General features: G+C 41.1%; 1 protein-coding gene across 1 annotated transcript; it reads left to right on the plus strand.

Moving 5' to 3' along the window:
• Positions 1-29,315: 29,315 nt before the first annotated feature.
• Positions 29,316-60,659, plus strand: LOC106095990 (lopap). Its single transcript, XM_013263477.2, has 5 exons — positions 29,316-29,459; positions 41,897-42,034; positions 52,334-52,457; positions 60,170-60,326; positions 60,397-60,659. Exons 1-5 carry the CDS (start codon positions 29,319-29,321, stop codon positions 60,557-60,559), a joined length of 723 nt encoding a protein of 240 aa, XP_013118931.2. The 5' UTR covers positions 29,316-29,318; the 3' UTR covers positions 60,560-60,659.
• The last annotated feature ends 6,452 nt before the right edge of the window (positions 60,660-67,111 follow it).

A 67,111-nucleotide genomic window follows, 5' to 3' on the forward strand; every position in this document is an offset into this window, starting at 1 on the left:
CAAACAGCAATTTTTTAGTGACCTTCGTAATATGGGGCTCAAATAAAGGTTTTTGTGAGTAGAATACGAAGTTGATATCTAAATGTAGAATCATGTATTTAGGGCATCACACCTTTCCTAAAACACCCCCAAAAGAAAAAAAAATTTTCAACCATGCCAATATGTGGCTCAAATAAAAGGTATTTGAGATTAGAAAACGAATTTGATAACCTATTTTGGGGCCATGTGTTTGGGGGACGCCTCATCCTGTAAACTAAGAGGTGTTTACAGGCAATATGGGGTTTAAATAAATGGTATTTGAGAGAAAAGCACGATGCTAATATTTTTTCAGGGCCAAGTATCTGGGGGACCGCCTCTCCCCCTAAATCACCACTAAATCAGACAGAGAATATTGGTCTGAAATGAAGTATTTTAAGAATGGAGTACACCTTACATCCAAACTTTAATTCGTAGACCAATAAAGATCATGTGGGATTCATATAAAGGCACTTATACTGTTAAACTGTTAGTCAAGCGATAAACTATTTTCGTAGCATGGTATTCGACTAAAAGATCTTTAATTGTCGAAAGTATATATTCCAAGGAAACTTTTGTTCCATATAAAGTAAAAGAAGGCGCAGCGGATCGGGCCCGGGTCAGCTAGTGGTCTATAAATATTACTGGACATATTGTAACATGGTGGTATTTTTGGGGGTGAGGTGGATCCCTCAAATTCATGCTCTGTTCTATCTAGGCTTTGGAGATGGAGGGAAAGTTTATGTGGTGAGACGACTCCCAAACACTTGGTTGTTGGATATCAAATTAATTTTGTTGTTGTTATTGTTGTAGCCACATTTTCATGCGGAGGTGGCGATCCTCATCAAGATCCTGTAGGTGATCAAGCTCGTTCGGAACCCAATGGCCAATCGCCGCGAGAACAGGGTGGCCATTGGTTATTTAAGGCGCCAATAACTCGCCTTGTCTTATTGAGCATCATAGGCATTCAGTATTTGTGGAAGAGGCGGTGCCGCCCGGCCTCTCCATAAAACTCTCCTCTCGATACTCCGCTGATTGTCCACTACTGCCGTTGCAGCTACTCCGTATAGAGCATTCCACTATCCGCAGCATGTGGAAGCGCCCGGTAGCTCGCAGCTAAGCTTCTTATGACAGCAATGAACACCACGCAAATTGGAGCTCACGCACCACACAGGCTGTGCTCATAGCTATACCGTGCCGGGAATTCGACTATCAAATACCTATTATTTATTGTCATAGTAGGCAAGCATGGCCGGTTCAAAGGGAATTTAGGGGGCGGACCCTAAAATAATATCACCATCGTGCTAGAACACGATTTTGTTTGAGCCCCATAATGCCAAGCAAGTTATACCGGGATAGGAGTATAGTTCAGATCCACTCTAATTAATTTTTTTTTGTATTGGTTATTCACATTCAAAATCATATTTCAAAGCTACCACTTGGGATACCGCATTTTTAAAGTTCCGTAGGTCCTCCTGTGTCTATCCCGATTTGAGGTTGAAAAGTTTACTCTACTATCAAAGACCTTTTATTGCTATTCTATTTTATCCTGATAGGCCTTCAATATATTTTTAATTCTTCTTTTTTTTTGAGTAGGATATGGTGAGGGGGTTTGCCCTCTGACACATTCTTTTATTTGAGTACAATACATTCTCTGTCGTCCTACATGACAGTTTCGTGTTATTTTTATTAAGAGGAGAGGGTTGGACCCACTGACGCTAAGACCCAAAAGACAATTTATTTAAGTCCTTGCCGCGATCTACATTCACTGCTGAACAGCAGGAAGTGACCGAGATACTTGAATCCTTATATCAACATTAGATTCGAACTCTACTGACCTTTCGTGGTTGCCTAATATACCCACTTGGGACGGTTTTGGAGAGGCCCCCTTGGTCATTGGAGTCCCATAGGGAGGGTCCCGGTCGGTCCACTTTTGATTTCGGGTACCTGGAATTTTGACATCATATTCATATTCTACTCCCAAATACCTCTCATTAGAGTCCCATATTGCCCCGATCGGTCCACTTTAATTTTGGGAGGTTTTGGGCTTGAGGCGGCTACCTAGATACTTGGGCGGTACTTTAATGTGGCTTTGGGTGGCGCCCCAGGTGTTTGGATTTTCGACAATATATTCGTATTCTTCTCCCGAACACCTTTAATTAGAGTCGCGATCGCTTCACTTTGATTTTGGGAGGTTTTAGGTCCACTTTTTAATATAATTTTCATACTCTACTCTCGAATACCTTTCATTGGGGTCCTTTATTGTCCCGATCGGTCCAATTTTTATTTTGGGCCATCGTATTTTACTCCAAATACCTTTAGTTTGGGTCTCATATTGTCCCCATCGGTAAATATGTCCTTCTGGGAGGTTTTAGGGGCCCCTCAGATACCAAGGAATACGTTTTTATGACATATTTGTACTCTACTTTTTAATACCTTTCATTTGATACCCATATTGCACAAAGCGATAAAAGTGTCCTATTGGGTGGTGTTTTTGGGGGTGGGGGACCCCCGAGATTTAATGTGACATTTTTATGCCAAATTCGTACTCTACTCTTAAATACCTTTCATTTGATACTCATATTGTCCCAATAGGTAAACATGTCCGTTCGGGTGGGTTATTGGATGGGGCGTCCCCCCAGCTTATTTGACCCCAAAATTGTATACCAATTTCGTGTTTTTCATAAAAAAGCATACAAAATTTTTTTTAATTGGGGGCACCCATCGTCGACACCTGGCGTTTTTGTGAATGTTGATAAGGGGGTGGGACCGCCCCCCTTGTGTTTTTGGGGGTGGGGGACCCCCGAGATTTAATGTGACATTTTTATGCCAAATTCGTACTCTACTCTTAAATACCTTTCATTTGAAACTCATATTGTCCCAATAGGTAAACATGTCCGTTCGGGTGGGTTATTGGATGGGGCGTCCCCCCAGCTTATTTGACCCCAAACCAATTTCGTGTTTTTCATAAAAAAGCATACAAAATTTTTTTTAATTGGGGGCACCCATCGTCGCCATCTGGCGTTTTTGTGAATGTTGATAAGGGGATGGGACCGCCCCTCTTCAGATATCAAAAAATGTAGTACCCTATTTTCACGTGGGGCTCAAACTCTGCCATCTGTGAAAAAGTCATGAAAATCGGTTCTTCCGTTTTTATACCCACCGCCATAGGATGGGGGTATACCAATCTAGTTATTCCGTTTGTAATACCTCGAAATATTGATCTAGGACCCCATAAAGTGTATAAATTCTTGATCGTCTCGACATTCTGAGTCGATCTAGCCATGTCCGTCCGTCCGTCTGTCGAAATCTCGAACGCATAAAGCTAGCCGCTTGAAATTTTGCACAGATACTGAATATTGATATAGGTCGTAAGGAATTGCAAATGGGTCACATTGGTTTAGATTTGAATATAGCTCCCATATAAACCTATCTCCCGATTTTTCTCCTTGAACCCTTGGCAGCTGCAACTTATGTCCGACTTGGCTGAAATTTTGCTGCGTTCTGTTATTACTTTCAACAACTGTGGCAAGTACGGTCCAAATCGGTCCGTAATCTGGTATGGCTCCCATATAAACCGAACTGCCGATTTGACTTCTTGAGCCCCTGGAAGCCGCAATTTTCTGTTATGACTTCCAACAATTGTGCCAAGTATGGTCTAAATCGGTCAAGAACCTGATATAGCTCCCATGTTACCCGGTCTCTCGATCATGCTTGTTCGGTTTTTAAAGCTTGAATCTTTGCTGGTTTGACAGAAGTTTGGTGTGTAGAATAAGACCATTCCCTTCAATTTCATTTTAATATAATAGAAGATATCCTCAGAATCTGAGATATGTTCTACAGAAACGTATGCTCAGAATTTCTATAGAAAAATATGCTCAGCTATTTTCTGTAGGAAATTACGCTCAGAATTCGAGCTATTTTCTATAGGCAAATATGTTCTGAATCTGAGATACCTTTTATAGGAAAAAATATTTTCCTTTTTCACGCGCTTAGGGCTATTGTGTCACGAACATCATTGTCAGTCATCTGGGGGTAAATAAATGCTAGATTACCTTTAACACCTATTTCAAGTGTATAAAATATTAATTCTAAGCTACTAGAAAATGAACTGTTGTTTGCGTCTTTCTCCCTTTCTCTTCTCCAAATGGTGAAGGGTGTTTTGTAAATTATTGGCAATCAGCCATCTTCGATGGTGCCTTAGCTGGTTGTGTGCAGTACTAACTTACCAACCTACCATTCAACTGCTTTGACGACTTTGTCGTTTGCCATTGTCATCTATGATGGCGTCTACTTCAGCTCAGCTCCTAGTTCAACACAGATGTTGATACGTTGTGGTTAATCTAGTCCACACGCATTGGAAATTTCTGTGAATGAATGGGACTTCTACGCAAAATAGTTTCATTCTATGTTCATGCAGACGTTCCTCGAATACTTAAACGTGAGCGATTTATTGCCAAAGATATTGGCGAAATTGACTTTGAATTTAAAAAACGATGCCATAATGCACGCACTCTAAGCACTCACAACACTTTCTACTTCTGGCATTCGGACAAAAATGGAAGTGATCAGCATAAATTTTCATAAAATACCTTTTCCTGAAAAAATACAACTGTGAGAAAAACAAAAAACAATGAAATGTTAAAATAAGTTTTAAGAATAGAGGCAAAAAAGGAAAAATTCTCATCAGGGCATCCTTTTCAAATAAAACAACTAAAAACGTATTAAGTTGGGCCGTGCCGAACTTTGAATACCGATCACCATGGATATATTAATCATCCTATTTAATTATAGCACAACTACCATAAATTGAGACTGGTCTGTATCATATTTGATTCAGGTCCCGAGAACTCTTTAACAAGTCACGTTTTCAGCGAATTCAGGCATTTTCAGCGATATTTATGGCATTTAGAACCTAAATTGGAAGATCGGTCTATATGGCAGCTATATCCAATAATAGTCTGTTTTGGACCATATGCTTGTTGGTTGATGGGAGGTTAAATACAATTCACTGTGTTCAACGAAATCGGATAATAAATACGTCTTTTACGGAATTTAGCCACTTTGTCGTCAGATCGGTCTACATATGGCACCTGTATCTAAATATGTTCCAATCTGAACTGAAATCGTATAATAAGTGCGACCTCTAAAGGCTCAAGCTGTATAATCGGGAAATTAGTTTACATGGGACCTTTATCAGGTTATGAAGCGATGAAGACCATACTTGGCACAGTTGCTGAAAGTCATAACAGAACACTTCATGCAAAATTTTAACCAAATCGGATGGATAATAATCGCGCCCCCTTGCGGCTGAAGATCCGAAATCGGTTTATATGGAAGCTGTCATCCTTTATGCCGAGGGCTCCTGAGAGGTTGATTGAAACATATCTTAGGGCAAATATCCCTGGAGATCGCCTGTCGCGGCAGCAGCATGCATATTGTAAAGGCAAATCCACTGAAACTGCCCTTCACGACCTGGTCGGCTACATAGAGGGTTCTCTCGCTATTAAGGAATATACAATAGTAGCATTTCTTGACATTGAAGGTGCTTTCAATAACATAAAACCGACGTCAGTCATGAAGGATTTGGAGTTTCTATGCATCAACTTTACCTTAAAATAGTTTATTAATAACTTACTTACTCAAAAATGCATTACGGCAGGCTTGGGATCTGTGGATCTAAAAGGATGGGTCAGCAGAGAACATCAACGCAAGGAGGTGTACTGTCTTCTCTACTTTGGAATATAGCTATAACAATGTAGTATTATCTCTGGAAGAAAAAGGTTTAAAAATGGTTGCATATGCTAATCACATGGCATTTGCGGTTAGGGGAAAGTTTCCCAGCACTCTAAGAGATATATTTCAGGAAGCTCTACGTCCAACAGCAAAGTGGGCTACCGAAAGTGGTCTAGGCATAAATCCGTGCAAGACAGAAGTAGTTCTTTTCAGCAGGATATACAAGTTGTCTACAGTAGCACCTGTCTCCTTGGGGGAGAGAATGTTCCATTTACAGAAAGCGCAAAATACCTGAGTGTTTGGTTGGACAGGAAATTTAACTCCAACATTTTGGAACGGACAAGAAAGGCCACTCTTGCCCTATACACCGGCAAGAGAGTCATTGGCAAAAGTTAGGGGTTTAGACCGCGTGCCATGCATTGGGTGTATATTACAGTTGTCAGACCTATAATGCTATTCGGTGTTGTGGTCTGGTGGACAACTCTTCAAAAGTCCACCTACTGTCAACCGGATCCAAAGGATGGCTTGTTTGTGCATCACAGCCGCGCTGAGGACGGCGCCATCTGATGCACTGAATTAAATCCCACAACTAATGCCTCTAGACATTGTGGCTAGACAAATTGCTGCGACCACTGCCGTGAGGTTAAGAGGCTTTGGTTATGTGGCGGCTACGGATACTGTGTAATCCTTGATACAATATACAATACGATGTTCCAGGCAGTGTGGATTACATCCTATCTGAGTCGTTTTTTGATAAAAAATACTGTACCACTATTCCGATAGAACCGATTGGAACTACGTTATCCCTGGTAACAGAAGTTACATAGACTTATATACAGATGGTTCCAAACTAAACGACCACGTGGCCTTTAGGGTGTACTCTAAAGATCAAGAAGTGATCATATCAAAAAGGTTACCCGACCACTGCGGTGTGTATAAAGAGGAGATCCTTGCAATCAAAGAAGTGGTGGAATGGCTAAGATATAATGTCATAACGACGAATGGCATAAATATCTTCTCAGACAGCGTGGCAGCCATTAAATCCCTGGAGAACGTACTTCTGAACACAAAAACCGCCCTCGACTGTCGCGGATCTCGCAACGTGATGGCTGAACAGTTCAAAGTTCACCTGTTCTGGGTCCCGGGCCACAGAGATATCCCAGGACATTGTAAAGCGGACGAGCTTGCGAGACTAGGAACTACCCTGGACATTCCTGGGATACTGGAATCTGTGGGTATGCCTCTAGCGACATATAAGCTAAGATTTCAGGACCAGGCCCAAAGAACACAAAGAGGGAGCTGTGAGCATTTCAAAACTATGTGGCCTAATCAAGACTTGAAGGGGTCTACCGTTTTCCTGTCACTGGCTAGAACAGACGTCTCAGTAATTGTGTCCAGCATGACAGGTCACTGTCTAATCGGAAAACATGCTGACGGACTGAAGGTTGCCAGTAACGACTTTTGCAGAAGCTGTGAGGACATCGAAGAAGAAGAGACTATAGAACACCTTCTGTGTGTATGTCCCGTACTAGCAGTCAGAAGGAGTTCCACTTTAGGTTGTCATTTCTTTGAGAACATGTCTGATTTAGTGGATGTTAAAATTCGCAAGTTGTTGGGATTTTTAAAGCGATCTAGATGGTTCAACTGTAGAAAGGCATCTTCCTTCTTCTGTTCCTGTAGTATCACAATGGACGAAAACGTCTAAGTGAGTCTGATGGCAAACTTCCATTCAAACCTATCCTAAACCCAACCTGTACTCTATTTGAACCACATATTGCAATGGCCAGAAAATACCCCCTATTTGGGGGTGTTATGGGGGTAGGATGGTCCCTGAGACACTTTTTCCTGAATATTGACTTCAAAATCGTGCTCTACTCCCATAGACCTTTCATTTTATCCCCATATTACACATGTTGGCAAATTTGTCCTGTTTCGTGCTCTACTCTTATAGACCATTCATTTGAGCCCCATATTGCTATGATCGTAAATGTGTCCTCTTTGTGAGGAGTTTTGAGAGAGGGGTGGCTTCCACACACATAGTCCCACATTTGGATACAAATTCTTATTCTACACTGAATTACCTGAAATCCCCATATTGCCATGGTCAGTCCCATTTGGGGGGTATTTTAGTCTAGGGGTGGACCCTCAGTAACTTGTTGTCTACTCCCAAATACCTTTTATCCCCATATTGCCATGATCGGTAAATATGGCCGATTTAGGGGTGTTTTTGGTGGTTGGGGTGATCCCACTATTGGTTATCAGATATGTTTTCTAATCTTGAATACCTTTCATTTGAGTCCCATATTGTCGTGATTGGTCTATATATATATATATTTGGTGGGTTTTGGGCGCCCCTCTAGGTACCCCAAAATTGGAACCAAATTTTTGTTTGAACACCAAATTTTTGGTTTTAGGTGACTATAACAGAGCACACCAAGAGAGAGGCCACGGTTGCATAGAAGCTATCATGTCCGCCTATGACGCTGAACGCCGGGGTTCGAATCCTGACGACAACATCAGAAAAATTTTCTGCGGTGGTTTATCCCCTCCTAATGCTGACGACACTTGTGAGGTACTATGTCATCTAAAAACTTCTCCCCAAAGAGGTGTTGCACTGCGGCACGCCGTTCGGACTCGGCTATAAAAAGGAGATCCATTTTTATTGAGCTTAAATTTGAATCGGACAGCACTCACTGATATGTAAGAAGTTTACCCCTGTTCCTTGATGGAATGTTCATGGGCACATTTGGATTGCATTGCATAAAAGAGCACACACAATATCGCTCGAACTGTACCACCCATCTCCGATATCTGGCGTTTCTGAAAATTAAGGTAAGGGGAGGGTTGGCCCCTATCCCCCCCCCCAACTCTCCTCCTTTAGATATCAAAAATTTGTTACCCTAAAATTTGTCATATAAAATGTCAAGAAAATCGGTGTAGCCGTTTTTGAGTCTATACGGACCAGACAAACAAACACAAATGGATTTTATATATAAGATGAAACATTTTTTGCACCAAACAGAATTTTTAGCCTCCACAGCAAATTTACTAAATTATGACGATTTGGAAACTATCTTTGGCCAAAATGGGTATTTTGGGTATTTTTGTGAAAAATTTCGCCAGTATTTATTTTTGGTTTTTTATTTAAAAACCAGTAAGGAAGGGCAAAAGTCGGGCGGTGTCGACTGTCTAATACCCTACACCTACCCTATAAGTATAATGTAGGACCTATATCCAATTCTGAACCAATTTTGATGGACCTCGGCGAGCAAATATGTTCAAACTGTAAAAACTACTGTTGACAAATGACAACATTATGGCAAATTACCCAAAATCTAACGAACGTATATATGGGAGCTATATCTTATTCTGAACCGATTCCGAGCAAACTTCTCAGATAATGTGGTAGTCATCAAGACAAGCGTTGTGTAAAATTTTGGCAAGATTGGTCATTAAATGTGCTTGCAGTGGCTCTTAAAGTGAAAATCGGTCGATATACATATATGACAGCTATATCTAAATCTGGGCCGATTTCACCAGTAATATTGAGAGTCATAAGAAAATCCTTCCTTCAAAATTTCGACAGAATCGGATAAGAAATGATCACTCTTTTGCAATATTTTTCAAAATCAGACGAACATGTATATGAGAGCTATATCTAAATCTGAACCGATTTCGAGCAAACTCCTTAAATACTGTGGCAGTCGTCGAGGAAAGCGTTTTGCAAAATTTTGGCAAGATGGATCAATAAATGCGCTTGCTGTGACTCTAGAAGTTAAAATCGGGCGATATATATATATACATATATGAAAGCTACAATATATCGAAATCTGAACCGATTTCCATTAAATTCACCTGTAATATTGAGAGTCAAGAGAAAATCCCTCCTGCCGAATTTCGAGAAAATCGGTTAACAAAAGACCATTTTACTGCAATATTACTGGAAATCTGACGAACATATATATGGGGGCTACATCTAAATCTGAATCGATTTTGACTAAACTCTATGTATATTGTGGTAGCCATCGAGGAAAGCGTTGTGCAAAATTTGGCAAGATTGGTCAATAATTGTGCTTGGAATGGCTATAGGAGTGAAAATCGGGCGATATATACATATGAGAGCTATATCTCAGTCCATGAAATTCACCAGTAATGTCGACAGTCGTAAAAATATCCTTCCTGCCAAATTTCGAGAGAATCGGTTAACAAATGACCATTTTATTGCATTATTACTGAAAATCAGACGAACATATATATGAGAGCTATATCCAGATCTGAACCGATTTTTTCCAATTTTAATAGGCTTTGTCTCTAGGGCGAAAAACGTGCCTGTACCAAATTTGAAGACGATCGGATGAAAACTGCGACCTGTACACATAATTTAACATGGACAGGCGGACAGACAGACTGACGGACGGACAGACAGACAGACAGACGGACATAGCTAAATGGAATCAGAAAGTGATTCTGAGTCGAACGGTATACTTATTAATGGGTCTATCTTCTTCCTTTTGGGTGTTACAAACTAATTCACTAAGTTATAATACCCTGTACCACAGTAGTGGTGTAGGGTATACCAATTGTCAAGATAACTGTATTCGTTTTTTTCCTACAATTTTTATACCCTCCACCATAGGATGGGAGGTATACTAATTTCGTCATTCTGTTTATAACTGCTCGAAATATTCGTCTGAGACCCCATAAAGTATATATATTCTTGATCTTCGCGACATTTTATGTCGATCTAGCCATGTCCGTCCGTCTGTCTGTCGAAAGCACGCTAACTTCCGAAGGAGTAAAGCTAGCCGCTTTTTGCACAAATACTTCTTATTAGTGTAGGTCGGTTGGTATTGTAAATGGGCCATATCGGTCCATGTTTTGATATAGCTACCATATAAACCGATCTTGGGTCTTGATTTCTTGAGCCTCTAGAGGGCGCAATTCTTATCTGATTTGAATGAATTTTTGCACGAAGTATTTTGTTATGATATCCAACAACTGTGCATAGTATAGTTTAAATCGGTTCATAACCTGATATAGTTGTCATATAAACCGATCTGGGATCTTGACTTCTTGAACCTCTAGAGGTCGCAATTATTATCCGAATTGCGTGAAATTTTGTACGACGGATCCTCTCATTACCATCAACATACGTGTTTATTATGGTCTGAATCGGTGTATAACCCGATACAGCTCCCATATGAATCGATCTCTCTATTTTACTTCTTGAGCCCCCAAAGGGCGCAATTCTTATTCGAATTTTACATAGATCTACAACATATAATTTAATTGTGGTCCAAACCGGACCATATCTTGATATCGCTCTAATAGCAGAGCAAATCTTTTCTTATATCGTTTTTTTGCCTCAGAAGGGATGCCGGGAAAAGAACTCGACAAATGCAATCCATGGTGGAGGGTATATAAGATTCGGCCCGGCCGAACGCTCGCACGCTCTTACTTGTTTCAATTTGAATTTTCGTTTTCGGGAATTTGCGTTTTCCCCATTTCGAGTAAAGATCGTTTTCAAATTGCCATTTTTTAGTAAATCTAAATCAAATATTGTTTGGTGCCGTATACACCGTTCTGCCGCTTCAAGGTCTTCGAGCGATTAAACGCATATCATTTACACGATTTAGCTGTGTTTTGGTACAAAGACTTTTATTAGAATCTTTGCCAAAACTGTAGCGAATATGTTTTCTAAATTTTATTTCTATAGAAAATGTATTCAACATTTACTTTGTATTGCAGATTCGATCAAGATTTTATTTCTATAGACACATTTGTGAACATTTCCATTTTTTATACGCAATGTTTTTATTTTTTCCATATTTCAGCATTTTATCAGTGGATTTCTGTGATTTAAGTGAAAATATAAAATCTCCTCTTGACCATGAAAAAAAAATTGCGGGTAAGTGTTAAGTATTAGTTTTATGTCAAAATTAAATATTTTCACCTTGGCAAAACACACACAAATTCACCACATGCATGCATGTTTGTGTGCGGGCATTTGATATGTGATTATAGTTGGTAAATAATCCTGGTGATTTATATTCAGTGGCAAATTGCATTTGACTTTTGTTAAGTACGTACTTTTGCATTACAATATGGCCATTCAAATACGCGTTAAGTGTCATTCACGTCTCATCAAAATGCATCAAAATGTTGGCCATAATGCACTTCGCACTCCATGTGTGTTGACGAAGTGGCAACTTGGGGATGGTACGCATTGTTGTCTCGTGGATGTGTGTGCCTGTTGGAGACTTTTGTTGATTTGACTACTTGAACAGTAACCCCAAACAACATCATCAGATCATCATAATCATTTGGCGCTTGTGATTTTACGATGGATCTTTATGTGTTTATATGTTCGTCCGTACGTTTGTACGTCTAGCAATGCACTATGGGATGGGAAACGGCTCGTTTTTGTATAAATTTTGATATTAAACCACTGCTTGTTATTATAGCCCACACCATCACAGTGGTACAGGGTATTATGACTTTGTGCATTTGTATGCAACGCTAAGAAGGAAAAGTAGACCCATTGATAAGTATACCGAACGGCTTAGAATCACTTTCTGATTTGATTTAGCTATGTCCGTCTGTCTGTCATAAAATTTGGCACAAGGTACTTTTGTGGTCCAAGGACGAATGCCTACCTTACATATATTTTTTATACGATATGACCTTTTAAGGTTGTAGAAGTCACAATTTTGGTCCGATCTTTAGGTGAGGTGTTTTATTTGAGGCTGTAGATGCCACAATGAAGTTCGAGCTTTACAAAATTTAGCGTGAGGTGTTTTGCTTGACGTCCCATTATGCATGCGAAATTTCATTAAAATCGGTCGAAATTTAGATGTAGCTCCCATATATACACAAAATTTCATCAAAATTTGTCTATATTTCGATACAGCTCCCATTTATATTTCTCAGCTGATATGGCCTCAAAGGCTGTAGTAGCCAAAATTTAGATCCTATCGTAAAAAAATTTAGATCCTATCGTAAAATTTTCAAGGTTCAATTCGATATTTCAAAAGGTATGCAAAATTAAAGACTGGCAAGATTTCTTAGTAGGTTCTATGTATTAAAATTAGTACGTAGAGACCTTTGCGCTCGGTGGAGGCCACCGTAGCACAGAGGTTAGCATTTCCGCCTATGACGCTGAACGCCTGGGTTCGAATCAAGGCGAGACCATCAGAAAAAGAATTTTCCAGCGGTGGTTTTTCCCTCCTAATGTTGGCAACCTTTGTAAGGTACTGTGCCATGTAAAACTTCTTTTCAAAGAGTTGTCGCACTGCGGCACGCCGTTCGGACTCGGCTATAAAAAGGAGGCCCCTTATCATTAAGCTTAAAACTTGAATCGGACTGCTCTCATTGATATGTGAGAAGTGTAGGGTATTATGTAGTCGGCTTCGCCCGACAAGAAAAAGGTGTAACAAGTAAAAGCATGCTGAGCGGGCCGAATCCTATATACCCGCCTGAGTGCATTTGCCAAGTTCTTTGGCCTGCATCTCTTAATAGCCAAACAAAGGATAATGGGTTAGATTTTCTATGCTATTGGAGTTATATCAGGTTATGGACCGATTCGGACTTGGTTTGGTTGATGAAGACCTTTGTACAAGTCGTTGTGCAAAATTTTGAGGAATTGCGCCCTTTAAAGGCTCAAAATTATAATCGGGAGATCGGTTTATATGGGATTATATCAGATTATAGACTGATTCAGACATTGTTTGGCACATAGGTTAACGGTCATGGGAGAAGTCGTTGAGCAAAATATCAACTAACAATAGCGCCCTCTAGGGGCTCAAGAAGTATAATCGGGAAATTGGTTTATATGGGAGCTGCATCTGGTTTTTGACCCATTTAGGCCATACCTGCCACGAATATTGGATGCCATAGTAGAAGTGGTTAAGTCTGTTTCCGAAACATCCCATTACGTAACAAACCAGAGGGAAACTAACTTCTCATAATTTTAATTGATTGCTGCCCGATTTAAATTTAAGCTCAATGATAAGAGCACCTCATATTTTATGCCGAGTCCAAACGGCTTGGCAATGAAAAGTGACAGCTCTTTGTTGAGAAGTTGTACATGGCTGAAATACTCACAAATGTTACCATCATGGTAAGGGGATAAACACCGGTGAAAAATGTTTTAAGGGGGTCTCGCCGGCAGGATTTAAACCCGGGCGTTTGAGCACGACAGGCGAGCATGCTAATCTATGCACCACGGTGGCTCCTGCCATAGAAGAAGTAGTCGAGCAAAATTTCAGCTTACTTGGATAAGAATTTCGCCCTTTGGCTGATATATGAAAACATAGCCCGATTTGGCCCATTTATTTACAATCCCAGCTGACCAGCACTAATGAAAAGTATTTCTGCAAAATTTAAAACGCCTAGCCGTCTATCTGTCTGTTTGTCGAAAGCACGCTAACTTTCGAAGGAGCGTGGCTAAACAGACTTAACCAGTCAAGACGATCAAGAATATATGCACTTTGCTTGGTCTCAGATCATTATTTCGATCAGTTACAAACGGAAACACGAAATTAGTACACCCCCATCCTAAGATGGTCGCGTATGCGGTTAGGGTAAGTTTCCTAGTACTCCTAGAGAAATACTTCAGGAAACTCTACGTATGACAGCGAAGTGGGCTACCGAAAGTGGTAAATCCGCCTAAGACAAAAGTAGTTCTTTTCATCAGGAGATACAAGTTACCCACAGCGGCACCTATCTCCTCGGAAGAAGAGCATTTTCCATTTTCTGGAAGTGCAAAATACCTGGGTGTTTTGCTGGACAGGAAATTGGACTTCAAATCCAACATTTTGGCAAGGGCAAGAAAGGCAACTCTTGCCCGTATACACCTGTAAGAGAGCCCTCGGCAAAAATTGGGAGTTTAAACCGCGTGATATGCAGTGGGTATATACTGCAGTTGTCAAACTTATAATGCTATATGGTATTGTTATCTGGTGGACGGTGCTTCAAAAGTCCACCTACTGTTCAATACTCAGCCGTATCCAAAGAATGCCTTGTTGGTGTATCACAACCGTCCTAAATTTAATGCTACACATAATTTCTTTGGAATATTTGGCCGGGCAAATTGTATGAAAAATATTTAAACCACCTTTCGTCATAATCCAATGAAAAATGCCTTATTTATGAACCCGTTGCAGCTATATCTAAATATGGTCCGATTTGGACCAAAATCGTCACGGACATGTTGTGGTCTAAGAGATCGGTCTATATGGCACATATATCAAAATCTGGATCAATCTGGGCCATCTTCAAGAAGGGTATCGAAGGGCCTTACACAACTCTCTGTCCTGAAATCGGACAATAAATGCGCCTTTTATGGGTGCAAGACCTCAAATCGAGAGATCGGTCTATACGGGAGCTATATCCAAATCTGGACCGATCTGGTACAAATTGAAAAAAAGATGCCGAAGGGCCTAACACAACTCTCGGTCCTTAATTTCAGTGAAATCGGACAATAAGTGCGCCCTTTATGGGTCCAAGACCTTCGAGCGTCCGTGTCACAAGAGCTTCGTATTTTCACATCCGGCGATTGAACCATATATCCTTATAACCCTCCTTAATTTCATAACAAATTTTCGATAGTGAGGGGTATACGTCCAGTATTGACACATGATCAAGGTTTACACTAGATCTCGCAAGTATGTCCGCTTTTTCGTTTCCTGAAATATCCTTATGTGCAGGTACCCAAACCGTGGCGCTAAGGTTTCCGCCTATGACGCTGAACGCCTGGGTTCGAATCCTGGACAACAATTTTTCAGCGGTGTTTATCCCCTCCTTTATCCCATGTAAAAACTTCTTCACAAAGAGGTCTCTCGACAATGACCCAACTCTTTGGATCTCATACTCGCGCCAATTGAACCATTCAATGCTGCTTGACCATCGCTATAGATATAGATGTCAGATGTCTATTCCTCTGAATAGCACAATCTACGCGGTCCTAGTTATCGCAAAGACTTCTTCCTGCATTCATCACGCATTCGGAAGGAGGCATTAATGTCAAGTTCACCGCAATCTATGCCACTACCAATCCCTTTTTCCGTCTTAGATCCATCTATGTTAATTTGCATAAACCTAATCCAACACTTCAGACATTCCGTTAGATTCGGTATCCTAATGCAAAGTCCACTGTCCACTATTTCCGTTCCTAATTGTAAGTCAGCCTGCAAATCGTTCAATGTGCTGTCTAGTACATGGGTATGTCTGACTGGATTTCCACTGAGCAGGTAGAGCTGCACTAGTCTGAGTGTCCTCTCTGCCGACTCCTTTATAAACAAATCGATTGGCTGGATTCCCATCATAACCTACTGTGACCTTGTCGCTGTAGTGCCCATAGCCCCAATCATGAATCGCAAGACAACCCTATTTACCCTGTTTTTATCATGCAAATGTGTCCCTTTATATGACAGCCATAGTCAGAACTGGCCTAACTTCCGCCAAGTAAAGTCATTGAATCAACTAAGGTCGTAGAACCCACTTAAAGCCCCTGATATGAGTAAAGAGCCGCAAAGGTCTTCTTTATCCGGTCCAGTTCAATTTGGTATCGAAGATCACGCCAAGAAATGAAGCCGATTTAGTTCGAACTATGAAATCCTACTTATCCTTGTGAAAAAAAACAAGTTTTGTCTTCCTAGAATTCACCCTGAGTCCGCAATCCGTAGCCCAAGAAGCACTGCTCCCAAGAACTCCACCAAAAACGTCCGATGAAGTGTTAACAATTTTACCCGTGGAGAGGATAACAAGATCGGCGGAATTTGAAAACTCCCTTACCCATTTCGCCGCCAATCTGAACAGAAAAACATCAACTACAAGAAATGACGCCGCCCTGAGATGTACCCCTGTTGGCATTAACCCTTACCGATGTTTGACCGCTACTGGCCATTATGTCTCTGTGCGAAAGCATTCCCATTATCCAATCGATGACGCTATCCTCCACACCTGCCTCCCGTAACGCTCTCTCTATCTCAAACATATGCATATTTTTAAAGGCTCCTTCAATATCCAAAAATGCCGCCAATGAGAATTGCTTATCCAGTCCTCCAGTGTCCTCTCAAGGTGATGCACCACACTGTGCAGAGCAGAGTCCGCTGATCTGCCCTTAATATACGCGTGCTGGCATCTGAAGAAGTGGTTCCCCCCAAAGTTTACTCCTTATGTGCAAATCCAAAATTCTCTCCAAGCTCTTACCAAAGAAGGAGAAGAGACTGTGTAAAATCCTTGGCCGCACTATAATGCAACTTTCCTGCCTTCGGTATAAGAGCCACCTTAACCATCCTCCAACACAGCGGTGTGTAGCCCCTTACAACACAATGAATCTTCGCGATAACCACTCGTGGGCCTCTTGCAGCATTTTCGAGCAAATCCCGTCAGGTCTGGGTGATTTTTGAAGTCCGAAAGAGTGTAGAGCCCAACGGACACTATCATAAGTAAGTCTCTTCGCCAAATCGTCCTCGGTGATTAGCAACTCGATTTCTGCATTTCACACAGGGCGAAAAATGTTTTTTAAGCAAATCCAGGAGAGTTTCTCGAGGGGACTCGGTCCATTCCCCAAACGGCTTCTGTAGGTTTCCCGTGAATGGAGATTTTCCTTGGTCATTAGCTTATAGTCCTGAATTATCCCTTAGGAAGTTCCTTGATCAACCTGACAAAGTCGTCCTTTTTGGACTTTCTCACATTCTTCTTATAAATTCTAAGCTTATCCTTATAAGCTTCCCATAAATCTCTGTTACGACTGCGACATTGAATGCCCTTCTCGTATCCTTCCTGAGTTCTCTTAGGTCCCTGTTCCACCACCTCTTTTTTCATCTTCTGCCTTCTCACTGGACAAGCCTATCTAAAAGCAGACGTCATTTCGGTATCCAGGGCCTGAGCCGCCTCACCGTTCTCCGTGATTACCAACTCGATTTCTGTTTTTTCCCTGAGCGCGCAGCGCTCAAATTGTATTTCAAGCAAATCCAGTAGAGTTTATTGACGTGACTCGGTCCATTCCCCATCAGGCATCTGCAGGTTGCGCGTGAATGGAGGTTTCCCGTGAATGGAGGTTTTCTGTGAATGGAGGTTTCCCGTGAACGGAGGTTTCCCATGAATGGAGGTTTCCCTTGTCCATTAACTTCCGTAGTCCTGAAGTATCCCTTAGAGAGTTCCTTGATCAATCTGACGAAGCCCTCCCTTTTCGACTTTCTCACTTCCTTTTTATAGATTCTAAGCTTATCCTTATAAGCTTCTCACAAATCTCTGTGCCGACTGCCAGGTGCGGCATTGAATACCCTTCTCGCATCCTTCCTGAGTTCTCTTAGGTCCCTGTTCCACCACCTCTTATCTTTTTTCTACTTCTTCGGCCTTCTCACTGGACAAGCCTCTCTTAAAGCAGACGTAATTTCGGTCTGCAGGGCCTGGACCTGGAGCTCTAAATCCTCCACGCCTTAAATCTCAATTGGAATATTCTGCACCTTCTTAACAACTGACAATCTTAACTTTCCCCATCGAGTCTTTCTGTGGTTTCTAAATGGCAACAAGTTTAGTCGCCCAACTTCACCAATCTTGAACAACTAGCTAGCCTCCAAGAAACTGGCATTTTAATAAGAGTTCGATGAGTACCAAAACAGGGGTCATAACCGGACTCTATGCCATAGGCCGCATGGGAATACCGCACAATGACTTGCATGAGTTGCCTTGATGAGGATGAGGAGGAGACTATCGAGTCTGCAGGAACGCAAGCACTTCTTTCTGGGGAGGCGGTTCTGATCCGGTTGATATTGCGAACATATCTCTGGGAGGTCTCCTAAGATTTGTTTACGAGACAGGAAGGCTCCGACGCACAGTGGGATGGAAAAAAAATAAGTGGAAATAAGCCTGCCATTTTGAAACGGATAGAAATATCGTCATGAAATTTTACATGATTATAGCTGAGGTGTTATCCAGTTAAAAATTGTTTTACATTTGAGCGTTGCTTTTGTGGGATGTGTTTGTAGAGTTTCATTTTCAAACGCGACACTCAAAAAAAAAGCACAACGCGCTCATTCTGTTTTGGCCTTTAGGGGAACACTGTGAATTTGTCCATCTGCCAGACAATGTTGATAACACGTTTATTGAGATTGTCAAGATGCTGATTACTGATTCGTAACCATGATGACACTGATGATGAGCTCTGGTTTGATCTCTAACAGTTGACCGTAACAACAGCTACAGTGTTGCTTTTTTCATTTCGTTTTCCTCACATTTCGTCAAACGTTTCATCGTTAAACAGTTGCTGCAGGATGTCTGTGAGGCCAGCGGTTGTTTTAGTGTCACTGCTACATGTCCAGATGATGACAATGATGATGCCACCGATGAAATTGCAATTAATTGCCACAATCACATTGAAACGTTACACTTGCTGCCAATTTGCTGTAGCTGCTGTTACTACTGCTGCTGTCGCTGTGGCTGCCTTTTTTAATTTCAAAATAATTTTCTCTAATTTTACGTTGTTCACATAACTGTCATAGATTTGTGTTGCCTTTTGCGTTCATACTTCTATATGGCGTTTTGGCCAAGAAATATAAGAAGAAGAAAAAACCAACAGCGCTCATCATCATCATTGTAATGAGATGATTGCGTTTAATTCGCATTCGTTTTGAATTTAGAAAATGTCTTTTGATTTCGAAAGGATTAACATCTGTCAGTCACTCATTCACTTGCTGGCTCATTCAGTCAGTCGATCTTCCAGATTTTACAGAAAGTGAAATTTCTATTTCTATAAGACGCAGAGAAACGCTACAATGATTTTTCAAAATTCATTGTGCATAAAATATTTAATATTGACAGCTTTCTTGCCATAATCAATAGGCTCCCCGCAATCGAAATGGAGTGAACAAAAGCTTTATTCAATTATAATCTGAAAGGGTATGAAGACCTACTTCATTTGAATATCAAACAATATAAAAATTATTTTGCAGAAAAGTTCATCGAAAGTTTTGTTTGATATTCAAATTATCCCACGTATGCCTTGATAAGGAACAAATGCGTCTGGTATCTACGAAATCGGATAATAACTGCGCTTTTATAGGGCCAAGGCTTTAAATCGAGAGATCGTTCTATTGGTTGCCCAAAAAGTAATTGCGGATTTTTCATATAGTCGCCGTTGACAAATTTTTTCACAGCTTGTGACTCTGTAATTGCATTCTTTCTTCTGTCAGTTATCAGCTGTTACTTTTAGCTTGCTTTAGAAAAAAAATGTTAAAAAGTATATTTGATTAAAGTTCATTCTAAGTTTTATTAAAAATGCATTTACTTTCTTTTAAAAAATCCGCAATTACTTTTTGGGCAACCCAATATGTGGCACCAAATCTGGATCGATCCTGACCAAATTAAACAAGGATATAATAATCATCCTATTATATTATAACTCCACTACTATATCCGTAGTCATATATAAAAAGTGGCTGGTCTCGATCATATTTTATTCAGGTCCCGAGAACTCACATATATTAAATGGCGTTTCAAATTTTAGCGAAATCGGGTAATAAATAAAGCTTTTATGGGCTTGAGACCCTTTATCGGCAGATCGGTCTATATGGCAGCTATATCTAAGTATAGTCCGAACCATATTTGGGTCGGATATTGGAAGGCCTAAAACCACTCAATGTTTCAAATATCATCGAAATTGCTTAAAAAATAAAGGATTTATGGGCATTGGACCCGGCACGGCAGATCGGTCTATATGGCATTTATATCTTAATATTGTCCGATCTGAACCATATTTAGGTCAAATGTCGGGAGATATAATATAACCCACTGTTTAAAATTTCAGCGAAATCGTGTTATAAATAAAGCTTTTATGGGCTTGAGACCCTTTATCGGCAGATCGGTCTATATGGCAGCTATATCTAAATATTGACCGATCTGAACCATATTTAAGTCAAATATCGGGAGGTTTTATATAACCCACGGTTTTTAATTTCAGCGAAATTGGGTAATAAGTAAAGCTTTTATGGGCTTGAGACCCTTTATCGGCAGATCTGTCTATATGGCAGCTATATCTAAAAATAGTCCGATCAGAATCATATTTGGGTCAGATGTCGGGAAGCATTAAACTACTCACTGTTTCAAATTTCAGCGAAATCGGATAAAAAAAAGAATTTATGGGCATTGGACCCTTTATCGGCAGATCGTCTCCTTGTCTGAGACCTCATTTGGTATTGAAGAGTTCGAAGGGATTCTTTCCTATTCTTACTAACGAACGTATTTCAGCAAGTTTCATCCTGCAGAGTCTTATTGATTTTGCCGGGATACCAAACTCAGACATTTCTTCAAATACCTTTGAACGTATAGGGGGTATCGAAAGCGGCTTTGTAGTCAACAAAGAGATGGTAGGTTTTGATTTGTCCTTCTCGGGTCTTTTCCAGGATTGGCGCAGTGTGAATATCTGGTCTATGGTGGATTTACAAGGTCTAAAGCGGCATTGATGGGCCCAATTATCTCATTGACTTTAGGTTTTAATCTTTCACACAGTACGCTCGAGAGTATCTTGTATGCTATGGGGAGGAGACTTATTCCTATGTAGTTAGCTCATTCCGTCTTGTCTCCTTTCTTGTGTAGGGGACATAGTATGGTGAGGTTCCAATCATCAAGTAGGCTTTCTTCTAGCCAGATTAAGCTGACATGCTGATACATACGCCTTATCAGCGTGTTGCCTGCGGTCTTAAATAATTCAGCGGTTAATCCGTCGACTCCTGCTGCCTTGTTGTTCTTCAGTCTTTATCAGGGATTGGTTCTGCGGTATCCTCTTCGCCGCCATCGTCGCCATCGGTCTTAAATAATTCAGCGGTTAATCCGTCGGCTCCTGCTGCCTTGTTGTTCTTCAGTCTTTATCAGGGATTGGTTCTGCGGTATCCTTTTCGCCGCCGTCGTCGGACACTAGCAGTTGGGTAAAATCTTCTTTCCATATCCTCAGCATGCTATCCGGAGCGTGTCGCGTCCGGTCTTAAATAATTCAGCGGTCAACCCGTCAGTTCCTGCTGCTTTGTTGTTCTTCAGTATTCATCAGCGATTGGTTCTGCGGTATCCTCTTCGCCGCCATCGTCGGACACTAGCAGTAGGGTAAAATGTTCATTCCATATCCTTAGCATGCTATCCGGAGCGTGTCGCCTCCGGTCTTAAATAATTCAGCGGTCAACCCGTCAGTTCCTGCTGCCTTGTTGTTCTCCAGTCTTCATCAGCGATTGGTTCTGCGGTATCCTCTTCGCCGCCATCGTCAGACACTAGCAGTAGGGTAAAATGTTCTTTCGATATCCTCAGCATGCTATCTGTGTCAGTTACCAGATTTCCTTCTGTGTCTCTGCAGCAGGATGTGTCTGCACCACAGCGATCCCGATACCTCTCCTTGGCTTCAGCAGCATCTTGCCACTCTTGATTGTAACATCGGTTTCTTGGGGGGGGGGGGCTTCCGGTACCCACATACGGATTTCACGGCATTTTCCATGGAGTGGGGAATATGAAAGCCTATTATTAGCCTCAACCCATTATAGAACGTGAAGGCGAAGAGGATTTCATCGTCCCAAAAACATGGTAGTTAGCGGAACCAGATTTCAACATAAAAAATTCACAAAGCCACATCGCGGTCACCCAATCAAAACACGAGGAACCAAATTGATCACGTTGTTGTTGTTGTTGTAGCAGTTTATTGTGTACTATCTTTCGTCTGCTTGATTCTGTTGAGTGTCAAGACCCAGGAACTCCGCGACTAGGATGGGGTGCGTCCACAGGGATCTGGGTCTGAGTCGAGTGGATCTGGCCGGGCAGTTAAACAGGTGACGTGTATCGTGCGGTCCCTGGTTACAATCGGGACATACATCTTGCACGTCGGCATCAATCCTAGCTCTGTGGGAATTGAGGCGGCTGCATCTGCCGGAACGTAATTGAGCCAGAACCACTCTGGTTTGCCGGGGGAGGTCGATTTCTTCGGGTGCAACGGGTGGTGGTCGTTCCCCAAGGACTACATTCACCCGGTAGCCAATTAACAGAGCCGGAGATATCACCCCACCTTGGGGAACTCCTGTTTCACTCTACGGTGTTTTGACTTCTTATCCCTAAATTCCACAAATGACTGGCGGCCACACAGATAATTCGCGACCCAACGTTTCAGGCCTGGCTGGAGGGACGTGTTGGCGATGTCCTCAAATAATTTGGCACGGCTGACCGTGTCGAATGCCTTCGATAGGTCCAGTGCCACGAGGACCGTCCTATCACATGGCCTGGGTTGATTGAAGCCACGGCAAATGTGTGTGGTAATGGCATGCAAAGCTGTTGTTGTGCTGTGCAGTCTCCGAAATCCGTGTTGATGCTCGGCGAATGGAAATTCTCCTACGAGGCTCGGGAGGAGTAATGCCTCAAGCGTCTTAGCCACTGGTGAGAGAAGGGAGATCGGTCTGTACGACTCCCCCAAACTCGGGTCTTTACCAGGCTTCAGTAGCGGGATCACTCTGCCCATTTTCCAGACATCGGGAAGTATAAGAGTGTTCAATAACAGGTTAAGGTCAGTGGTAAGGTACTCAACTCCAGGTAAATCCAGATTCTTCAGCATCAATGTAGAGATTCCGTCGGGGCCCAACGCCTTGGAAGATTTGGCGCCACGGATGACATTCGTAACTTCGCCCACGGTAAATTGTGATGACTGTTCATCGGCTCGGAGACCACGAATACGGCGAATGGCTCTCCTCCTTGCCCTGTCTCTCTCGGGATGCACAATAAATTGACGGTTGAACAACCTGGCGCATCTCTTCGGATCAGTCACGGTTATCTCGCCAAAAGTGACTGAGGTCCTGTCGTCCCGTCTACCGGGGTTCGAGAGAGACTTAACAGTGGCCCACAGTTTGCCTGCACCGGTGCCTAAGTTACATTGCTCCAAGTGTTCCAGCCACAAATTTCGCTTATGTTCGTTGACTACCCTGTTTATTTCCTGATTCAGCTCGCTGATTCTGGGGTTAGCGGGGTCCAAGCTAAAGGGGGCAAGCTAAAAGTAACAGCTGATAACTGACAGAACGCCGACTATATTACTACTATATTACCAACAATTACTTTTTGGGCAACCCAATATAAAATCGGTGCGGCAAGTAATATCATGTGTAGGGCATGCGGGGAAGATGATGAGACGTTGGAGCATTTCATTTGTTATTGCCCGGCTTTCGCGTTTAACAGATACCGGCACTTAGATGGAGACACAATACCAAACATGGGCCAACTTAGGGGAGTGGTATTGAAAACAATAAAGGATTTTATAAGTGGCACGGAATTCCTAACTTAAAATTTTCTTTTTATAGGTTACTTTATAGTTTTTAGAACGCACAACAAGCCGATTACTGGCTTAGGTGTATGTCCATAGTGGCATGGGACGGATTAATATCTGCACCCTCTTTTCGACCTAACCTAATTCGTTGGAATATAATTTTGGCATACAATTTTTTGGAAAATTGATGTTCATTTTTTTTTTGTCCGTTGCATTTTTCTTTAAGTGTACCACTGGATTATTGCATTTCATCACTCATAATTTTCAAACAATCAAATGTTTAATAAAATCTATCACTGCATCCATATAAAGGAGCTATTTAAGAGTCTTGACACTTTAGCAATAAAAGCAAAATGTGTTTATTGCCATGTTCTCGCATACGTTGCTCCAAAAGGGAACAACGAAACTATTTCAGAACAAAGTCGTAAAAGAGAATTATGTACGAAACATGAGCGCCAACACCAACAACAACCACACCATCATCACCAACGCCACCTTCTCGGTGGGCCAAGAGAAACCCCAAAATAGAGACATTAACCTTTCTTTGCTTTTTATGTGTTCTCGCACAGTGCTAAGTGCCGGAGTGTGAATGAAATGCTAGAATGTGCATTACTTCGCCTATGACTCCCACCAATACAACCCAGCTCCCCCTACTCCTCCCAGGGCAACAGTACATGAAATAGTGCACAATTGTCTAAAAATACTTGAATATGCCGAATTGTTAGATGTTGCCAACAAAATTCCCCTCTACAAATCTGTGCGAATGTGTAGTGCCAATCCGACCATCTAAAGGAAGATGGCACATACTTAGCACTCGAGGGGATAGTAGCATCCATTAAAGCACTACATTACAACTAGCCTGGATGCACTCATTGCAAAAGAACAACAACAACAGCTAAGAGCCATCAGTAAAACGCGCAACCATTAGATGATATGGTGGCGATGACGATGGCAACGGTAATATGTGATTTTCATTTTTTTGTGTGGAATTTTTTTTGGTGGTTTGTTTTTTTGTTGTGGTCGCTGTCTGTGTTTACTTGCTGTGATTTAAGTTGCAATTATATTTGTTGTTATTATTACTACAGCTCCAGATAAGCCGCCACCGTTGCACACCAGAAGCGCCCAAGTACTTGTTACTCATACAAGTTCTCAATAATTTTAAACAGTCTCTTTGTTTCTACCATATACGAATTACTAATACTCCTTAAGGTTAATTGTGCCATGCTACTCTATTTGTTTGTAGAGCTATAGTGAGGGAAATTTAAATAGGAACACTGGTTATATGTACCTAAATGTGTGAGTTTTTTTTTAGGTAACTTACAATAGAATAAATTTTTTGAAAGTAGAAATTTTAAGAAATATTTTTCAAAGTTTTTTTTTGAAAATTTAATTTTATCAAAATTTTATTTCTATAAAAAAATTGGTTTACATTTTATTTTTATAGGAAACTAGCCGAACCGGGCTCGCTCCGCTGCGCCTTCTTTAACTCTCATATATCTTTTTAGGGTGGGGACACTTCGCCCTGAATGCGGATATCGAATTCGTGCCATTGTAGCCTATGAAGCTGAACGCGTTCGAATTCTGGCGAGAACATCGGACAAAGCGGAGGTACAATGCAATGCATGGTCATTTCCCCCAAAGAGGGGTCGCACTGCGGGACACCGTTAGGACTCGGCTATAAAAAAAGGTCCCTGATCATTGAGTTCAAACTTGAATTGGAAAGCACTCATTGATGGGTGAGAAGCTTGCCCCTTCTTGATACCTGGTGGTAATGTTCTTCCTTAGGTTAATATTCTGATTAGGAGAGGGATAGCATCTGAGACATCTCGACTTAAATATGGAAAACAAGTTCATGCTGCTTCCAAATTCCTTTAATTTAAGCCCCATATTGCCATGGCTGGTAAATATGAACCGTTTTGGAGGTAGTTTTGGGGCTGGGGCGGCCACCGGCACTGAAAATAGATATCAAATTCGTTCTTTATTCCCAACGGAAATGAAGTTCAGATTATGGGGTGCTTTAGGGCGTACCTCAAAACACTTGGCTCCGAAATTGGACACCAAATTCGTTTTCTACTCTCAAATACCTTTCATTTGAGTCCCATATTGTCATAATGGGTCAAATAACCCATTTGACGTATGTTTAAGAGGAAAAGCGCCACCTAGACTTGAACGCAAATTTTAATATCATATTCGTAATCTACTCCCTAATATCTTTCATTTGAGTCCCATATAACCATGGTCGGCTAATATGCCTTTTGGGGGTATTTGGGGGTGAGCGACCTCCCATTACTTAGACCTAATGTTTTATTCCATATTTGTAATCTACTGCCTAATACTTTTCATTTGAGTCCCATATTGACATGTACATCGAATATATCTGTTTAGAGGAATTTTCTGGTAGGGGGCCGCTGGGTACTTGGACACAAATTTTATTATCATATTCGTTTTCTGGTCTCCAGAACCTTTCATTAGATAGCCTTATTGTGCCCATCTGACCACTTTCGTATATGTGTGGCGTTTTTGGGGTAAGGGGGATTGTCCGCCTCCACCCGATATCTAAAAATTATATAGCCTATATGTCCTTCCAGACAAACGTACACAATCTATGAAAATTTTAAGAAAATCGGTTCAGCCAAGCATCCTATAGTTATAATGGGTCCAATGGCGTTTTGAGGGGTGGCGTGACCCCCTATTCTTCGATCACTTATGTGTGTTTTAAATGATATGCTCTGCTATGGATTTGGTAACCACAAAATTATTTCAGTATTGAAAACACTTTATAATCGATATCTGAAGTTGCTAAAAACCCTCGCATATATCTTTGAACCAATAGTTTTTCAATGGCTATAAATGCGATTTTGGGTGAACAAACTGATTTATATGCCAGATTCGAAATCTACTCCGAATACCTTTAATTTGGGTCCCATATTGAAATGAACGTCCAATATGTCTGTTTGGGGGAGTTTTGGGGTTGTGGCGGCCCGATAGGTACTTAGATTCTAATTTTAATATTCTACTTTCCAATACCTTTCATTTGATACCTATATTGTCCCTATCGGTCCACTTTTGATTTAGGCTTGTATTTCCGCTACCGAAAAATTATATAGCCTATGTTTGCTTCCAGACCAACCTACACCACAATAGCAAAAGTTTCGAGAAAATCGGTTCTGCCGTTTTCAGTCTATACGGAACAGACAAACCGAGTGCCATATATCCGTGATTGGCTAATGTGCCCTTTTTGGGCGTTTTTGTGGGGGTGGGTAACCACCTTTACTTTGACATGAATTTGTATGCCAGATTCGTTATCTACTCCAGCATACTTTTCATTTACACCCATATTGTCCTTATCGGTCCACTTTTGATTTTGGGTGGTATTTTTGGGGTAATAGTGGAGGTTCAGCCCCCTTCCGTTATCAATAAATTATAAAGCCTATTCCTACTTCCTGACCTTATTCGTAATCTACTACCGATTACCTTTCATTTGAGTCCCATATTGTCATGATCGTCAAATAAACCTATTTTAAGGGGTTTTGAGGCTGGGGCGGCCCCCAGATACTTGGACCCAACTTTTATTGTGAAATCCGTACTCTACTCTTAAATACCTTTCATTTGAATCCCATATTGTCCCGATCGGTCCACTTTTATTTTTGAGTAGTACTTTTGGGGTAAGGGAGAAGGTCCGCCCCCCTCCCGATATCAAAAAATTATATAGCCTATGTTTCCTTCCAGACCAACCTACACAAACTGTGAAAATGTAAGGGTAATCGGTTCAGCCGCTTTTGAGTATATACAAAACAAACACAAATTGAATTTTATATATAAGATTTAGTGGGTTTTAGTGGGCGGCCCCCTAGGTACCCTATCCGAAATTTGTATACCATATTTTTGTTTTTGAGGTTATTACAAGAGAGCACATAAAATTTCGCTTTAATCTCACCACCCATCTCCGAGATCTGGCGTTTCTGAAAATTAAGGTAAGATATCAAACCAGTAAGGAAAGGCAAAAGTCGAGCGGTGCCGACTACCCTACCCTATAAGTAGCAGCTATATCTAATTCTGAACCAATATGGTGGACCTCGGCGTATGTTTTCTGATAGGTTATGAAACAATCCGTATCAAATTTCGAACCGATTTCTACGAAATTCACCAATATGTCATTATTTGGCGTTTGGATACCAAACTCCTTCTATACTCTAAAATACCTTTCATTTGACACCCATTTTGTCCCTCCCCCGCAGGTCATATTACCCCAAAATTTTATACGAATTATGTGTTTTTGGGTTATCATAAGGGGCATACGAAAGTTTGCTTAAATCGGTGCATCCATCTTCAAGATCTGGAATTTTTGAAACTTGTAATAAGGAGGAGGGTCCACCACACCACAGATACCGGTACTTAGGTGTGGACACAATACTAGACATGAACCAACTTAGGGGCGTGGTATGGCAACATCATTTAAAAGGGAAAAGAAAAAAAATCTGACATACTTATAAATGTTGCAAACATTAGATGAGGTGAGGTGACGACAGCAATGATTTTAACATTCTCAGCATAGTAAATTTTTTTTTCAGAAAAAAATCGTTGTATCGATTAAACTACTAAGTACCCTTATCCGAATGCAGCTCACTGTAGTTGAGAGTAAATGACCAAATAAGCATAAATTATTTGTGTGCAATAAAATATAAAAAAAAACAACAACAAAAAACATATTTCAAAAATAACAATTAAAAAATCCAACAAAAACGATACCAACAAATTACATGTCGAGAATATTAATTATGCTACATACATACTCCAACATGCAGAAATGCAGAGAATATCTCATCTTTGAAATGTTCTTGCTCTCATACATGTACACAGGCAGGGACTGATATCAAAACAAATGTTTGTATATGTGTATGAGTGACATTTTCAGATAATTTCTATCCGTTACTGTGTGTGAATGAAACATTGAAACTGCTACACACGATGGCGCTGTCTTTGAATACAACAACTTTAGCGGCATAAAAAAAATCTCTGGAGAAAATATTATTTTAGTTTTTAAAATCGCCTAGAACGAACGACACTTCGTATTTGGATTAAAGAGTAAACCAAAAGAAATATCCACAGTTTAATAGAAGCTATTGACTGGAAAACACTAGGGCACCCACGATCACAGCTCTGATTTATTGTTATAGAGGCATTTTATTTGCTAAAATATTTATTGTTGATTCGAAAACGGAAACCGGAAGTGATAACACATTCTTAAATTTAATTTTGTTTTTTTTTTTGGATGTCGGCAATGGCGCCTTCGCAATATCGAGTATCAATTTGTGTGTTGCTTATAACAATTATCTGTGTGGATCATTGCTATTCATGGATTAATTTCAATTCAGTTTATACCTCAAGGAAACGTACAGATCTAAAAAAGAGATGTCCAGATGTAAGTGGAAGTGTGGTGTGGAAAAAAAATATTTTCCATTTAATAAAGTGAAGTTTTATGAATGAGATGGGAAGATAACCAAAATGTAATGATCATAAATAGTGTTAATAAGTTTTCTTTTGGTGAGACAGTTTTGTGAGTGTAAAAAAGGAAAATTAAAAATTAGGCCTAACATAAGTATGCATATAAAGAAAAAAAATGAAATTAGGCTGAACCTTTAACTTAAATTAAGTAAACCTTTACACGTTTAACTAACTGCAGATGACTCTTCAACAGGGCGAAAGCCACAAGAGCACCACACTATTGCGACATCTATAAGGCTAAGCTAAAACAAGTAAAAGCGTGCGAAGTTCGGCCGGGCCGAATCTTTGGAACCCACCACCATGGATTCTGCTAAAAATGTATACAAAATAAATTTAGCTGTCAAACCAGCAAAAATTAAATCTTCTAGGAACCGAACAAGGATGATCGGGTGACCGCTTTTCATGGGAGCCATATCAGGTTATAGACCGATTGAACCGTACCAGGCACAGTTATTGGAAGTCATAACAGAACACTACATGCCAAATTTCATCCAAATCGGGCAAAAATTGCGGCTTGTAAAGACTCAAGAATACAAAGATCGGTTTATATGGGAGCTATATCAGGTTATAGACCAATTCGGACCGGACTACGCCGAGTTGTTGGAAGTCATAACAAACTACTACATGCTCAACTTCAGTCAAATGAAGAAGTCTATTCGCGAGATAACCTGTATAGCCCCCATATAGGCTATACAGGTTATTGATCGATTTGAACCGTACTTGGCATAGTTGTTGAAAGTCATAACGAAACATCACGAAACATAGACTTCTTCAAGGATGTTTCCAAACTAGACGACCAGGTGGGCTTTGGGGTGTATTCCCCGGTTACCCGTCCACTGCAGTGCGTATCCGTATTTCTGAACACAAAAACCGCCCGCGACTGCCGCTCTCAACGAAATGGCTGAACAGTTCAAAACTCACCTGTTCTGGGTGCCGGGCCAGAGAGATATCCCAGGGAATTGTACGTCGGACGAGACTGGGAACTACAATACACATTCCAGGGAAACTGAAATCTGTGGATATGCATCTAAATTGCAATTGCAAATTTTGTCCATGAACATGCCACTAAGGAACAGGCGTTCAGCGTCATAGGCGGACATGCTAATCTCTGCGCTGCGGTGGCCTCCATCAATTATTCGAAATGGAGTTTTGCATTTAACAACATTTGAAGTAGCGCTTAGATTTGGGTGAAAGAGGATTGTACCAAAACGTCGTTTTGATACCCACCGAGGCCATCGGATGACCCATTGTGATTCCTTCATCTTTCCTCTCCCTCAGCCACAGGTTTTTAGATACCCTCGACCATTGGATGCAAATATACTAATTTTGTCATTCCGTTTAATAATGATCTGAGACCCAACAAAGTCTATATATTAATGATCGTCTGTCCACATGTCGAAAGCACTCTAACCTTCGAAGGCATAAAGCTAGGTGCTTGAAATTTTACTTAAATACTTTCTATTAGTGTAGGTCGAATGGGATTGTACCATACCTGTTCATGTTTATACCCTACACCACCACTGTGGTACAGGATATTATAACTTTGTACATTTGTTTGCAACGCTAAGAAGGAGAAGAGCTAGACCCATTGAAAAGCATACCAATCTGTTTAGAATCACTTCCTGATTCGATTTAGCCAATTGGTACGATCTTTTTAATATTTTGCATTAGGTATTTTGTTTAACGTCTTAACACGTATCTTTCAGCCAATATTGCCTTTTAATGCTATAGAAGCTTAAATTTTTGTTCGATCTTTATACAATTTAAAGTGAGGTGTTTTATTTGAAGTCCTTGAAATTTTGACCAACAGAAGCACACGGACAGTGTAAACAACACCATGAGACCAATAATTTTGAACCAGTCACTGCATCGGTTTAAAACACTAGTTTAAAAAATCGGTCATATCATCGGTATTAAAAAATTGGCCATTTCCCCGGTTTAATAAAACCCACAACTTTAGAGTTTAAAAAAACCCCGTAATTTCCCCGGTTTAGACAAACACATCACTTCACCTGTTTGGACAATTTTGTAATAGTTTTTTTATACCCACCACCATAGGATGGGGGTAGTCATCATTCTAGTCATTCCGTTTGACCAGTGACCGGTCCCCTGACCATGATTTTTATATGGGCATGTCATACCTAGGGACCAATCATTTTGAACCAGTCATTGCATCGGTTTAAAACACTGGTCATTTCACTGGTTTAAAAAATCGGTAATTTCACCGGTATTAAAAAATCGGTGATTTTCCCGGCTTAACAAAACATCCCACTTCAGGGTTTAAAAATAAGCCGTCATTTCCCCGGTTTAGACAAACACATCACTTCACCTGTTTGGACAATTTTTTAATAATTTTTTTTTATACCCACCACCAAAAGATGGGGGTAGCCATCATTCTAGTCATTCCGTTTGTAACACCTCAAAATATTCATATAAGACCCCATATCGTCTCGTCGTTCTGAGTCGATCTAGCCATGTCCGTCCGACCGTCCATCTGCCGAAGTCACGATAGCGGTCGAACGCGTGAAGCTGGCCGCTTGCAATTTTGCACAGTACTCAATATTGATGTAGCTCGTTGGGGATTGCAATATCGTTTCAGATTTAGATGCTCCCATATAAACCGATCTATCGATTTTAATTCTTGAGCCCCTGGAAGCCGCCATTATTGTCCGATTTGGCTGAAATTTTGCTCGTAGTGTTCCGTTATAACTTTCAATAACTGTGCTAAGTACGGTCCGAATCGATCTATAACCTGATATAACTTCCATATAAACCAATCTCCCTATTTGACTTCTTAAACCAATACAAGCAGCATTTTTGTCCGATTTGGCTGAAATTTTGTATGTAGAGTTCTGGTAAGACTTCCAACAACTGCGCCAAATACGGTCTGAATCGGTCTATTACCTAATATAGCTCCCATATAAACCGATCTCCCGATTTGATATCCAGAGCCCCTGGAATCCGCAATTTTTGTCCGATTTGGCTGAAATTTTGCATGCGGTGTTCTGTTACGACTTCTAACAACTGTGCCAAATAGGATCCAAATCCCATGTAAACCGGTCTCTTGATCATCCTTGTTCGGTTCGTAGAAGCTTTAATTTTTGCTGGTTCGACAGAAGTTTGGTATGTAGAATAAAATTATTCCCTACAACTAAATTTATTTTATATCAAATTTTAGCAGAATCCATAGCGGTAGGTTCCCAAGATTCGGCCCGGGCGAACTTTGCACGCTTTTACTTGTTTACGATCATTTATTATTTAATTGTTTTAGAATTTATGTTTTATACAAAACAAAAATTAAAAAAAATCCATAACATAAAACTTAAAACTTTAAATTTTAATTAAATTTTAAATTTAAATTAAAAACTCTCCACCATACGATGGGGGTATACTAATTTCGTCATTCTATTTGTAACTCCTCGAAATATTCGTCTAAGATCCCATAAAGAATAAATATTCTTGATGGACATGACATTTTATGTCGATCTAGCCATGTCCGTCCGTCTGTTCTTCTCTCCATCCGTCCGTCCGTCTGTCTGTCGAAAGCACGCGAACTTTCGAATGAGTAAAGCTAGCCTCTTGAAATTTTGCACAAATACTTCTTATTAGTATAACCTGATATAGCTGTCATATAAACCAATCTGGGGTCTTGACTTCTTGTTCCTCTAGAGCCGCAATTCCTATCCGATTTGTCTGAAATTTGGCATGACATGTTTTGTTATGACTTCCAACAACTGTACTAAGTATGGTTCAAATCGGTTCATAACCTGATATAGCTGTTAAAAAACCCGATCTGGGATCTGACATCTTGAGCCTCTAGAGGGCGCAATTATTATCCGATTTGGCTGAAATTTTGTACAACGGTTTCTCTCGTGACCTTCAGCGGGGTGTAGCCTGAAGCAGCACAACCGAGATACCGGGAAAATAACTCGACAAATTTGATGCATGGTGGTGGGTGTATAAGATTCGGCCCGGCCGAACTTTGCACGCTTATACTTGTTTTATTTACTTGTTCTTCAACTTAAAGAATGTATTTTCCTGCCATAAATAAAACCTATAACAGATTAGGTTAATCCATTTAACCCATTTTTATTCATCTCAATAGAAATCTAGCGATGACCTTGAATTTTTTCATGAATTTAAGCTTAAAAACTGTGATTTTTATGTTTTTGTTTTGCAATAGTTCTTATCGGAGTAAAACAATTCCCCCCGCTTTGAAAAAGTACGAGTACGAGTACGAGCGCACCGAAAAGGCTCACAGATGTAGTATGTAGACGGATCGTAGGCTCGAAATGGGGCCTGAAACCGAGGATAGTCCACTAGCTCTACAGGAGTGTGATTAGACCAATAGTTACTTACGTCTCAGTAGTTTGGTGGACAATTACGAAATGCGTAAGGTGGTGTGGTGCTAACGCGAGGACATCTTTAGCTCACGAAGAGTCTTGCAGTGTAAGAAGGAGATTAACGCCTTCTCTGAGGATGGCAAAATCCGGATCATTGGGGTGCCGGGCCATAACGGAGTAAGGAGGTATGAAAGGGCAGACGATTTGGCGGTGAAGGCCAGAGGACAGCCGTCAATAATCTTGATAAAACCGAAGCCTGTTGGGTCGACGCAGTCCGAGTTAAGGGCTTGGGTAATGAATGCGCATGCAACCCTGTGGAACAGCGAGGGGGATCCTGATCGTGAGAAGCAGAGGCTAATTCTGAAAGGAAGTAAGAAGGAGGTCAGTATAGCTGTTGGTATCATAACGCGACACATAGGACAACGAGCTCACTTATGTAAAATCGGTGCAGCAAGTGACAGCATGTGTAGGGTATGCGGGGAAGATTTCATTGCCCGGCTTTCGCGTCTAGCAGACACCGGCACTTGGGACACAATACCAGACATGAACCAACTTAGGGACGTGGCATGGGAAACAATTAAGGATTTTGTAAGTAAAACGCATGGTGTACGTCCATAATGGCATGGGACGGATTGACATCCGCACCGTCTTTTCAACCTTACCCTAAAATTAAAAAAATTAGGCCATGTTAGGTGGAATCAGTAGCCCACAATAAAAGTGAGTTCATTCGGAGGCCACTTTTATTCCATGGAGAGGAATTATGAGAGAAGAAAGAGCAACGAAGTAAAATTATAGAGTATATAATATAATAGTCCATTGTTACGCGTGCTGTGTGGCATGTGGCACCGTCTTGTTGAAACCACTTGTCATGCAAGTAAAGCAATTTCATTTTGGGCAAAAAATGATGCCACCAGCCCATAAACCGCACCAAACTTTGACTTTTCTGGATGCATTGGCAGCTCTTGCAATGGTTCTGGCTGATCTTCACTCCAAAATCGACAATTCTGTTATTTACGTTCCCATTGAGCCAAAATGAGGTTCGTTGCTGAATGGAAGAAGCGCGCTATGAACTTTCTTAACAGAGCACGCAATTTGATAAATAAATTCAGTAATTTGCAAGCGTTCTTCGTTTGTAAGGCGATTCATGATTCAATAATAGACCAAACTGAAGATGTTTGACAGTGAAACAAAACCTGAAACGTGTGTGAGCTATTTAAACTAGTGTTGCCTAACAGATAATAGCTAAAAAAATCACCCTTTATATTCTTGATCATCGTCTATCTGTCCGTCTGTCTATCTGTTAAAATCACGATTCAAGCTTTAAAAATTAAGGCAATAATCTGAAACTTTGCACAGATTCTTTTTTTGTGCATAGGCAGGTAAAGTCAAAAAAGGGTTATATCTGACTATATCTTCATATAGGTTTTAGGCCCATTAAAGGCCCATTTATTATCCGATTTCGCTGAAATTTGTCAAATGTTTTTATTGCTCGATTTCCTTGAAATTTTGCGCGATATGTTGTGTTAGACCCTTCAACATCCGCGTTCAATATGGCCTCCATCGCTCTATATTTCGACAAAGCTGCCATTTAGTCCGATCTCTTGATCTAAGATCTCGACCCCATAAAAGGCGCATTTATTATCCGATTTCACTGAAATGGCTTCTCGACATCCGTGCCCTATATGGTTAAGATCAGTCTGTATTTGGAAATAGCTGCCATCATATCCCGATTTAGGGTCTTGGGCCCATAAAAGGCGACTTTATTACCCGGTTTTGCAGAAATTTGGTACAAGGACCTATGTTAGGCTTTTAGACATCCGTTCCCTCTTCTTGCTATCCTAATCCATCCTGATCGGCCTTTATATATTCCTTGTAACTCCTTTTTTTTTGGGTAGAATATGGGGAGGAGGTTACACTCGTACACATCCTTTCATTTGAGTACAATATATTCTCGCTCATCCTAAATGACAGTTAGGCGTTGTTTTTATTGGGAGGAGAGAGTCGCTTCCCCCTGACGCTAAGACCCAAGAGACAATTTATTTCTGTCCCTTATCGTCACGATATACATGTCTTGCTGAATGTCAGGACGGCTGGACGTGACCCTGATCCTTGAATCCTTATATCAACATTAGATTCAAACGAGGCACTGTTGCCAACGGCACACTCTTGGAATATCGGAACACTAATATTGCCATCAGGAAGATCATGCTACACGGATGGTTCAAAACTAGAGGACAAAGTGGGACTGGGGGTCTACATTGAGAACCCAGGGACAGAGATCTGGTTTAGACTGTCTGACCATAATACGATCCTACAGGCGGAGATCCCGGCGATCCCGCGCTAAAAACACGTCTTATTGGAGAATATTTAGTGGGTGGGCCGGTCCCAGACACTATCCCAAATATGTATACCAGCTTCCTAGTCAACTCAATTTTATTCAATTTTATTTCAGATTTGTACTCTGCTTTTAAATACCTTTCATTTGATACCCATATTGCCCAGAGCTGTGAAAGAGTCCTGCTGGGTAGTGTTTTTTGGGGTTGGGTGACCCCCACCCCGAACACTTTGCCGAAATTTGTATACCAAGTTCGTACTCTACTCTTAAATACCTTTCATTTCGTACCCATATTGTCGCAATCGGTAAACATGTCCGTCCGGGTGGGTTTTGGGATAGGGCGTCCCCCCAGGTTATTTGAACCGAAAATTTTATACCAATTTCTTGTTTTTGTGGTACCATGAGTTAGGATTTGATTTCTTCACTCTAATCCATTATGGTGGGTACCCTAAATTTGGCCCGGCCGAACTGAGGCGAGCAAACCGAACTGGGCACAAGATTACCTCTCTGCCCCTCCCTTAAAATTTGCCTGCTTATTTTAACCCCTGAACATCCCGAATAGAACACACTCATTGCCTTCCATTTCCCTCTCTCTCTCTTTCTGTGGTATAGGCGTTTCTCCTCTCTTCTATTTTCCCAATATTTTATTTTTCCTTTTTACCACCGTATCTCATTTTAACGTTTTTTTACTAGTATTCCAAGCATTATCGCTGGAATGTAAATTTACTAATGGCAACACTGTTGGTAGCATTGTGAGCAAATTTCATTTTTCGCTCATTCGCTGAGGCGATGATGTTTATTTGTATTGCCCGATGCTCTTGCTTGATTGTGATGGGTGATGTTGTGTTTGTCACAAGTGTTGCATATTGATGAGATTTTTATGGGGTGCTGCTGCTGCTGTAGTGTCTCGCCATCAATGAGGCTCAATTGTTGTGGCAGCTATTTCTGTGGGGTGCTGCTATCGCCACACACAAAGTACAACATTGCCAAGGAAACGATTGCCAGCGACAATTTTCTTGACCGATTTGTTCATTACGAAGTCTTGGAAATTGAAATTCTGTGATTTGTGTTTCTTCTTCTGGTGTTTGTTGTTTTTTTTTGCCTTTGGTTTCTTGCTTAACGCAGATTACCATCCTCATTGGAATACTTAAACACTATGTGGATTGCGGAAAGCCAGCCGCAATGAATTCATTCCACAGACGACTTGTGGACGATTTATGGATTTTTTATATTTTTACAAGTGTTTCAGAATGCGAACATTGATGGATATGACTATTTGTTTCTATTGTTGTTGTTGGTGTTTGGTTATATGTGCATACATATCTCCCTCCCCGTTTGGAATGTTGTGTAGCAGACACCACACATCGCGTCGATCACATCGATGCTCACTCAAATGACGCGATGCGCGCTGCAATGACGGAAGACGAAGAAAGTTTGCACCATATGTGATCGACAGGGAGCATGAGTATATGTGTGTGTGTGTTTGTGTGTTTGTGTATGTACGCGTGCGCGCTACCAAATTGATTTATTAGAGAAAGAGCCGGCTGCATGATGATGGACAGCAAGTGCAGAACAATTTAATATTGGTCACTTTCTATTTTCAAATATTCTGAGATTCCACCACATACCGATACATGACTGGAATTTTAAATAGGATTTTGTGATTTTTTTTTTTGTTTATGCCACCATCATTTTTTGCTAGACCAAAAAAAACTATAACTGTGAAAGTTTTATATTTGGCTTTGCTAGGCAATAGTAGCGAGTATGTAAAATATTCTATAAAATGTTGCATTTTTCATCGAAATTGCCTTAATTTTAAAGTCATGTGAATGATTTATAGGATAATTTGATTGAGATGACTACAACAAAGAGACAGTGAACTCAATACCAGGATCACTTGGATCACTTTAGGCAGTAGGTTAGGTTAAACTGAAAAGAGGGTGCGGATATTAATCGGCCCCATGCCACTTTGGGCATACACCTAGCCAGTATTCGGCTTGTTGTGCGCTTTAAATACAAACAAGTAAAAGCGTGATAAGTTCGTCCTGTATATATAGGTATAGACCGAATTGGACCGTACTTGGCAGAGTTGTTGAGAGTCATAACAGAACACTATATGCAAAATTTCAGTCAAATCGAATAAAAATCGCGGTTTATAAGGTTTCAAGAAGTCAAATCGGGAGATTGGTTTATGTGGAAGCTATATCATGTTCTTGACCGATTTGAAGCGTACTTAATACAATTGTTAAGAGTCATAATAGAACACCATGTGTAAAACTTCAGCCAAATCGGATGAAAATTGAGGCTTCCAGGGCCTCAAGAAGTCAAGTCGGGAGATCGGTTTATATGGGAGCTATATCAGGTTCATGACCGATTTGGACCGCATTTGACACAGTTATTGGAATTCATAACAGAACACTATGTGCAAAGTTGCAGCCAAATCGGACAAAAATTATAGCTTCCGTGGGCTCAAGAAGTCAAAGCGGTATATCGGTTTATATGGGAGCTATATCAGGTTGTAAACCGATTTGGACCGTACTTGGCACAGCTGTTGGAAGTCATAACAGAACACTATGTGCAAAATTTCAGTCACATCCATGGGCTAAAGTAGTCAAATCGGGAGATCGGTTTATATTGGAGCTATATCCAAATCTGAACCGATATGGCCCATTTATAATCTCCTACATCAATATTAATTATCTGTGCAAGCGGCCCATCCATGTCTGGTACCGGTGTCTGTTAGCCTCGAAAGCCGGACAGTGACATTAAAGGCGTGGTCGACGAATGCGCATGTAACCCTAGGGAACAGCGAAACTGTCGGTAGGACGGCGAAGATCCGGATCGTGAGAAGACGGGGCTATTACTAAAGGGAAGTAAGAAGGAGGTCAGTATAGCTTTCGGTATCATAACGGGACAAATAGCACTACGAGCTCACTTATGTGATAGCATGAGTAGATAATGTAGGAAGATGATGAGACGTTGGAGCATTTTCTATGTCATTGTCCGGCTGTCGCTGCACTTAGGTGGGGACACAATACTAGACGTGAACCTACTAAGGGGCGTGGTATGGTAAACAATCAAGGATTTTATAAGTAGAGAGGAATTCCTAACTTAGATTTTCTTTTTCAAGGTTACTTTTAAGTAATTAGATCACACAAAAAGCTAATCAGCTTTTTGTGTGGGCTTAGGTGTATGTCAATAGTGTCATGGGACGGATTAATATCAGCACTCTCTTTTCAACCTAAGCTAACCTATTGAATCAGGCGTCCCACTTCTCGAGCCTAAAGCTAGTGGAGGACCTGCGGCTTTGTTGGCCCCATTCTCCGACCCAACAACGGGTAAAGAAGCACCGGTCATCGATCTTCCATAGAAGGAAAGTGGAGCAAAGAGCTTCGATGAGATTCCAAGTCCAATCACGTGATCGTGCGTGACCATAATTGAGTTAAAATTCTTCGCGCGTGAGCGTGAGTGAATGAAATCATGCTCACGACTCGCTAGAAAATCACGAATCACGAGACGCTCACGACTCACGAGACATTTAAGGCCAAAACAGAATAAGAGCGTTGACCTTTTTTTGCAGGGTTGTGTTTTTCAAAGCAACGCTCAAAAACAAAGCTCATCGCGCTCATTCTGTTTTGGCCTTCACGAGCAGTCACGACTAACGAGAAAATCACGTTTAAAGGCAATCCCATGGCGGCCGGTTGTACGTACCGAATTGACCCGATGAAGTCCCTCATCGGTATGGGGTGCCGCCTCATTGTATAACACACTGCTACAACAACAACTGAAGGCATCGTAGTTTTCTCGAGAGTAGTGATTGTCTCGTGAGTCGTGAGTGTTTCATGAGTCTTGATTTTTCTGTTTTGGCCTTTACGAGCAGTCACGACTAACGAGAAAATCACTGCTAAAGGCAATCCCATGGCAACCGGTTGTACATACCGGATTGACCCGATAAAGTCCTTCGTCGGCAAGGGCTGCCACCTCAAGGTATAACACACTGCTACAACAACAACAACAACTAAAGGCATCGTGGTTTTCTCGAGAGTCGTGATTGCCTCGTGAGTCGTGAGTTTTTCGTTAGTGTCTCATGAGTCGTGATTTTCTCGTGAGTAAAATTATTGTCTCTTGAGCGTGCGTGAACGTGAGTCGATATAAAAAAAGTCGTACGTGAGTGAGTAACATTTTATTCTTGTGAGCGTGAGTGGAAAATCTTCTCTGCTTCTGGGTAAGTCCACTCGTGACGAATAATCGCTTCCTGATTAGTTCAGTTGAGTCTGAATTGTCCTCTTTTTTCTTTGTGTGAGCTCGGATTCGCTCTTAACGGTCAACATGCGCAGGTAAGAGCAAGACCTTTTGATAGTCTTTCCTAACTTCCTTGACTTTTGGCTTGTTCTTATCTCAAGATCCAGAGCACTCGGCCTAGTGAGAACAGAGCATCCAGCTTCTAAGCGCTCAGTAGCCCTTTGGTCGGCTGCCGGCCCATTTCGAGATGCTAGAACCGACATGGCGGATTATAGTGAACTCCAGATCCTCATCCGAGAGGTTCAAATCCCCTATCATGCCTGTTCTAACACCCTCCTGGCTGAATTCGATGCGTAACACATATTCCCACACTGCGAAGCAGACAAGGAAGTACTTGGCTTGTTTGAGAGAAAGATTTTTCGTTCATAGAGAGACCGAGTGGTGAACTTTATATCGAAACCTAGTGTCAGAAATTGGAGAGAAACTCGAGGAAGATCGAGGCAATTGGTAATATCCCGTATGTTCGGGTAGTGCAACAGTTAGTCATTTTCATTGTTGAAATGCTCATAACTGTTGTCAGCTTTAGGTGAGAGCTTGGTTTTCTCGCCAGGATTCGAAACAAAACGTTCAGCGTCATTGACTTCAATCAATCAGGCTATGGTGGTGGAAAAAACTGTCTATGCCTTACCCATTTAGAGAAATGGTTAAGAAATTTTGTGAAGGAATTTACCTCCCTCAAAATTCAAGACTTATGTGAATAGTATGGCGGCGCTCAAGGCCCTGTTTTCGCGAATTCTTCGTGATGTGGCGTTAACGTGGGTTTCCGTACGCGATGGCATTCCAGGGAATGAGGATGAGGAATGCCATAGGTTGGGTGACGGCGCGTATAACACTTGCTCTGTTCATGTCCCAGTCTGCAGAGACGCAGACTCTATTTTTGGGGAGGTGGGTTTTCTGCGATCTAGGTGATTTTCTAAACATACCTCTGGGAAGTATCCTGAGATTCGTGGAGGGGATGGAGTGCTTCCGACGTGGGGTACGATGAGATCCGGCATGCGGATGCACATACGTGCGTGAGTAAAGGATAGGCGTTCACCCTATGATCAATTTTTCCACTTTTCCTTTTTCTTTAATCGGGTATAACCTCTGGACCTGGTCTGAGGACTCACGTCTTTTTCTTTCCTTTCTTTCTCTCGGGGGCCAAACTGGCCTCTGAGTGAAATCACCCGTGGCGGGTTCCATCCATTCAACCTAGCCTAACCTTACTCATCTATAAGCATAACATCCAATTCCTGTGGGTTTGTTTTCCTTGTAAAAATTAAAGGGGTGAAAAGTTCCTGATTAAATTTGGGAGTGCCTTATTAAAATTAATGTTCGAAATTTATCATCAAAAACCTTTCACATTGCTGACTATTTTCATTTTCTTAATTTCAGGTACGTGCACTGCGTAATTTCGATTTGGAACCCATGATGGGTAATTGGTATGTTGTACAATATTATGCCTCCACTGAAGAACTACCCGAGTATGCATGCATGCGAAGTCATTTCACCTTCACCAGTGATGATCAGCACGTAAGTACATATCATGATTTTTTTTTAACTACACTCACACACACACACAAACACATTTACACTTGAAACATCTGAGATAAAGTCCTTGGCGGATAATGCAACTGCAGCAGCAACAGCTCATCTCAGGCCTGATTCCATAACCACAATGGGATGATAGACTACAACAAAAAGTAATTACATTTTATACGCATGCGCCTACATGGGTGTTTGTGTGTGTGTGAGTGTGTGTGTGTTTGCATTTGGCGGAAAATAAGAAAAATGTATTTAAGAACAAAAAGGAACAGGTTTTTGCCGCGCACGCGCACTCGCATAGGCATAAGTGAAATTTTCTCATTTGCCGCATGTAACGTTGTTGCCACACATCCAGACAACAACTTTCACTTGACAAATACCAAAAACGAAAGAAGACAAACTCACACACACACACACACACACACACACATACAGACACGGAGGAGCACTTTACTCCATCAAGTACTAGATGCAACAACGACGGCGACTAACTAACTAGAGATGATGCTGGCTACACATCCTCCTCCTGGCCCATCGGTAGCCATAAACGAAAGTGCAATGTATTTAAAAAGAGACGAGGAAGCTGGATGATGAAGATGATGCTGTTGCAGAAGAATGTTGTTGCCATGGTGATGATGATGATGATGGTAACCAACCGCCGAAAGTACTCGGCTGTATGGTTGATTTGTTTTCTTAGCGACCATACCAAAACAGTACATAAATACTGGCTAAGTGTTGCTCCAAACATGCCCAATGACTGGCTATACATTACATTTTTCCTGGAAAGAAAAGGGTCATCTTCATTGAATCGCTGTCCATTGTAAATGTTTGTTGTTGTGTTTTTTTTTTTCTTCTTGGCTGCAATTCACCTTTCATATGTTGTTTAGTGGGATTACGAGCAGCCCAATTTGCATTACAAAGAAAAGCGAAAATTGTCCATACACCACAGACTCCTCAGCAACGTATATGCCCATGCGCAGACGCACATGCATAACACATACCGTAAACTTTAATGGTATGCATCTAAATGGCTGATCAAAACAATGAGGAATGCATTCCAAAGTATTTTTTCGATAACAGCATGGACTTGAGCAAACATAAACAATTGTTTGGGAGTGGAGAAATATAAAAACGATGCTGACTTTTCAGTGATGTTGATAGTGTCGTTTAAAAGTTTTTTTTAGGAAATGGTTCACAATTTTTTCACACATAATTTCTCACAAATGAAATGTTTGATAAAAGCCCATCGCAAAGGTGAGTTCACTCGGAGGTCAGTAGTATTGGCCCCTTGGGACTCCCCAGCGAGAAAGAAGTGTAGGTGAGAAGGTGAGAGAAAGGGAAATGACCGGTGTGTACTAAACAGTAGTCCTACTCACACATGACCAGCATGTAGGATTTATTTTGTCTCCTGTCGAAACTATCCCGCCTTTTCGCGTATCTGAGGAGACCTCGTAGCAATACGCCTGCAAGTTCAACTAAGCCGGAGTAAAACCACTTCCCCAAAATGAAAAGCCAGTGCCCCTGTAGAACCATCGTCCCATCTGCAATTATAATTTTGCGGGATTACCATTTGCGCCATATAACCTATCCAAAGTGCCCGTTTACAGTTTTGATTGGAGGGCGTACGACTAGCAACTTTTTGCTTCATTCCATTGCATTTGCCCTAGAAGATGGTAGGAGACGAAAAAAACACCATAGCGTGATGAAAAACAGCAGAAACAACAGGAAAATCAGTAACGAAGGGCAAATTCGGGCGTTGCCGTCTATACAATACCCTACACTTACCCTTTAACTACAATGTGGGAGTTATATCCAATTCTGAACCAATTTTGATGGATCTAGGCGGATGTTTTCAGATGGGTTATTAAACAATTCGTATCAAATTTCGAGCAAATATGTTCAAACTGCAACAGCTACGGTTGGCAAATGACAACATTATTGCAAATTACCCAAAATCTGAGGATCATATAAAGGGTGATTTTTTTGAGGTTAGGATTTTCATGCATTAGTATTTGACAGATCACGTGGGATTTCAGACATGGTGTCAAAGAGAAAGATGCTCAGTATGCTATGACATTTCATCATGAATAGACTTACTAACGAGCAACGCTTGCAAATCATTGAATTTTATTACCAAAATCAGTGTTCGGTTCGAAATGTGTTCATTCACCGTAACGTTGCGTCCAACAGCATCTTTGAAAAAATACGGTCCAATGATTCCACCAGCGTACAAACCACACCAAACAGTGCATTTTTCGGGATGCATGGGCAGTTCTTGAACGGCTTCTGGTTGCTCTTCACTCCAAATGCGGCAATTTTGCTTATTTACGTAGCCATTCAACCAGAAATGAGCCTCATCGCTGAACAAAATTTGTCAAAATTTGAACACATTTCGAACCGAACACTGATTTTGGTAATAAAATTCAATGATTTGCAAGCGTTGCTCGTTAGTAAGTCTATTCATGATGAAATGTCAAAGCATACTGAGCATCTTTCTCTTTGACACCATGTCTGAAATCCCACGTGATCTGTCAAATACTAATGCATGAAAATCCTAACCTCAAAAAAATCACCCTTTATATGAGAGTTATATCTAAATCTGAACCGATTTCCATGAAAAATCAGTTCGTGAGAACTGGTTAACAAATGACTATTTTATTGCATTATTACAGCAAATCGGACGAGCTATATCCAAATCTGAACCGATTTTTTCCACTTTCAATAGGGTTCGTCTCTAAGCCGAAAAAACATGCCTGTACCAAATTTTAAGAACATCGGATGAAAACTGCACAAACAAACATGGATAGACGGACAGTCAGACAGACGGACAGGCAGGCAGACGGACATAGCTAAATCGAATCAGGAACTGATTCTTAGCTGATCGGTAAACTAATCAATGGGTCTAACTCTTCTCCTTCTTGCGGCGCAAACAAATGCACAAAGTTGAAATGCCCTGTACCATAGTGGTAGTGTAGGGTATAATGAAGCCAACGCCAAAGACAAGAAAGTAGGCACACAGGCGGACCAGTAAGAAACTCTTACCAATGTGAGTAAGCTGCAAGACTAAGTGCCTAGAGGGAATACAGGCACAGAAAGAGGTATTCATCCTTAAAATCTTCTTCTCACAATTGTGTGGCAGTGACACAAAATGTGCTCGACCACCTTCGACTCCTTCTCGGCATTGCATATCCCGCAGAAGTCTGCCTCTTCCCGCGACGTGCAAGACGTTACGTTGTAATGACCAGTCAGGACTTCTATCAGCAGCCAGGTTGTAAGAGATTGACACCAAGATTTATGTCTTAGCATCCTCGTAGGCCCTCATGTGACCCATTGTGATTCCTCGTGAACTCTTTCTCTTTAAGGCTTTTAAAGGCTTTTAAATTTGACTTGGTTTACGCCTCCGTGTTCATCTAGCGCCTGAAAGAAAACAGGTAAAAGCGTGCTAAGTTTGGCCGGTCCGAAACTTCAGAACCGCCATGGATACTCCTAAAAATGTACACAAAATAAATTTAGTTGAAGGGCATAATTTTTTGTACATACCTAAATTCTATCAAACCAGCAAAAATTACAGCTTCTAGGATCCGAACAAGGATGATCGAAGGACCGTTTTATATGGGAGCTATATCCGGTTATGGACTGATTTGGACCCTATTTGACACAATTATTGGAAGTCATAACGGAACACCACGTGCAAAATTTCAACCAAATCGGACAAAAATTGCGGCCTCCAGGGGCTCAAGAAGTCAAATCGGGAGATCGGTTTATATGGGGTCTATATATGGTTATAGACCGATTTAGACCGTACTTGACACAATTGTTGGAAGTCATAACGGAACACCTCGCTCAAAATTTCAGCCAAATCGGCTAAAATTGCGGCTTCCAGGGGCTCGGTTTATATGGGAGCTCGGGAGATCGGTTTATATGGGAGCTATATCCAAATAAAAACCGATGTAGCCCATTTGCAATCCCCAACGACCTACATCAATATTATGTATCTATACAAAATTTCAAGCGGCTAGCGTTACGCACTCGACCGCTATCGTGATTTCGTCGTACATGGCTAGATCGACTCAGAACGTCGAGACGATCTAGAATATATATACATTATGGGGCCTAGATGAATATTTCGAGGTGTTACAAACGGAATTACTAGATAAGTATACCCCCATCCTATGGTGGTGGGTATATAAAGAACCCAGTATCCTATTTCTTCTTTGGGATAAAGCAGGGCTTTGGCATAGAAAGTGAAAGCTGTCCTCTGTAGCGTCTGTATCGTGAAACCATTGACAGATATCATCAGTTCTAACGCCTATGCGAGACATGTGTTTACTTAAATTGTTATGTCCAGTTAGGATCCCAATGACTGCACTTAAATACATCTTCTCCATTGACAATAGAGCGTCTATGATCCGCTTCGATCGTTCGTCCCACATCAACTTCGTTTGGTCACAATCTTCACTCGCATTCCAGCAATTTAACCAAGCTTCTTTGTAGCGCTCCTTGGGACTAGTAAACAATTGCGAGAGGGGAGGGGTACAAATCCATAACCAAGTACATCTGCCCTTTCCCATCATTTCCCTATAAAGGGAAATCTATATCCTTGTGCTCGGGCACCCAGCATAAGGTCAAGGTATGGTATTCCTGTAGACGCATCAGTAACTCCCGACAGCGGCCCAGGCCCTTGCATAACACGCACGTTCCACGTTCCGATCAGTCGATATCCATAGACAACATAAGCTCCACTGCTGCATCCATCGCATACCCCTCTACCTGAAAAATGCTGCAATCATCTCTCATCCGTAAGGAGACGTTGATATCGCGTTCACTGCGACAGATACTACGCCCTGTTCCATCGTACATTTTTGATCCAACAGTAAAAACCTTAATGTTTGAAAATCTAACCCACCCTTCTGCAAGCCCACCAGAGTAGGTAATATTACTTGCAGTCACTTACCCACCACGTCTATCCCTATCTCGAAGTCCGTCTGAGAGACCGCCGCGCTACTACCCAATATACGTGTGTGTTTCGCCGGTGACCCACGAATCAATCCAAGCTGCGACAATCTGAGAAGAGTTCTCTCCGCCTTCAAAATTTCAAAAATTTCCCATGAACATTCCACTAACTAGCAAGGGCAAACTTCTCACATATCAATGAGTGCAGTCCGATTTAAGTTTTCAAGCTCAATGATAAGGGACCTCCTTTTTGTAGCCGAGTCCGAACGACGTGCCGCAGGATGTCATCTCTTTGGAGAGAAGTTTTACATAGCATAGTACCTCACAAATGTTACCAGCATTAGGAGGGGAAAACCACTGCTGAAAAATTTTCTGATGGTCTAGCCAGGATTCGAACCCAGGCGTTCAGCGTCATAGGCGGACATGTTAACCTCTGCGCTACGGTGGACTCTCCGCTGTCTCTCTTAGAAATTAGTCCATAGGCTGAATCCCCATCTTTACCTCTAATGACCCAGTCGCAGTGGTTCCCATAGCCCCAGTAACAAGTCATTGTTCAAAATTTAAGCCAAATCAGATAGGAATTGCGTCCTATAGGGGATCAAGAAGTAAAATCGGGAGATCGGTTTTTATAGAAGGTATATCAGGTTTTGGACCGATTCAGATCATATTTGGCGCGTATGTTGAAGGTCATACGAGAAGTCGTTGTACAAAATTTTATTTGCTCCCTGTAGCGCCTCAAGAAGTATAATCGAGAGATCGATTGCATATAAATGAGTGCAGTCCTAATCGAGTTAAGCTCAAGTTAAGCTCAATGATAAGGGGCCTCTTTTTTATAGCCGAGTCCGAACGGCGTGCCGCAGTACAACACCTCTTTTGGGGAGAAGCTTTTACATGGCTGTCATACCAAATGGTACTGCATCTCACAGACGTCGCCAGCATTAGGAAGCGATAACCACCGCTGAAAATTTTTTTCTGATGTTCTCGCCAGGATTTGAACCCGGCCATCTAACGTCATTGGCGGACATACTAACCTCTGAGCTACGGCTTTATTTCTTCGAAAGTTAGCGTGCTTTCGAAAGACGGACGGTCATGACTAATTCGACTTAGAATGTCAAGACGATCAAAAAGCTTTAAATTTTGGAGGAGACACCTATTCACACTTTATCAAGAGCTTCCAAAAATTCTGGTAGTTTTAAATAAAAGGCTATATCGATAGCTTTTGATTTTCGTTCGTTCTTTAAAGAGGTAGCAATACCACCAACACTCACATGACTGGGGCGCTGACCGCCTGTTGATCATTGATATCACTTTACTCACATGCCAACCGTGAATAACTGTTATTGACAGATGGCTCATTGTTTCGTTCATTGATGAACACAACACAACCATCGAAACAATGACGAGCAGACTCTGGCAAAATTTCTCATTTGGGCGGCAACACTGTGTAGCAGCTTTGTCTTATTAGTCCGCGGAATTGCACGATCGCTTGGACGATCGAAAAACAGCAGGCAAGTTAGCAAAAAAAACGATAGCCTTCCAAAAAGATGTTGATGATGCGCAGGGCCAATGTGTGGGGTCACATACAATTTGCAAGGATGTGGGAATCATGTGACCATAGTCAGGTTTTTCAATCATCAACACGAAAAAAACTTTTGGTTTCTTTGATTTCATTATTGGCCGGGCGAAAACCTTTGCACAGTGGGGAGAAATTTGATTAAAAAAAGTTTATGAAATATGTGTCTAGCAATACGTGTCTAACAATAGCTCCTCTGATCATTGTTACATTAGCTTCAAACTTTATAAAAACTCTGGAGAAATGGTTCCTCCGCTAAACAGAACTAAAGCTGATTGTGATAAGTTTCGACCCACATACTACATCGCTATCCTTTTGAGACTTGAGAAGGATGTGTACCATGGACAACTGTGGACCACGAACTCCTTGAACCAAAAACTCCTGAGGATCGCCGTTTGAGACTTGAGAAGGAAGTGGTTACTGTGGACAACTGTGTATATGATGGTCAAGTGAGCCACGAACTCCCTTAACCAAAAACTGCTGAAGATCGCCTGACAATACCACGCCTACAGCAAGGACAAGTCCACAAAAACAGCTCTTCATCGCATTGGAGGTGCATACAAAAATGTAAAACCAACGACAAATATGGAGTCGCTGGAAACTCTAGGCTTGAAGGAGATTCCAGACTTGCGCTGGAAACTCGCGGTGAGCTTCCGATGGGCATTGTGCGCGAATGGAGCGATCGTGTTGGTGTTGACGTCGCGGAGGACTAAACCGTGATAATTTTGCGCAAGGGCATCTTGTTGCGGAATTGTTCACCCACGATTCGATCTGGTGGAGTTAGCATCAGGAACGTAGCGCTCGCAAAATATCTGGGTGTAACTGTTTCAGAGCGAATGGGTTTTTGAATCAGGTGAAGAAAAAGATGACTGGAGTAGCCGGACTGGTTAAGCGTGTTCTGAGAAGTGATTGGGGTCTTAGTCGTCGCGCTGTTCGGTCCATATATGGTGATCTATTTGTTGCTTGCGCAACTTATGGAGCGCCTGTATGGCACGGAATCGCTGCGACAGTCTTAGGACGAAAGAAGGTCCTCTCTTGTCAGAGGATTGGCTCACTGCACTAATGGAATTCCCTTTTTTATACTAAACAGAACAGCCATGTAACTCACGAGTAAATCAAGCGGGGGCGCGCCAACCAATACCTGTAGTGCATCTATCGAAACAGTCCTACACACAGGCAAGCATGCCAGTATTGCCACCCTCTGATAAGAGAGGACCTTCTTTCGTCCTAATTGCTGCGACAGTCTTAAAACGAAAGAAGGTCCTCTCTTGTCAGAAGATTGGCTCACTGCACTAATGGAATTCCCTTTTTCATACTAAACAGAACAGCCATGTAACTCACGAGTAAATCAAGCGGGGGGGCGCCAAGCAATACCTGTAGTGTATCTATCGAAACCGCCCTACACATAGGAAAGCATGCCAGCATTGCCACCCTCTGACAAGAGAGGGCCTTCTTTCATCCTAAGACTGTCGCAGCGATTCCGTGCCATACAGGCGCTCCATAAGATGCGCAAGCAACAAATAGACCACCATATATGGACCGAACAGCGCGATGACTAAGACCCCAATAACTTCTCAGAACACGCTTAACCATTCCAGCTACTCCACTCATCTTTTCCTTTACTCGATCCAAATGGACCAGGAAACCCATTCTCTGTGAAACAGTCACTCCCAGATATTTTACGAGCTCTTCATTCCTGATGATAGCTCCACCAGATCGAATCATGGGTGGACGATTCCGCGACAAGATGCAATTGTGCAACATTGTCACGGTTGTGTTCTCCGCGATGTCAACATGTTAGTCGGCTCAAGGCACTCATTTTGGAGCGTCTTGATGATAAGTGGAGAACTAGATGGACGAACAGTGGCAATGGTCGGGTGACTTACGAATTTATTCGTGACGCGACGTTCATACGACACCGCCCGAACTTTGGCTTCGGCCTATGTGTGGCCTTCATACTGACGGGACTTGGCTCCTTTAATGCACTTTTGCATCAGAGGAATTTGTCCGCGACTAATCTGTGCGACTTCGGGAGACCTGAGGACTGGGGGCATGTACTGATGGAATGCAGACATTAGAGATTTAGTTTTAATGGGGATTAGCGAGGCGGTGTGTGATTTCAGTAGGCCCCTTGAAGATGAGACATCTGTTGCAAGGCTGGTCACCTTTTCCCGGGAAGTATATATTAGGAGACGACAAGACTTAGTGGTGGCATGAATACACGCTAGGTGTTGTGGTACTGGCACGACCAGGTGATTTGGTGCTGCGCATGACATGACCACGCACCTGCCTTGCCCATGTTGATGATGCGGCGTTTGCCCACCGTTGCTTCCCGTAGCTTTTGTGGTCGTGTTCGATCATCCATGAGGGTGGCCGCGTTAATTGTTGAGTCAAATGTTGGAGCTGATACGTGTGGCGTAGCCTGTCAGGGCTGCCGTGTCCTGTTTGTGTATATCGTCCTGATGTATATTGTTTTGGTGTATACTCTTGTATGCTGGCTAAAGATCGACTTAGGGCGGTTTCTTTCTCCCAGGAGACCAGTCCGGAACTGTTTGGAGCTCAACTGGTAGTAGTCTTTTTTAGGCTACGAAGTTTGACCGGAAACTTTAATCTGGTGCCACGGGTGTCAGGAGCCCCTGGAACTTCGGCCTGACAATAGTGTGGCCCCAGTGGGGAGCAACGTTGTGGCTGTGTTTTGTACCCAAATCGCGGGTAGAGTATAAGCTCGGCGTGAAGTTTCGTTTTCAATCTGCCTTGACCCATACATCGGAGGTTTAGGTTGTGCTCCTCTCCTAACTAAGGAAGCGAGCACGTCCAAATACGAGCGATCAAATTGGTGCTCACGTGTGGGTTACCACATGTGGGAGCATTGGTAGACGCATTGTATTCACCCTGGGTCCTCGTAGGTTTGGGCCATGATGGCAGGCATCTACGTTAAACACGACATTCGTGTAAGAAAGATTCTCAAATAGCCCACTGTGGCAGCTTCTTCACCATTGTTATGTGGTAGAAAATTGAAGATTTAAATATTTGATTTTATTCATGAGCTTCTTTCCTTAGCAACCAACCAAGCTCTCCCAACCATCGCAGGCACTTATTAAAGCCAAATAGCAATGCTTAATAATATGACACGAATTGACTTTGCGTGATGTGGCGTGGCGTGGCCTGGTCGTGGTCAGTGGTCACATGGAATTATCAATGTAACACATCATTATTGGCATCTTCATCAATGTTATCGTTGTCGCTGTCGCTGTCGCTGCAGACGAGGCCATCAATGTCGGCTCTTCGACACAAAATTACTCCTTTATGTCTTGCTTCGTGTGTTAAATTGGACTGTCCATTGTAAAGAAAAGGCGACATCATTGATTTTCATTTAAAGAATTGCGATTTTTAATCAATTTTTTCCTCGCATGATTGGACAACAAGGAAAATAAGTTGCCATCAGAGTAGTCCTTATTAGGGACAGAAATCAATTTCTTTTGCTGTAGCATTTTTTTTCTGAGTATTGGCGCGGTGAGTGGACGATGAATGCCTGACGGGCTCGTGTTTCATTTTTGATCTTATGCCGAAAAATTATAAGGTTGGTGCAAAAACGTCGCCTTGTATTTCATGTTTCGTGGCTTGACATTATATGACATGTAAGCGACCCATCATCTTTCATCATTTTGCCTTTCATGGAGGCATAATTTATTATCGAAAACATGTTTGATCTAAAATTCATTCATTTACTTTCATTTTCGTTTTTGTTAAATTTCTTTTAGATTACCATGAACTTTACCTACATATTTGCCGAGGATCCTTTACGTGAAAAGTTGCAGGGTAATATCACTTGGGACATACCTGATTTTAATACTCCAGCTCATTGGATGCATACTGAGGATATATGTAAGTTTAATTAAACATTGATTGAAATTGTTGGATGTATTGGTCCAGCTGAAACCAGTATAGGGGTTGTTTTTGTTTCTATTTAAAATAGAACGCAAAATACAAACCCCTTTTTTAAAAAGTTTCAGGCAAAAGCTAATCCATCATCAGTCTGCTTTGGTCCAAAAAGATTACATGCTTCCGCCTCTCACTAATTAGTGAGCTGTGCATGCCTTCTTGAGACGAACATTGGATCATATTAGGGCATCCTTCTTCGAGCGCAGTAAGAAAGGTAAACCACCAACCCCCAATATCTCTACGATTGGTGGTCTGCTTCCGTTTCCAGTGGAGTGGCAATTCTTAATGCCGAGAGAAACCCAGTGAACCAAACCTATACGAAAAATCGGCAAATTCTTTCGATTTTGGATCTTAGTTAGGAACACCCAAGCCCCTATGCTGATTCATGTCTGGTATTGTGTCTCCACCTGAGTGCCGGTATCTGTTAGCCGCGAAAGCCGGGCAATGACAAAGGAAATGCTTCAACGTCTCATCATCTTCCCCCCAAATTCATTCGATTTCGAATCTAAGTTAGGAACAGGCATCTCTATGTTGATTCATGTCTGGTATTGTGTCCCCACCTGAGTGCCCGTATCTGTTAGCCGCGAAAGCCGGGCAATGAAAAAGGAAATACTTCAACGTCTCATCATCTTCCCCGCATGCCCTACATATGCTATCACTTGCCGCACCGATTTTACATTAGTGAGCTCGTAGTCCTATGTGTCTCGTTATGATACCAATAGCTATACTGACCTCCTTCTTACTTCCCTTCAGTAATAGCCTCGTCTTCTCGCGATCTGTATCAAAATGCAAAAGTAGCAAAACCCTACTACACGAAGGCGAAAGATTTTCGCCCTATTAGTCTGTCATCCTTTATGCTGAAGACTCTTGAGAGGTTGATAGAAACATATCTTAGGTTAGGTTTTAAAAAAGGGGGTGCGGATATTAATCTGTCCCATGTCACTATGGACATACGCCTAAGCCAGTAATCGGCTTGTTGTGCGCTCTAAATACTAAAAAAGCAACCTCGAAAAAGTAAATCTAAGTTAGGAATTCCGTGCTTCTTACAAAATCCTTAATGGTTGTCCATGCCATGACCCTTAGTTAATTCATGTTTGGTATTCTGTCCCCACCTAAGTGACGGTATCTGTTAGGCGCAAAAACCGGGCAATGACAAAGGAAATGCTTCAACGTCTCATCATCTTCCCCGCATGCCCTACACATGCTATCACTTGCCTCACCAACTTTACATAAGTGAGCTCGTAATCCTATGTGTCCCGTTATGATACCAAAACCCGTCCGCTCCACTCAACTTCATTTCAGTAATAGCCTCGTCCTCTCACGATCCGGATCATCCCATAGGATTTTCGCCGCCTTACTGACTGTTTCGCTGTTCCACAGTGTTACATGCGCGTTCGTTACCCACGCCATTTACTCATACTGCGTCGACGGCAGTTCTCTGACCTTCATCGTCAAATCTTCTGTCCTTTCATTCCCCCTTACTCCGTTATTATTGTAGCCGTTGAGTGGAGCGGACGGGTTTTTATTTCTTATTATTTTATTAAAATTATCTGTGTCTCGGAATAGGTACTACCTATTACGAAAGCATTTTAAAGCCTTTTGGAGTAGACTAGAAATGGACTCCATAGACTCAACATCTGCGGTGGTGGCGTCAGACCGCAGAATGTTGTCCTCCCCTCCTATAGGTGTGGGTGCCTTGGCACCTGTAATCGAGAGTAATACTTCAAGCGCACAACTAGTCGTCAGACTAATTAATGAGAAAGAGACGGATAAACCAGAGGGTGCACAGTTCCTCCCCAGCCTTTATATAAAGGTGGTGTTTCTGACTCGGATTCAGACAGCAGGGTGTCAATGAAACAGTCATCATAGCCGAATCAAGAGATGAGGGCATCGGAAAAACGGCAGAAGTAAGCGATCCGGTGCACGACGAAGGAGACAGAGGAGTATGTACCGGCAGCGCAATCGGGCGAAAGTGCAGAATGCTGGAAGGGATAGAACTGACATTCCAAGCACTTCTACGGAAGCTGGAAAAAGAATCAGATCTCCCGAAGAGCATAACACTGCTAAAATGCTAAAGAAGAAAAAGAGCTCCCAGCTTTCAAGTAACTCTGGAAAAGCCAAGCCAGTCATCCCGTAATGGAGACTACAGTCAGTGTCCTGCGGAGGTAGACAAAGTCGGAACAGGAACGAAGGAAGCGCGCGCGGCCCCTGAGTCTTCATGGAGGACTGCGACTTCCAAACTGAGGCCACAGTCATCACAGAAGGGGAAGATGGTCGCTGAGAATGGTAAGGAGCCGCCCTCTTACGCCAGAGTGGCAAGGAAGCACAACAGAGATGAGCTGACTTATGCAGTCATCAATATCGGCTGTGCATCCGGTAGGATTCCACCAGATCATCGGTCCCAAGTGGAGGATCTGGTTAACGATCGGATTTTTGAGCATGTGTGGAACTCTGTAGAGGGTTCACCCATACAAATGATGAGCTGCGAGTATAGAGGGGATATCTTTACGCTGCGTTTTGCGTCGGCGGAATGTATTAATACCGTCTGGGAGGGCGCAAAGCTCGACCTGGTGTGAAAGATAGATATCACCCTGTTCACAAAGGCGACGGTCTTCATCAAGGGACGGGGCAGAGAAGTGGGTGATCTTCCAGAAGGGGGGAAGGAGGAAGGAACTCTCCTTGTGGTTGGCATTGATCAAGCCTCCGTGACGAGTTTGGCTAAGACTAAAGGCATGGCGCACTACCATAGGCAGAAATTCTCATTTTGAGACATCAGGCCGTGCAGTGGCAGGTGACTTAATACCGCCCAACAAACAGGGGGCTGACAACGAGACAATCACGGCCTCTCTCAATATTGGAAAGACTAGGATAAGCAAATTTCCTAATACTTAAATCGCAGGCAGTGCAGTGGCAAGACACGCAACACAGCCTAACAAATAGGGACCCGACGACGGACCCATCACCGACTTCAAAATTCGAAAGACTGGGATAGGTAAAGATCCAAATATTGAAACATTAGACAGCGCAGCGACAGGATTCTCAATGCAACCCAACGAACAGGGAGCCGATAATGGTACCATTACTTACTCCCAAGAAGCCCATTGACTAAAGGTTTGGAAGAATAAGATAGGCAAAGATCCTAGTATTGAAACATCAGGCAGTACAAGGAATGGAAACCCAATACAGCCCAATAACGAACAGTGAGCCGACGATGGCACCATTACCGACTTTATAAAGAATCGGAAGACTAGACTAGGCAAAGAACCTGAAACGGTGACATCAGGCAGTGCATTGACAGGAAAGTCAATGCAGTCTGAAGGACAGGGAGCAGACGATGAGATCATCACCAACTCCCAAGGTGCCCATTTACTGGAGGACCAATGATTGAGGTAATCCAGGTAAACCTCCACAGGAGCGAGACTGCTACACATGCGCTGATGGATAAAATCAGCAAGCGCAAGATTCATATTGCCTTAATTCAGGAGCCATGGACGACCCGGAGCAAAGTTTCTGGACCGAACTATACCAACTACCAATCATTCTATGCTAACACTGGTACTCTGCCCTTAACTCGAACTGCGTCGACGCGAAAGGCTTCGGGCTAACCAAATTTATTGACAGCAGTCCTCTGGATTTTGGCGCCAAATCAGTCCAAGCAGTGCCGTGCACTCGACCTCAAGTGTCGCCTCAGGTATCAGATCGGAAACTTCTTGACTTCCTATACCGCGATGGTATGAGCTGCTCCCATTCTCAATCTATTCTCCCATCACCTAAGTCTCAAAGCCGCAGTGGCTACCTCACACTTAATCTGTATATCAATGGGTCGGATATCTAGAAGAGTCTCCAGTGCCCTAGGGGTTATGGTCCTCATCGCTCCTCCTATGCCAAGACAACATGTTCTCTAAACCTGTGGTATGGTCCTTATGTTACGCTCCTGTAGAGCCAGTGGACTATCCTCGGATCATTTCGAGCTAAGTGCCAAACATCTGAGAGCCTTCTCAGTACGCTCCTGAATGTGACACTTCCAATTAATTTTCCTATCCAAGATAACTCCTATGTATTTGACCTTGTCAGATATCGGAATCGTTTTGTTGAGGAAACGTGGATTGGTCAAAAAATGCCGTTGCAGTGGCTCTAGAAGTAAACATCGGGCGATATACATATATTTCAGATATATCAAAATCTGAACCGATTTCTATGAAATTCATCAGTAATATTAAGAGTCATAAGAAAATACTTCCTGCCAATTTTCGAGAGAATCTGTTAACAAATGACCATTTTATAGTAGTAGTAGTAGTAGTAGTAGTTCTTCTTCTTTATTTAACTATTTTTTCTTTTCATTTAATATCAAGAATACATTCAGTTATTCTAATTTATTTTTAATATGGACAATGTATCATCAATTCGTTGTGAAGAAGTAAATAAATAAATGTTATTGCGACAATGTATTTAACGTCTGTCGCTCAATAAATTTTAACATCTTGGGAATTCTTTCTATTGGAATTCAGATAATAAATAGTGTCTATAAGTGTATGCTGATTTTAAATATGTTACGATGTTGTCCCAATCGGCATCATTCTTGCCGTCCAATTTCTCCAAAATCTCTTCCTGATTCAATATTGTCTTTCCAAAGGCCATCATTCTAAACTCGCTTAAAATAGGACATATACCAAGGAAGTGTTGAAAGGTTTCTTCTGCTCGCATGTTGCACAATTTACATAATCGCTCCTCTTCACTGGTAGTAAATCTGTTGTACCCCAGGTATAACATTCCACTTCTAGCTTTAAATATCCATGCAATCTTTTCTTGTGTATATTTTATAGCATTATTATTGCAAATCAGACGAACATGTATATGGGAGTTATATCCAAATCTGAACCGATTTCAAATGAGTCAAGCTAGCCGCTTGACATTTTGCACAAATACTTCTTATTAGTGTAGGTGGGTTCGGACTGTAAATGGGCCATATCGGTCAATATTCTGATATAGCTGCCATATAAACCCATCTTGCAGCTTGACTTCGTGAGCCACTAGAGGGCGCAATTTTTATCCGATTTGACTGAAAGTTTGCGTGTGGTGTTTTGTTATGATTTTCAACAACTATGCTATGTACGGTCTAAATCAATCCATAACCTGAAATAGCTGTCATATAAACCGATCTCCCGATTGGACTTCTTGAGCTTCTATAGAGCGCAATTCTTATTCGATTTGGCTGAAATTCTGCATGACGTGTTTTGTTATGACTTCCAACAACTATTCTTATCCGATTTGACTGAAATTATGCATAACGGGTTTTGTTATGAATTTCAACAATTGTCCCAAATATGGTTCAAATCGTAAATAACCTGATATAGCTGCCATATATACCGATCTAGGATCTTGACTTCCTGAGCCACTAGGGGGCGCAATTATTATCCGATTTGGGTGAAATTTTGCACAACGGCTTCTCTCATGACCTTCAACATACTTGTCAAATATGGTCTGAATCGGTCTGTAGCCAGATAAAGCTCCCCTATAAACGGATCTCCCTATTTTACTTCTTGAGCCCCTAAAGGGCGCAATTCTTATTCGATTTGGCTGATAGTTTACACAATGACTTCTACTATGGTCTCCAACATTCAATTATGGTCCGAATTTGACCATAACTTAATTTAGCTCCAATAGAATAGCTTTCCTTTTATCCTTTGTTTGCCTAAAAAGAGATACCGGAAAAGAACTCGACAAATGCGATCTATGGTGGAGGGTATATAAGATTCGGCCCGCCCGAACATAGCACGCTTTTACTTGTTTTTGTTTAATTTATTGTTTCAATGGTTCATTTTTGCTTTTTATACCCAGCACCATAGAATGGGGGTATACTAATCTAGTCATTCCGTTTGTAACACCTCGAAATATTCGTCTAAGACCCCAAAAAGTATATATATTCTGATCGTCTCGACGTTCGGAGTCGATCTAGCCATGTCCGTCCGTCCCTCTGTCGACCTGTTGATGTAGGTCGTTGGGGATTGAAAATGGGCCATATTGTTTCAGGTTTAGATATAGCTCCCATATAGCTCCCGATCTCCCGATTTGACTTCTTGAACCCTTACAAGCCGCAATTTATGTCCGATTTGGCTGAAATTTTGCACGTGTTTTTCCGTTATGACTTCCAATAACAATGTGCCAAGTACGTTCCGAATCGGTCTATAACCGTATAAAGCTCCCATATAAACCGATTTCCCGATTTGACTTCTTAAGCTCTTATAACCCGCAATTTTGATAGTTTTGGCTGAAATTTTGCACGCGGTTTGCTGTTATGACTTCCAACAGCTGTGCCTAGTACGGTCCGAATTGGTCTATAACCGTATATAGCTCCCATATAAACCGATCTCCCGATTTGACTTCTTTAGCCCGCAATTTTTGTTCGATTTGGCCGAAATTTTGCCCGCGGTTTGCTGTTATGACTTCCAACAGCTGTGCCAAGTACGGTCCGAATCGGTCTATAACCGTATATAGTTCCCATATAAACCGATCTCTCCATTTGACTTCTTAAGCCCTTATAAGCCGCAATTTTTCTTCAATTTGGCCGAAATTTTGCATCCTGATATAGCTCCCATATAAACCGATCTCCCGATTTGACTTCTTGAGCCCTTACAAGCTGCAATTTGTATCCGATTTAGCTGAAATTTTGCAGGTGGTGTTCCATTATGACTTCCAATAACTGTGCCAAGTAACGTCCAAGTAGGTCTATACCCTTATATAGCTCCCATATAAACCGATCTCCCGATTTGACTTCTTCAGCCCTTACAAGCTGCAATTTGTATCCGATTTAGCTGAAATTTTGCAGATGGTGTTCCATTATGACTTCCAATAACTGTGCCAAGTACGGTCCAAATCGGTCTATAACCTTATATAGCTCCCATATAAACCGATCTCCCGATTTGACTTCTTGAGCCCCTGGGAGGCGCAATTTTTGTCCAATTTGGCTGAAATTTCGCACGTGGTGTTCCATTATGACTTCCAATAACAATAACCAAGTACGGTCCGAATTGATCTATAACCTGATATAACTCCCACATAAACTATTCTCCACATTTGAATTCTTGAGCCCCTGGAAGCCGAAATGTTTGTCGATTTGGCTGAAATTTTGCACGGTGTATTCTGTTACGACTTACAATAACTGTGTCAAATGCGGTCCAAATCAGTTTATAACCTGATGTTGCTCCCATGTAAAGTGGTCTCTCGATCATCCTTGTTCGGAACCTAGTAGCTTTATTTTTTGCTGGTTTGACAGAATTTTGGTATGTAGAATAAAATTAGAGGCCTCAATTTTCGTCTGGTTTGGCACAAAGACATCTGTTGTAACTTCCAGCATCAGTGCCAAGTATGATCCAAATCGAGTTGTATACTAATCCAGGCCCTCTTAAATACCGATATCCACAATCAAGTACCGATTTGATTGTTTTAAAATAAATCAAATACCAACTGAGTTAACAAGGGTACATTTTTAGCAGACTCCATGGTGGTGGGTGCCCAACATTTTGGCCATCCTAACATAACACGTAATTACCTGTTTATGTTTTGCGCGTTCATGGCTTATGTGATTATTGCTATATAGTATGTATATATATACACAACAATAAATAATATTTAATTTTTTTATATTTTTTATACAGATGAAGGAATTTACAACACCTATGTCCTAGATACTGATTACAAATCATGGGGCCTCATCATGCACTGTGCCGAGAAGAAGAAACATCCTCGCTATCTATCGGCTTTGTTATTGTCGCGTGAGACCACATTGGGTGAGAATGTGATAAATTTCCTAAAGTGAGTTCCCCTTGAATGTTTACATTTCAAAATCTTTAATTACACCGCCTCTTGCGATTTCTGTTCACAGAGAAAAGTTGCCACGTTATGACATTGACTTGTCCTTCATGTTCCCCATCAATCAAACCACCTGTGATAACCTAATGGAATCATCGCAAGACGATCCTTTGGCCTACATTGTAAATGGCCGTAAAAATGCCAAAAATATGTTTAAAATAATTCTTAAAAATTAAGAAACATACATTTAGATATATAAAACTTAAAAAACAAATATTGTACTTGTAGAACATAATAGAAATTTTTAACCCAAAAGAAGATCATAAACAAGCAAAAGCGTGCTAAGTTCGTCCGGGCCGAATCATGGTAACCCACCACCATGGATTCTGCTAAAAATGTATACAACATAAATTAAGTTGTAGGGCATAATTTTATTCTACATACCAAACTTCTGTCAAAGCATCATAAATTAGAGCTTCTACAATAGAACCGAACAAGGATGATCGAGAGACCGGTTTACATGGGAGCTATATCAGGTTATAGACCGATTTTGGCCGTACTTGGCACAGTTATTGAAAGTCGTAATAAAACACTGCATGCAAAATTTCATTTAAATCAGAAACAAATTGCGGCTTCCAGGGGCTCAAGAAGTCAAATCGGTAGATCCGTTAATATGGGAGCTATATCAGGTTATAGACCAATTTGAACCGTACTTGGCACAGTTATTGTAAACCATAACAAAACACCACATGCAAAATTTCAGCCAAATATGACAAAAATTGTGGGTTGTAAGGGCTCAAGAAGTCTAATCGGGAGATCGGTCTATATGGGAGCTATATCAGGTTATAGACCGATTTTGACCGTACTTGGCACAGTTGTTGGAAGTTATATTGGAACACTACATGCAAAATTTCAGCCAAATTAGACAAAAATTGCGGCTTCCAGGGACTCAAGAAAACAAATTGGGAGATCGGTTTATATGGGAGCTATATCTAAATCTGAACCGATGTCAATGAAATCTTGTAGGTATGACAAGATCAGTAACAAAACAATCCGTGCCAAATTTTGTGCAGATCGGTTAAATATTGTAGTTACTACGGCGATTTAAGTGCAAATCGGGCGATACATATATATGGGAGCTATATCTAAATCTGAACCGATTTTGCTGAAATCTTGTAGATATGTTAATATCAGTAACAAAACAATCCATGCCAAAATTGGTGCAGATCGGTTGCAAATTGTAGTTACTACAGCCATTAAAGTGCAAATCGGACGATACATATATATGGGAGCTATATCCAAATCTGAACCGATTTTGATGAAATCTTGTAGATATTTTAATATCACTAACAAAACAATCCATGCCAAATTTTGTGTAGATCCGCTGCAAATTGTAGTTACTGCAGCCATTAGAGTGCAAATCGGGCGATACATATATATGGAAGCTATATCTAAATCTGAACCGATTTTGCTGAAATCTTGTAGATATGTTAATATCAGTAACAAAACAATCCGTGCCAAATTTTGTGCAGATCGGTTAAATATTGTAGTTACTACGGCGATTTAAGTGCAAATCGGGCGATACATATATATGGGAGCTATATCTAAATCTGAACCGATTTTGCTGAAATCTTGTAGATATGTTAAGATCAGCAACAAAACAATCCGTGCCAAATTTTGTGCAGATCGGTTGAAAATTCTAGTTACTACAGCCATTAAAGTGCAAATCGGACGATACATATATATGGGAGCTATATCCAAATCTGAACCGATTTTGATGAAATCTTGTAGATATTTTAATATCACTAACAAAACAATCCATGCCAAATTTTGTGTAGATCGGTTGAAAATTGTAGTTACTACCACCATTTAAGTGGAAATAGGGCAATACAAATATATGGGAGCTATATCTAAATCTGAACCGATTTTGCTGAAATCTTGTAGATATGTTAATATCACTAACAAAACAATCCATGCCAAATTTTGTGTAGATCGGTTGAAAATTGTAGTTACTACCACCATTTAAGTGGAAATCGGGCAATACAAATATATGGGAGCTATATCTAAATCTGAACCGATTTTGCTGAAATCTTGTAGATATGTTAATATCAGTAACAAAACAATCCATGCCAAATTTGGTGCAGATCGGTTGCAAATTGTAGTTACTGCAGCCATTAGAGTGCAAATCGGGCGATACATATATATGGAAGCTATATCCAAATCTGAACCGATTTTGATGAAAGCTTGTAAATATGTTGAGATCAGTACCAAAACAATCTGTGCCGAATTTTGTGCAGATCGGTTTAAAATTCTAGTTACTACAGCCATTAAAGTACAAATCGGACGATACATATATATGGGAGCTATATCCAAATCTGAATCGATTTTGATGAAATCTTGCAGATATGTTAAGATCAGCAACAAAACAATCCGTAACAAATTTTGTGCTGATCGGTTGAAAATTGTAGTTACTACAGCCATTTAAGTAGAAATCGGGCGATACATATATATGAGAACTATATCTAAATCTGAACGATTTCGATTTGCACCAAAATCAATAGCGTTCGTCAAAAAAGTGGCATGTGCAACATTTCGTGACGATTGAACCACAAATACGACCTGTACCTTGATTACAAGAATACATGGACTCACAGACGGACATGGCTAAATCGAATCAGAAAGTGATTCTGAGTTGATAGGTATACTTATCAATCTAGGTCTAGCTCTTCTTCTTCCTAGCGTAGCAAACAAATGCACCAACTTATAATACCCTGTACCACAGTGGTGGTATAGGATATAAAAACCTTTCGTCATAATACAGTGAAAAATTCATCTTTTATGATCCCATAGCAGCTATATCTGAATATAGTCCGATCTCCACCATTTTCAAGAAGGCTATATAAGGGTCTAACACATCTCATTTTATCACAGTCATCGATTAAAAAATGCACATTTTATGGGCCTAAGAAATCGGTATATGTTTATAACAGCTATATCCAAATATAAGCTGATTTGAATCATTTAGAACACAAATGTCGAGGGTCCACTGTGTCAAATTGCAGCGAAATCGAGTAATAAACGTGCTTTTATTGTCCCAAAAACTTTGATCGGAAGATCGTTCCATATGGCTGCTATATCCAAATTTAGCCCGATCTTGACCATACTTGATGTGAATGTCTAGGGTCCTAACGCAATCCATTGTACCTAATTTCAGCAAATCGGTTAATCAATTCACCTTTTATAAGTCTAAAACCTTATATTGGGAGATCCGGCAGCTATATTCAAATCGGGACCAATCTGGCCCGTATTGAACAGGAATGTCCAGGAGCCTAACACAATTTACCAAATTTCTGCGAAATCGGATATCGCCTTTTATGGGCCCAAGACCCTAAATCGAGAGATCGGTCTATATGACATCTATATCTAAATCTGGAGCGATCTGGGTCCTATTGAATATGTCGAGAGGCCTAACACAACTCACTGTCCCAAATTTCAGCGAAATCGGATAATAAATGTAGCTTTAATGGTCCTAAGACCATAAATCGGCAGATCGGTCTACATGGGGGCTATATCAAGATATAGTGCGATATAGCTCATCTTCGAACTTAACCTGGCTATGGACAAAAAAGGAATCTTTGCAAAGGTTTTAGCTCAACATCTCTATTTTTAAAGACTGTAGCGTGATTTCAACACACAGACGGACATGGCTAGATCGTCTTAGATTTTTACGACGATCAAGAATATATATATTTTATAGGGTCGGAAATGGATATTTGATGTGTTGCAAACGGCGATTTGAAGATTTTTTGGCCAAATTTGGACTTTGGACCCTTGACGATTTTAGCTATTTGACTTATTTTTTATTCCAAGTTTTACTTGGTTAAAAGTGAATAAAGGAGAAAATTTTAAGTCTTGTGGTATTTTTTTATACCCACCACCATAAGTAACACTTCGAAATATTGATATAGGACCCCATAAAGTATATATATTCTGGATCGTCTCGACATTCTGGATCGAACTAGCCATGTCCGTCTGTCGAAATCACGATAACGATCGAATGCGGAGAGCTAGCCGCTTGAAATTTTGCACAGATACTTTATAGTGAAATAGGTCGTTGGGGATAGCAAATGGGTTATATCGGTTCAGATTTAGATATAGCTCCCATATAAACCGATCTCCCGATTTGACTTCTTGAGGCCCTGGAAGCCGCAATTTTTGTCCGATTTGGCTGAAATTTTACATGTGGTGTTCTGTTATGAATTTCAATAATTGTGTCAAATTCGGTCTAAATTGCTCACGAAACTAATATAGCTCCTATATAAACCGATCTCCCGATTTGACTTCTGGAGCCCCTGGAAGCCTAAATTTTCATCCGGATTGGCTAAAATTTTGCACATAGTGTTCGGTTATAACTTCCATCAACTGTGCCAAGTACAGTCCAAATCGTTCTACAACTTAATATAGCTCCCATATAAACCGATCTCCCGATTTGAATTCTTGAGCCCCCGTAAGCCTCAATTTCCATCCGATTTGGCTGAAATTTTGTCATAGTGTTCTGTTACGATTTCCAATAACTGTGCCAAGTACGGTTTAAATCGGTCAAGAGCTTTATATAGCTCCCATATAAACCGACCTCCCGATTTGGCTTCTTGAGCCCCTTGAAGCAGCAATTTTTGTCCGACTAGGCTGAAAAATTTGTATTTGTAAAAATAGCTCCCAAATAAACCGATCTCTCGATTTGACTTCTTGAGCCCTTACAAACCTATTGTCCGATTTAGCTGAAATGTTGCTCATAGTGTTCTGTTATGACTTCCAACAACTGTGCCAATTACGGTCCAAGTCGATCTATAACCGAATGTAGCTCCCATATAAACCGATCTCCTGATCTAACTTCTTGAGCCCTTACAAGCCATGATTTTCATTCGATTTGGCTAAAATTATGCATAAAGTGTTCTGCTATGACTCTCAACAACAGCGCCAAGTACGGTCCAATTTGATCTATAACCAGATAAGTTCCCATTTTTTAGCAGAATCCATGGTGGTGGGTTCCCAAGATTCGGCCCGGCCGAACTTATCACATTGTTACTTGATTTATTTTACAATTTTTCTTTAGAAAATGTACATCTTCTGATGACTGATGAATTTTCTAGAAATTTGTTCAGTTTCAGATGTAGCTCCCATACATATGCATCTCCCGATTTTCCCTTTTATGTCCTTTGCTAACCCTAACAAACACAAAAACTCTGTTTGAATTGTGCCACTGTTACGATATAAGGAAGAACAAGCAAATCGTACATATTGGTCGTATAAGGTTTTTGATATAGGGGGTAAAGTAAATGGCATTTAAGTCCCACAGTGTGGTTTTTAATGTTGAAATTAAGCACATCCCACAATCAGGTTCATAACTTAGCTAAGTTATAACGAAACGGTATTGCCAACAACAAAATATTAAGACCAAGGAGAGTATGTGAATTTCGCTAAAAAAAATGGAAGAAAAATAGTATGTTTTCGCAACTACTATTAGTGAATCCTATTGTGAAACAAATTTATTTCTAAAACCACTCAAGGTAGTTTCGTTGGGGGTAGATTTTTGTTGTTGTGCTAATGACATTACCTCTTAATTGTATCATGCTTTTTACCTAAGCATCCGTTACAAAGCCATAGTTGGGGGTATTAGTGGTGAGAGTGCGAGAGGTGACTGGTATGTGCGAGAGATGTCACTATTGGGGTACGGGTGTGTGGTGGTGTGATGCGAGTGGCCCTGCTTGGTGTTTCTCGGCATGAAGGTCAGTCACAAGACAAATTTAACTGGTAGGAGCAGTTAGCCAACAACAAATCGAGTGCACTATCTCGGCTGCACAATCTTAACTTTTTGAAATATGCGCTGGTATTGGCAAGTTGTATATGCCAACAATGTGGAGTATATTTGAAGCCAAGGTACACCCACGAAACCTAGAAGTTTAGATAATAAATATGAGAAAATGTTTTTTCTGTGCATTGTAGAAGGGACAGCGGAGCGCGCTTGACCAATGCCAATAATTGCAATTATTACTGCCATTGGAAAAGCTTGGCAAAAAGTGTAAGTCACAAAGCACAAAGTGAAGAAATTGTCTGTCGGACAAGTCGTTGTCAAACCTGTGTAATATCCACAGTAATCCAGTATATCTATCCGATTTCCTTTATAGAATTACAAAATAACCTTTCTTAAGGCTGAAATATGTTTTGTGAATACCGGAGACGCTTACGACTTACACGTGAAAATCACTACTAAAGTTTATTGTTTGCCTCATGAAAAAATATTTCTTTAACCTTGACTCATGTTTTCGTCGTGCGTAAGTGACATGTTTTTCTGGTGAGCGTGAATGGAAAATCAATCACGCGCCCATCTCTAGTTGGTATGGCGAATTGTGCAGATGTTTTAAATATCAACTATAGCGTTGCCAAAATATTTGTTTTACACTCGATTGCAACTCTGTCTAATGTTTTTGTTATCTCCTGTTGCTTAAGCGATTAGTAAAACGTTAACGTAACGTAAGAACTAGTTGTAATGGAAACCAAAAGTGTGGGAAAGGTCATATATATCCAATGTAATTTAGTTTAGTTATCGATATTACGTGATCAGAACCGATAACATCTACTTTGTGTTGTAAGTATTAAAATAAAGCTGATCCACCAATAAATATAATTATTTGAAAACAAATTAAATATTTATTTAGTGCAAGTTTGATGTTCTTGAAGGAATTACAGTGCAAAATTGAACTGGATAGTTATCGATAACATGCGATAAC

This window comes from Stomoxys calcitrans, chromosome 4 (genome assembly GCF_963082655.1).
Source record: "Stomoxys calcitrans chromosome 4, idStoCalc2.1, whole genome shotgun sequence".
NCBI classification, from domain to species: Eukaryota; Metazoa; Arthropoda; class Insecta; order Diptera; family Muscidae; genus Stomoxys; species Stomoxys calcitrans.

Bases quoted from the DNA above. Each gene is read 5' to 3' on its own strand.
- LOC106095990 (XM_013263477.2), top strand. From the start codon at position 29,319: ATGGCGCCTTCGCAATATCGAGTATCAATTTGTGTGTTGCTTATAACA. The intron at 29,460-41,896 runs GTAAGTGGAAGT...TCTTAATTTCAG, and splicing joins TAAAAAAGAGATGTCCAGAT to GTACGTGCACTGCGTAATTT. The intron at 42,035-52,333 runs GTAAGTACATAT...AATTTCTTTTAG, and splicing joins TCACCAGTGATGATCAGCAC to ATTACCATGAACTTTACCTA.